Consider the following 72,089-nt stretch of genomic DNA (forward strand, 5'->3'; position numbering starts at 1 on the left):
CTGATATTTTCATTGGTCACAGGACGATCCACAGAAAGGCACAAATATTCAAAAATGAGCCACTCCCTCCATTGTTCATTTTTGTTCATCATCCGTGTTTATTGTTCGTCTCCAGCATCAAGCATGGGATGATAAACCTGATGATAAACTTGATAAATATTTTTTTAGTGGATGAACTATTTATTTAATGAATAAGCACTTATTCAACATGTTGCATAAAATATACCTAGTGATACAGAGTTTCTGTTTAGAATAATGAAAAAGTTTTGAAAATAGATAGTGGTGATGGTTGTACAACATTGTGAATGTAGTTAATGCCACTGAACTATATGGTTAAAATGGCATACTTTATGTTAAGGACATTACCACAATAAAAGAAAAAATTTTAAGTATCTAATGAAAAAGAACCTACAGCTTTGGATTCCAGGTTTGCAGAGGCTACAAATAACCTCAGAAGAGTCGCTGCAGTTGTTTTGTCTGTGGTTAAAATGTGGAGGAAAATGTTCATTTGTAATGGCCTTTAAGGTCTGAAGATGGGGATGTTTGTGATCATCTTGAAGGAAAAAAGTGGAAATTTGGATCCATCATAGGGTGCATTAAGAACCAAAAAACTTGATCTATCAAGCATTTGTCTAGTAACATAAAACTCCCACCCACTAAACTACAGCTTGCTTCCCACACAAAAGCTATAAAAATATAGAAGAATCAGCACCTGTTAGCAAAATTATGAATTGAAATATCTTGAGTTCCGGTGTTAAGTTGCTTGATAATTTTATGGTTAACATTCCTCTTCTTTAGAAATGTTGTAATATGATTTGCTTGCATATCTTGAACACCTGTATAGAAACACTGATTTTGCTGCAGTGGTCAGTTTTTAGGAAATGTTGTCAAAATGACCACTTGAAAAATATCATTGGTTTATTTCTGACACTTCTAAAGCACATGGAGAAGTGTTCATTTTATGGATATAAAATACTTACATGTTGTTCCTCCGCTTGGTGGAAATTACTTAAGAATTCATGTCCTGGTGTCTAAGATGATTAAAGTTACATAACAAGTACAGAAGAAAAACAGTTTTAGTGGTCAAATCAGTTTGACTAGCATGTAGCGTTACTTCCTATCATAAAGACAGAATTAAAAGATACCCAATAGTTCCATTAAAAAGGAAAGTTTTATTCATTTCTTTCTTCTCCATTCCTGTCTCTACTGCTTCATGGCAAACATTGAAGAAAAGAGGAGGCGTATTAGATTCCGTGGTGGCATCTGCTGTGACGTAGAGCAATGCTTTGCCGTCTGCTACGTATTTGGGGGCTGGTAGACTATCTAAACCTTGAATAACTTATTATCAAAAGACCACAATGATGAGTTTCTCTCCCTCAAAGAATCTGATTCACTTTACAGTTACTAATCAGCAAAGAGCACAGGGAAACTTTTATGAAGAAAAAAGCTAGATATAAAGTGTATTATTTTCTTTACAAAATACATAGGCTAAAGCTTTGAATGGAATACCTGAAGGGAGTTTTGCAAGATATTTTAAATATTTCAAAAAGCCCAATGAAAATTCAGTCGATAATAAGAGCTACCTGGCTGTACTTTTGGCTTGCATATTTTTATAGCATGCTGATTAAGTGCTCTAATTAGGGGTTATATATGTCTAACTAAGGCATTACATATGATTAAAAATGGAAATGTATATTATTGCATATGATAAATATAGTTTGTTTACTAGACATATTTTTTAAAAAATTAATGAGGGAAAAGCATAATGAAACAAATATGAGGTGATGAAAACGTTGGGAACCACAAATCTATACTAATCACTTGGCAATTAGTCACCTTTCTATACTGCTGCTTTAGTGAGTATTATTAATTTGTGATTTATACCTTACATTTTTCTGAAAGAATTTAAAGTGTCTCATGCTAGCTAAATATTGTTCTTTCAGTATTTTGGTTATTTTCTTATGTGTCCAATGAGATTATAGAATCCTTAAGGAAAAGAAGCACCAGTCTTAGATATCCTTATGAACTTCATCCTGTTTTTCTAGCAGGCATTTTCTGGCATAGAGTAAGTGGTTTCCCCTTGTCCTACTCATTGACCAATGGATTATTGGTAGAATTTTCTAGTCAGATCCACTTGTTGCCCTCATTCGGCAAATACTGATTCAAAGACTACTATGTGTCAACTACGGTACCTAATGTCAAGTGTAATTAGGCAAAGGGAATAAACATAAAAGGAGTAGGCTGAAAGTGTTCAAGGAAAAGGGAACAGTTTATGCAAAACTGAAACTGGGAAAGAGCTGGGCTGGTCCCAGGAACTGAAAGGACAAGAGGTTTAAGCTCTGTGGGCAAAGGAATGAGATGAGCTTGAAGAGGCTAGCGAAAGCCACATCATGCATGGCCTGGTAGGCCACGGTATGAAGTTCTTAAAATTTTACTTTCTGACTGTTTGGGTGAAGAGATTGGGGTGAGGGTGACAAGAGGTGTATCAGAGAAATCAGCACAGAGGCCAGGTGTTGGCTTAGACCAAAGTGGTAGAAGAGGAATAAAGAGAAATACATTTAAGATTTTTTGTGAAGGCAGAACCATAGGGCTTACAGATGAGTTAGATGTAGGAGATGAGGGAAATGCAGAGGTTTCTGGCTTGCACAGTTGCATGAAACTGAATATACCACTGTCTGAGTTGGGAAGACTGGGGGAGGACAGGTAGAGCTGGGAGACTTTGAAAGAGAATCAAGAGTTTGACTGGGGCTATGTTGTGTTTGAGATGCCTGAGAGAGATTGAGAGAGAGATGGCAAGTTAGTAATTATGTTTACAATCTGGAGCCTACTGGACATATGGTTGATCAGCGTATATAATATTTATATACAATGTATATTTATTTAATTAAAATAGTATTTAAAGATATGTTAGCGGGACTCCATATTTCAGAGATTGAAGAGGATAGTGTAAGAAGATAGAGAAGGAACGGGGAAAGGAAACAGGAAGGAAACTGGGATGTGTAATGTACCAGAGGTCAAGAGAAGAGAATGGTCAACTGAGAAGTGTGCAGCTTGAAGGCTACTGAGAAGTGAGCGTGAGGATAATAAAGTGACCATTAGATTGGACAACACCAAGGTCACTGGAGGCCTTAACCAGGTAGTTTGGAGAGCATGACAGAGGTGAGCAATTTAAGACAGTACAAGCAGATAAGTCTTTGGGGAGATTAGGATAGCATATAAAAAGGAAATTCAAAAAAAAAGAGACAGATCTGGGGAAGGGAGATGGGGCTGAAATGAACTAAGTTTTTAGGTACGGTGAGCTTCAGGTTGCTACAGAACATCTGAGTGATAATATCTTACAGGACGCTGGATTATGAATTGAGAACTTTGGAACCATGTATGTGCAGCCAAAGCTGGGACAGGCATCTCTGGCCCAGATGCCCTTTTAACATACCAGGTCCCCTTGTACTGTTCCTGCTCAAGGTCCTGATGTAAAAGAGATTTAGCATCTAACCTCTCTTCCAGACATGAGGCTTGAACTACTCACCTCAGCTAGTAGCCACTGACTCCATCCTCTCTCTAGAATCTACAAGCCACCTTAGCCCTTTCCGTGGCCCTACAGTTTTTTTCTGTAAGCGAAATTTCTAGAAGTAGCATTTCTGGGCCACAAGATATGTCTTGATCTGACATTTCAGAGGCATGACCGTGGCAGGTTGGAGAAAGCTGAATGAGATATGCTGTCTCTCTCTGTTCCTGCTCTGAGTGGTACCTTACTTCTGCTTGGTTTCTGTAGCCTTTGCTAAATAAATCAAGAACTTCATCTTTCTTGGGTCAGTTAGTGTGGTCTCTTGAGCCACTCCATGGCCCAAGACTTTCTTTCAGTGTTGGGAAGGAGAAAATAGCTATGAAAATCAGAGGAGGTGGGAGGACTTTTGGAAGTGGAACCCATTATATATGATTACTGAGAACTTTTCTCAGCACTTTGGTTTAGACTGTTTTAAGATTCCTCATGGGAACACTTTCTTGTGAGAGTTGCATGCAGGTATATTTTACAGACTCCTTTTCCTTTTTTCAAAATAACTTTAACATACACCTACTCAAATAAGCCACCCATCTTATATGAACTGAGTCATTTGTCAATAACAAGTGCAGAAGCCAGTGTGGAGGCTGACTGCTCCACCAAGAGCACAAAGTGTATTGTATTTCAGCTTAAGCATGTCAAGCAGTGAACTTTTCCTTGTTCATAGGACATCCATTGACTTACATGTGGGTCCTCAGTGTCCTGAGAGAGACTGTAAGTTCAGTGCAAAGGGGACAGGGACACAACATGGGTAGAATGTAATAGAGATGATGTATGGACTATCTCATTGTATTCGTTATTGTATTAGTGTCCTAGGGTGGCCACAACAAAGTACCACAAAGGGGTGGCTTAGAACAACAGAGATGTATTGTCTCCCAGTTCTGAAGGCTAGGAGCCCCAAATCAAGGTGTTGGCAGGGCCATGCCTTCTTCTGAAACCTGCAGAAGAAGTCTTCTTTGCTTCTTTCTAGCTTCTTGTGGTTGGCCAGTGACCTTTGGTGTTTGTTGGTTTACAGCTGCATAATTAGCCTCTGCCTTCATCATCATGTGGCATTCTGTGTCTGCATGTGGCTGCCGTCTCTCAAGAACACTAATTATGTTGGATTAGGGCCCACCCTACTCCAGTATGACCTCATCTTAACTAATTATGTCCATTTCCAAATTTTTGTGACCCTATTTCCAATTAAGTTCACAGCCTAAAGTACTAGGGATAAGGACTTCAACCTATTTTTTTTTTTTTTTGAGGAGACACAATTCAGCCCACAACACTCATGTTCACATCAAGGAAGGGATGGGAGGGAGGAAAGGGGGAAAGAAAAGTGATAGTTATGGATAATGAGTTGGAAGGCTAGTTGTCCCCATTACTGTTTCCAGACCACTACTTCCCTACCCTCTTCTAACAAAAAATTGCTTCCAGGGGGCCCTGCTATTTGGCTAAACTACCCTCTCTTCCTTTCTTCTGGTAGATATTGTTATATACTGAACAGTCTTCTGTTCTTTGCACTAAATACTGGGCAGTGGTTCTCAAACTCTTCTGGATATTCCAGATCACCTGGGAACTCGGTAAAAATACACAGAAGTCCAGGCCCTATCCTACTTCAACCAGCCTGTCTCTGTATCTTCTAAGGCTCCCTCAAGTTTGAGAACCACTGGCCTTGGACATATGGCTTGCAGTCTTTACCCCAACCTTTGCCAACATCGTGGGTACGTTATCATCAGAGTCACAAAGATGACTCTGCCAGCACCAGACCTTTCATTTCTTGACCTCTTCACCCTCAGTGACCTTCTACTCACTCCTTCAGAGCCAGCCTGTCCCACAGCCACACCCTGGACCTTGTCGGCATTATCTCATTAATGTGCAGAAGCAATGTCTCTTGCCTCCTACTGGCTTCCTACAATTCCTTCCTCAGCCCCTGGCCATCTATCTGGTGGCAGCTCCTTCCAGCCCGTCTTGAAATCTGAGATAGCTCCAGACTGCCTCTTCCCACAGGCCCCCACGTGGTCTAGGAGAAATACCCACCCCTACCCCACCGCTGGGAGAGGTGCTCCCAATGCAGCCTTACCGCTCCCCCCTCTCCCCTTTGGTCAGAGCTTCTCTTACCAGTCCTTACACTTTTCAAACTTAAGGAGGCACATTTGAAGTTCTTCAGGTTGCTTCCTTAAAGTATCTCTCTCACTTGGTTTAAGAAGAGAGGAGAACCATTCCCTTCACCTGGCGGGGGGGTGGGGTGGGGTGGGGGGGGGTGGGCACGGAAAGAAAAAGCCAAGGTATTCCAACAATTCTCCAAAGAAAACTTCTCTCAATTTTTCAGCTCTTGTGCTTATACAAACTCCAGTTGGGTGGATTAAAGGTCACAAAACCAGTTTGACCCCTCTTTACAAGTTCTGCATTGGTGGTATAGCCCCTCATTATAGCACCTATTGTTTTCTTCTCAGTCTTTAGGCCAAAACTAAAACAGAAAGAGCCCCAACTGAACATCCTGTTTACACACACACTGCTCCCTAATTTAGGAAATGGCTAGTTCATTTGTTGAACAATTTTCACTAGGACCATTCCTTGACCTTAAGGGGACCCTTCCCTAATTCGTGGTCCCATTTACTTTCACCACTAGCCTTCTCCCGCCTCCCTGCATCACAGGTTAGATTTCATGGTTCCTACTCTCAGTAATCCTCTTGCCAATGCCATAAATTTCCTTGTCTCCTTATCTTTTCCTCATATCAATCTGGAAAAACCTCCATCCTGGATGAACTCAACAGCCTACAGCCTCCATGCCTGCACCCAGGCAGCTGTGCACCACACTTTAGAAACACAAAAGGGCAAGTTGGTATGACTATAATTTTAAGGTCACTAGCTCTAGGCCCTTACTGCCAACAATTCTGTTATATTTCTTGGAGAACACAGAAGTCATTATACTGTAACACCTTCTCCCTAGCAAATTTGCTACCCAACCTTCAACTGCACCCATCCTATTCTCTTTCCCTCCTGTTAAAATAAGAGATATTCCCCCTTTGGTCCAAGACCAATGCCTCTGTTTCTTCTTTGGATCTCATTCCCTCTCACCTTCTTAGGAACCATACACCATTAATTATCCCTTCTTCCATCTGGATTCCTATCGGTGTCTAAATATACTAAAGTCTCCCCTAGATTAACAAACCTGTAACAGCTTACACTTTATAAAGTACTGTGCATCACTATTATGCTAAGTACTTCATATATGCAAATTATTTAGTCATCATATTACCCTCTGAAGTAGGTAGTATTTTTATCTCCATTTTTTAAAGAGGAAACAGATTCAGAGAGATTACATAACTTGCCCAAGATCACACAGCTGATGAGTAAAGTGGGATTCAAACCCAAGGAGTTTAGTTCCACAGCCTTTTCTATTCTCTGGATTCCCTGTTGGTCTGTTTTTGTTGTCTGTTGTTTCTCCAGATTTTCCATTTCATTGTCTTGTCTCCTCCATGAACTGCTTATTCCCCCCATCCCGCTCTAACTTTTATTATGATAAATTCAAAATTTACAGAAAAGCTGCAAGAATAGTGCAGTGGACCCCTATATATACTTTACTGAGATTCACACACATAAATAGGTGTATACACACACACACACACACACACACACACATACACAGAGGCAGTTACACAATGACATGATTCAAATTTCAGTTACCATGGTATACTAACTGTAATTGCGTAAAGACTTCCCTGCCAGAGCTTCAAATAGCTACATAATGAACAGATGCCCATGATGATCGGTGACAGTGACCAATCATGACACTTCTTTCAAAAATCCATCAGATTGGTCACTGCACATCTGTTACTCAGTTCATGCAGACAGCAAAGCATGCAATTGTGTTGCCTCCTTGTGTCTCAGTGATAAACTCACATGACATTTTATAAAAATGGATACTGATCAAAAAAGATGAAAGTGCAAGAAAGAAATTAAAAGTGATAATGCTAAAAGTGAAATTCCAATCAAACATAAATGGAGTTGTAGAAGACAGAATTGGGAATATTGACACTGCCACCATTAGAAACACTCTAGATATGCAGCCAGAGGAGCTTAGTGAAGGCAAACCTATCAAGATTAATGAGGAAAGTGGTTGTGATGAAAAGGATGAAGATGTCCCGGGGGGAGTGACATTAGCAAAAACTTCACATTAAAAGAGCTTTTGGAGATATTTCACAGCATTGTAAGTGCAAATGATAAAAGGATGCAAGCTGATCCAAACTTAGAAAGGAGTATGACAATTTGCAAAGGCACAGAGAAGATTCTATATAGTTAGTTATATGATCAGAAGAACTGTTCAAACTACTCTCAGTGTTTTACAAAGAAAATATTTTAATCCTCAATGTTTCTAATGGTTTAAATTACAGTATACTAAATAAAAATTAGTTTTACTAGTATTTCATTTTCCTACATTTATAACTGACTATAAGTGTTCATAGTGTTTTGACAAAACTGTTTAAAGGTCATGCAACAGTGGTAATTTTCCCCATTGATTATTAAAAATAAGTTTGCGCAGTTTCACTTTACACAGTCATTTCTGAGTCCTGTACTACCATGCAAAGTGAGGACTGCATATATGTATACATATATATATATTTTTTTGCCTGAGCCATTTGAAAGTACTCTGCAGATATCATAATGCTTCATCCCCTAAATATTTCAACATGTATCTCTATCTCTTAAGAACAGGGGCGTTCTTCTAGGTAATCACAATACCTCTCTTACCACTCTCAAGAACTTTAACATTGATACCATATCTAATATTCATTATGTATTCAAATTTTCCCAACTGTCTGAATAATATCCTTTGTAGCATTTTTTAAAATCCAATGGCTACATAAAGGCCAAACATAGCCTTTAGTTGCCTTTAACGTAGAATAGTTCTGCTGCTTTTTTTTTCTTTTCTTCTCCTGACATTCATATTCTTTAATGAGTTCTGTAGAGTGTCCCACTACTTGGATTTGTGTGATTGTTCTCTCATGCTTAGATCTAGATATTTATGTTCTAGAACTTGTTTCCTTCACCTGCCCTCCTCCCATTTCCCAATCAGTGCCCAGGTAGCTATGGTAAGGTATGGTGAAATTTCTGTAATGTCCTTCTCTCCTTTTTATTCCTTTCTCTCTCCTTAACCAAGTAACCAACCAATCCTCTTCTCTCAAAAAAAAAACAAAACCAATCTACTCTAAGTAACTCCCTCAACCCTGCCACACATTCTTATGACTGACTGAAATTCCATCATCCATTCCCTTCATTCTGTTGTTTCTAGGAGAGTCTCTCTTTTCACCCCTTGGGTGCTCAAATGCCTGCACATTCTCTATCCCAATCAAAATCTGCTCTCAAGAAAAGACTTAAAACCCTTATATTCAAAGTGAACTGACTACCAGCAGTTTAAAAAGGCACATCTCCCAGGGGAAGATTTGCCTTTTAGCAAAGTTCTGTGGAGATATATGCCCAGTGCTCAGCCAGTTGCCAGGGCATAATAGAGTCTCTAATTTTTTGTTGAATTAAATTGCCTTATAGCTCAGCAGGCAAGTTAGAGATTTCCATATCAAACTCTGTCTTCATTAAAGCACTGCTTTCAGTGGTAACTCTTTCTACTGATAAGTTCATATAGGAGGGCTAGAGTCTTGGATGACCAGGTGGGCATTTGAAGAAAATCTTTGTAATAGTGTTGTTTTACTCTTGGCAAACAAAGTAATTCTTGTAATATAATTTTCATGGATGGCTTGTCTCATGAACTAGTTTATAAACTTGAATTCAGAGAAAACAAAGTTATGATATCTTAAGGTCTCATTCTCCCACGACTCCTAACACATGCCTTACCTGTAATCAAAGTTCAACAGATGTATACATTTGACAAGAATACTACATAGATGATGGTTTGTCCTCTTTTGTTCATCATATCACAAGGTATATAATGTCTGTTCGTAGTCATTTAAGTTTTATCATTGGGTTAAGGTGGTGTGTGAGATTTCTTTGTCAGATTACCTCTTTCCTTTAATTATTAATGAGTACTGTATAAGGAGGTACTTAGAGACTATGTGAATATTTTATTTTCCAGCCTTTCACCCAGTAGCGTTAACATCCATTGATAACTCTTCCCTTCTCAGTTATTATTTTGGTGGTTACAAAATGAAGATTTTCTAATCCCATCAATCCATCTACATTTATTACCTGACATTTTTCTGTAAAGAAGAGCTTTCCTTCCTCTCTTGCACCCTACCCCCACCCCCTGCCTTTTTTTTGAGTATTTTAATTGACTCATGGATCCTTTTTCATTCAGTATGCTATAATGAATTGCCATCGTTATTTTTATCTTTCAGATTGCCCTGTTTTGGCTAGTAGGAGGACCTTTAATCTGGCTTCTGTGTCTTTTGACATATCCCATTCGTTTGGAATGCTTATTTGGTTGCTTTTAATTGAGTGCCAGATATTGCATTTGGATAATTGTACAAATAGTTGGGGGCCTACAATAACATCTTTCTCCAAGGAGGATTTATGTTTGCTTCTGGCAAGAGGTTAAGGACACTAGCAATCCTAGATCATTTTAATCCAATTGGAGAACCTGAGAGGATTTGAAGCTGGGAGGGCTGGTCTATTTCTGGTTTACCCTCACTCCCAATGCAGTTCTTTGGGTCCCAACCCAAAACCTGGCGTCACTCCCTTTGACCTTCCCTGAACTTCAGTTTTTATACCCCTATCCCTGCTAGTCTGTCAAAAGTTCTGTTCAGCTTCTTAGCCACCTCTTTGGAAAAAGTGGCTTGAAATGTTCTGCTCACCTCTGAGTTTTCTTCTCTCAGGTCTTATTACCTTAAATCTTTGTGTTAGCTCTTGGAGTAATTTTTAAAGTATTTTTTTCCCAGCTTTTGTGGGTTTTCTGGGTAAGGTGCTAGCCTGAATTACCTAATCCATTACTAGAAGTGGAAGTTCTCCTGACCCCAGAGTTGACTTTTAAAAATAAAGTATGGTCACATCATCTTTCTAATTTAAACACTTCAGTGACTGCCTATCTTTCTGCAGAATTGTTAATTAGGCCTGAACGTCCACATCCCCAAATCATCTCCAGCCACTCTCCCTCTCACTTTCTGCTTTCCAAACCCACTCACTCTTTTTTGCATGCCACACCTTCACAATTCTGGCTTTGCACTTGCCGTTCCCATCTCCTGACCGCTGTTCGTTTCTCCCACCCATCTCCCTCTGAGCTAGTTAATGCTTGCTTAATCATCAGAGCTCAGTCAAATGTTTCTTCACCAAGGAAGCCTTCCCTGGCTCTCCCAGCCTAGGCAGGTCTCAGTGATGGCACCATGCTCTTCTGCAAAGAACTTAGTGAGGTTTGTAAGTTTAGGTTGTTCTGAGTGATTATTCAAGTTAAAACCTGTCATCTTCCATATCCTATATGAAGGCAGGGATCATGTCTGTTCTGCTCACCATTGCACACTCAGCGACTGTTTGTGGCAGGCATTCAATAAGATAGAAGAATGAATAAAAATAATTGTCAATTAACAAGTCCTTTTCTGGGTCACTTATCTATGCAATTAGCCCACTTATTTTTACCAACAGGTCCTCATGTAGGGTTTCGTTGATGCAGCTAAAATTTCCTGGCTTTTAACTTTGAAGTCTGATAAAAAAACAGTTTCGGTTTCCATTTCTCTTATGGTCACACTGATTTCATGTCTATAGGACATTATTTTTAACCAAAGACACACTGTTTTTTTGATGATTTTACAAAACTTTGAAACCAAGAGTTTTCCTAGGTTTCAATAATCATCAAGAAAAAGCCAGTTCAGATCCTTGATTTCCAATTTAGTTAAGTCTTCAGAAAGTGAAAAAAGTCAGAGTCTCAGGCAGGTGATGAAGTCAAAATAATACGGCAAATAATGTTGCAAATATTTTGTTTAATATAGATTTCCCTGACAGAGTAAATTTCCATCTGTTTTGCATTTGAAAATAAAAGACAGCTGTTTTGTAGGCAAGAAGTCAATAAATAATGGGAACTCTAATTGATACTATAGATTTCTGTTTTAAAACCAGACTTAGGCTTACATTGCTAGAAACTTGTATGCACCTGTACCAATTGTTAATTTTCATACTGTAATATGCTTGACTTGGATATTTTTCTTTCTGTAAACTCATAGAACACACAAGTGTCAACTGTTTCTTTAGACTCTAATTTCTTACTCAGCTTCCCCAATGGGGTCTTCATTGACAAAGTTAGGTAATAGGAACTGTAAATTAGCTTAGATTTACAGGGATTACAGTTTGCCTCAGCTGGAGAAATATGAAATGAGTGGACACCACTGGGCAACACCTCACTTTCAGGCTTTGTGAAAATAAATCTCCCTCATCTACAAATGAAGAATGCAGCCAGTACTCTTTTTAAAAGACACACGTTTAGGGACTTCCCTGGTGGTCCAGTGGTTAAGACTCCGTGCTCCCAATGCAGGGGGCCCAGGTTCAATCCCTGGTCAGGGAACTAGATCCCGCATGCCACAATGAAGATCCCGTGTGCTGCAACTAAGACCCAGCGCAGCCAAATAAATAAGTAAATATTTTTAAAAATAAAATAAAAGCTAGCCCTAGTCCCACCACGGTCCCTAAGTTTAAAAAACTTAAAATAAAAGACACATATTTAGGCCCTCCTAATTAACCTTTATGTCAAATGGAGGAACCAATGTATTCACCATGTAGGTTTAGAAATGGGGAAATTCTTAGATATGATAGCAAACAGTCCCAACTTTTCTCCTAAACTCTAGTCTTCTTATCTACTAACCATCTCCTCTTTTTTTTTTGCTGCATTGGGTCTTAGTTGTGGCATACGGGATCTTTGCTGAGGCCTACCGGATCTTTCGTTGTGGCATGCAGCCTTTGCTCTAGTTGTGGTGTGCGGGTTTTCGCTTTCTAGTTGTGGCGCACAGGCTCCAGAGCGTGTGGGCTCTGTAGTTGTGGTGCACGGGCTCTCTCGTTGAGGCATGTGAGCTCAGTAGTTGTGGCGCATGGGCTTAGTTGCTCCATGGCATGTGGGATCTTAGTTCCCTGACCAGGGATCGAACCTGTGTCCCCTGCCTTGGAAGGCGGATTCTTTACCACTGGACCACCGGGGAAGCCCCTAACCATCTCCTCTTAATGTGTCCAAAACTACACTCTTGTTTCCCTTTGCTCCCAAAAGCCTGCCTTCCACAATCTTCACCCATCTCAATAAATGACAATTCCATTTTCCTAATTGCTAAGCTGAAAACTGAGGGATCATCCCTGGTTCTTCAGTTTCCCTCATAAACTGTGTCCAATTCAACAGCAAATCCTCTCAGTTCTACCCTTATCATGCTTCCAGAATCTAATCACATCTCGCCACTGCCACGGTTAGTACACTGGTCCAAGCTACCATAATCTCTTGCCTACACCAATAAATGATCTTCCTGCTTTTACTACTGCCATCCTACAAGGCTCTTCTACACCCAGTAGCCAGAGTAATCCTTTTAAAATGTAAATTATGTAGATTTCTGTCTCAAGTTGGAGTCCAAACTCCTTACCATGGGCCTAAAAGATATGAGATCTGGTCTCTGGCCACCCCTTTGACCTCTTCAGCAGAACTTCCTTTCATTCATTCCACTCCAATCAAACTGGCCTCTCTGATTTTTTTTCTAATATGCCAAGCTTGCCTCTACTTAAGATGCTATTCCATCTACCTGGAATGTTCTTCCCCTGATATCCTCATGGCTAGCTCCTTTATCTTCCTCAGACTTCTGCTTAAATGTTTCCCTTTAGGAAATGCCTTTCCTGAACAGCACATGATTTTTAAAAAGCACCATCTTACCCAGAGTGACTATACGTCTCGATTTATCCAGGACAGTCCTGGCTTTATTGGCATCGTCTTAACATAATTGTGAATAATTACTCTCAATGTGTCCTTGTGTGATATATTATGTGGTTGTCCACCCTTAACATGTCTTATTTTTACAGCTTTCACCACTACCTGATATCACCTGTCTGTCTCCTCCCATTAGAATATTTGATAAGAGTTAACCATTTGTTCTATTCTCTAGTATCCCTAGCACTTAGAAATGTCTAGAACATAAATACTCAGTAAATGGGTTGAGTGAATAGGACATTAAGTACCCGATAATGTCAAGTGCTCTCCTGGGAACCAGAGAGGAAAAGATAAATAAGACAGTCTATATTCAACGTACCAGCCCCACCTGAGAGATTCTGGTTTGACTGGTCTTGTGTAGAGACTAGAAACAGATGTATACATATAGGGTGTGTGTGTGTGTACACATATATATAGTCAGTGGCTCAAGTGATTATCACAGGCCAAGTTGCAAACCTATGGTCTAGGAGCTATATGCCTGTAGAGGAGTCAGAGGTGAAAGGCAAGTGCACTTCAGAGCCATCTCTTTTCAGTGAATGGCTAGGATGTCCAATCTGCCAAAATCATCATATTGAGTTTGGACATTAGCATTAAAATTTATGCTCTGTACATGATCTTGCCCAGTGTGGCTGGCCAGGGCTACTGATGAATTAAATTCCTAAATTCTGTTTTTGTCACTGGAAACAGTGTTTACTGTAGGGATAGAGTACTGGTTTTACAGAGCCTGAACAGCAAGACTGGGAACTATTTATGGTCCAGAATGTTTTAAGACAATATAAAAAGTAGGGACAGGGAAGTTGTCCATGGAGAACAGATTCTGGGACTTGATGAAAATGAGCAGTTGGACACAATTTATTTGCTGCAGGGAATAGCTTTGTAATCAAACCTGTGCATAACCCTAATTATATCCTTAGGATAAATTTACACAGTAGAAATGCTGTTAACTCAGATGATCTCTGCATACAATTTTCAAGATCATCTTTAATTACTTGGGAATTCACTTATTTAAAAAGTAAACTTTTTCTTATTAAATTTAGGAGTACTTCAAGAAGAAACAGTTGAGTTGCTTAACATTCTAAGGAATAATGATTCTAGATACTTCAAGAAATCTTGGTAATTCTCTCCTCTGACAATTTATAGTCAGGCTTAATTCTTCCTCACTATGTATTCTTAGCACTTTGCAGGTGTAACTCTATTATAGCACTTACCACACTATAGTGCATTTATTTGTTTTCCTGTTTGGCCATACCCTCCACATCTCCTTTCCCTCCCAGCACTTACCTACCCCTGCTCCAAGTCCACCTCCCCAACCCCAGAGTGTTTTAAACTCTGAACTCTTAAAGCAGCAGTGCCTAGAACATCTTCAAAGTGCAGAATCCTCTGCCCTCTGAGATTTTGATTCAGGAGGTCTAGGGTGGGGCTGGGGAAGCTGCAGCCAACTTTCCCAGGTGATCTGGGTGGTCAGTTCACAAACAATTGACAGAAAGTAGGAATTATCTTAGTCATCATTGCATAACTAGTACCTGGTACATATACACCCAATAAATGAATAAACTGAATGAATGGCCTGGAAAAAATGTGGGACTTCTCTGAAGGAATCATTTCATATAGACCAAAACCAGTTACATCAGAAAGCACTTTGATTCTGTGCTGTGTGAATTACTCAACAGGTCCAAAATGAAGGGGATGAAAGAGCACACTTGGCTGTCATGGATCCTGTGAAGATAAGAACAGTCCAGCAGATGATTGGGCAGTTTACAAATACAAATCTTGGCTAAACAGAATAGCTGGTGATCTGGCATAAGCGTTTTAGAATTCATCCTATTCATATTTTATCTGTATCATTTTCTAGTAAGCCTTCACTTTTCCTAGACATACGTACCTTGTTGCCTCATCAGAGGTGGAGAAAAAAAGTTTCAAGAAAAAGATTATAAATGAGAAATATTTTTAAAACTTGGAAATGGTCTGCAAAGCGAATATTCTATCACTTTATGAAAATATGAATCTTAAGTTTACATTTATCAAGGCATGTTCATGTCAAGCTCTAAACCAACCTACCTCTGAGCTTTGAATTAATTCACCATTCATGCTGATGAAATTCTCTACTTTTAGTTGCTGTGACATATTCTCTAGTAGCTTTTTCCAGTCTTCTCCCACCAACACCATATTTAAGACCCACTTGAGGTAAATACATTTCAGCCAAAATCTTTTCTTACTCTAGGATCCAAGGGTGCAGAACTGCCTCTCAGGAAACTAGGAAATCTTCCTTCAGATACATTCCAGGAGTTGGCCCATTAGTAACAACATCAAGACAGAATTTTCAATAATAGGTTTTATGTTTTAAAACATCAGTAATTCAGTTGCATAATATCAATTCGTCTTTTCTTTCACTTTGAATACAGTACATACATGCACTTTGAGTTAGAAAATCAGTTTTCCTTATGTACATAGAAAAAATTATAGCTTGGACTTAGCACTCACAGATAAGGAATTGTCAATCTGCCATTTATGCAAATTGGCTGTGTTCTCAGAACAGCATTGCTAAGAGCCAAGGCCTCTGCTTTCAAATCTCAGGTCTTTAATGACTCTCTGAGTCATGCTAGTCAGTTTCCTTCTTGGTGTGGTAACCAGAAATGATTATCTTTCCACCAGAAGGTTGTTGGGGAATTAAGTATTACTGATAATTGTGAAAACAGAAAGGAAGAAAGAGATATTAACACTTTGAAGCATGTATTCTGTTAATAAAAATGAAAACAGGAGGTTTTTGGTCACTTGAAATTTCAGGTGGTCTCAGCTTTTACATAAGTTGTTCATTGGAAGTGCTATACTGAACTGATCAGTCACGCTAAGGCAAATCCAGCAGACAAGGATAACAGAAATTATCAATAAAAGGAGTACATGGAAAGGTAATTAGAATATTTCAATCCTATAAGCATATTTAAAAGCAATTAAATGGCTTAAGGCCACATACAGAAAGTGTGCACATGCATATGCTATATATGTCGAATGTTATGTTTTGTCTTTTGTAGTTGTGAAGAGCGTTCAAATAGGAGCCACTTCTTCATGTACTTATAATATTTAATCCAGTGACTTGAATGTAGTAGATACTCAGTGAATGAATGATTTTTTTAAAAAGTGAATTAAGTTCAGTGACAAGAAGCGAGTTAGGTAAAACTTATTATAGTTACTTGGAATGTTAAACAGCTATTTGTTTAAAAGCTATTTGTTTCCATGTGTTAACATGGAAAACTGCTTATAATATAGTGTTAGGTAAAATAGGAATACACTGTAATGTTATTGTGAAAAACCTGTGAATAAAATAAGACAGCATAACTATAGGAAAATGTTAAAATGGGACTTGAGAAGTTTCAACTATGGGTAGTCTTATGTCTCCTCTCTACTTTCTATTTTTTCTTTAATAAACATGTATTTCTTAATCATATAATTTGGCATATCTGGAATTGGCAGCAAATGCTATAGGAGTTGATGTATTGCTTTGTGATAGCTCTTATATTTCTGACATACTAGATCATGCTGCTGCTGTCTAACTGGTAGAGCCTGCAAGCAGGAAGACTAGTTAGAAGATAACTTATGACAGTTTATGTATTAGCCAGGAATATGTTTAGCTACACATAACAGAAAACAGTTTAACCAAATTGGGGTTTATTTTTCAGACTTACTAAGTCCACGGGTAGCCACTCTAGGGCTGTTGCAGCCTGAATGACCCAGGCTTCTCCTCTCATTCTGCTCCAGGATCCTTAGCTTATAGACTTCATATTTTCCACATCATGTTCACCTTCATTCTTGTCATGAGGTTCCATCTCCATCTTCATGTTAATATTCTAGGAGGAAGAAAAAAAAGGAAGAAATGAATTGGGGTATATCTACATTAGGAAAAAAAGTTTTTTAGACATCTTCACCGTGTGTCTAGAACTATATCCATGGCCACCCAAAAGTGTATGGGATCTAGGGAAAAGCATTTGTGGCTAGGCACATTGCTAGCCCTTCTCCTCAAAAAAAAAGTGTCAGGATCTTTCTAATAAGAAAGAGGTAACAAGCAATGTCTTTCCCTTCTTCTCATATAAGGAATACTCATCCCCTCCTTTAAAGAAAGAAAAAATCCGAAAGTCTCTGCAATGAGCTTAGAGTCCAAGATTCAGGAGTCCCAATGATGTGGAGTACTCCCCAGTAAGAGTGTGGATCCTCATGCACCGGCACCAATTTAAAAAGTTATCTGCCTCAATACTCCTATTAAGTAATGATGGATAGACAGGGTACATGATGTTGGTAAAACTCCTATTCAGAAAGGCGAAGATGGAAACACCCAGTGGTCACTGGTCCATAGAACATCTCATATCCTGTTGGAAAGAGCAAAGATCCCACGCCCTTGCTTAATCAGTCAATTCCTGGTTCTGTTCTTTAGGAGGATCTTACTACTCCATTATATTCCAGGGATCACATCTGAGGCAGACAATGTGGAAGATACATTTTCTGGAGAAGTAAAATTTTAGCAGTCTGAGAAGTCTAGATCCACGAGTGGTAAGTCCAGAATCTGGTGCCGTTTTTCCATTTGGGCCAATTGACACTCTGAAAACAGTAATGGAGAGGTTGAGAACTAGCTAGAGTTCTCTGTTGCCTCAAGGGGAGTAACTGGGGAGTGGAGGGTGAAAAATAAGTTGGATTCCAAAGAGCTACATCCTGGGAGTAACTTTTAATTATTAATCCTTGATTGGGGATTAAGGTGATCTGCTCTTAGTCTAAGCATCTCCCAATATTCATGGCCTCAAGCAGTCCCCCTCCCACATAGACTCTGAGCCGGGTAGTGTGACTTGCTTTGGCCAATAACACATTATTAAGCATAACGTAAGCAAAGGCCTGCATATTGAGGCTTGTCTTCTTGGAATGCTCCCTCTTGGAACCCCGAGAGGGGTCCATGCTGTGAGGAAGCCCAAGTTAGCCACATGAAGAAGCCTTGTAGAGAAAAACCAGGGAATTCAGCCAAGGGCCAGAACAGAGGCCCAAGACATGTGGCCCTAGTTGAGCCAGGCCTCAGCCATCTGAGACACCCCAAGTGAGACTCCAGATATGGAGCAGAGATGAGCCATCTGCACTACGCCCTGACTGAATTCCTGAGCCAGAGAATCCCGGATCATAAGCAAACAAGAGTTGTTGTTTTAAGTCATAAGTTTTGGGGTCATTTGTTCACAGCAATAAATAACTGAAACACTGCTAAAAGAATAAAGAATGTGTAACAAGTAACCTAATTGTTGAGAGGGAATAGAATTTAAAATACTTCAAAAGAAGGCATGAAAGGAAAGAAAAGAACACAGAACAGATGAAACAAATAGAAAGCAAACAGTAAAATGGCAGATTTAAACTCAGATACTTGCTTCTAGGAAATTCCATATGTGAGTAGGCATACATCAAGATTTTGTCTCAATACAATTTGTAAAGCCTGGAAATTCTTGACTTTTACTTAGTAGTCCCTGAATTCTGTCCATATCATTCTCACCTTAGTTTAAATGGCATCAAGGCACCTGCCCTGATGCCATTTGTAATAAGCCTGCTGGGGTAGGAGACTACCCTTAATCTATTCTTTGCTGATGTGTCACTCAGTTTGGTTTAGAACAGTTTAAGAAAGGCTTGGAACCCTAATATTTATTACTACAACCTCTTATTTTTTACAGGCTTCCATGTTTGGTAAGGTAATAGCTGACTTTTTCAACCCAGAATGCCTCCAAGTTACAGAATTAAGCCACTTTAGATTTCAGGCCACATGAAGAGAGTATCTCTTTGCGAGCTGTGTTCCTTTTTCTGCCAGCTGTTGGGGATACAGTCGTGATTAATTTTCTTTGATTTTGACCAGGGCCTCTCCCCCCGCCCGACACACACACACATATGGCGATTATATGAATTTAACGTAGTGTATCTTCCTCCACCGCTGAAAAATTATTCAGCAGACTCACCATCCAGGGCATTTTACAATCCAGAAAATATGGAAAGTTCACAGGTGGTGTATATTTTAGAGGTGAGTACATGGTGCTCCGAAAGCTCCATGAGGACAGGCAAGGTGTCTTGGCTGATGAGGGCTGTAGTCTAAGCCTCCAGTTCAGCCGGCATGCAATAGGCACTCGACAAATTTGTTGAATGAATAAACAAGTCTCTACCGTGTTTGTGGCCTTTAAGACACATATACGTGCTTCTACTGTCAAAACCCAAAGCTAGGTTTCCCTTCTGCAATGCTGAGAATGTTTCCCGTGAAACAGGAATGCGTGCAACCGGGTCGGGCAATCGCAGGCCATGGTGCGCCGCAGGGCCTGCCTGTGCGGAACGGGGCGGGCGACCCCGTCTGGCCGCAACGGCCATAGCAGCTGATCGCCTCCTCTCGGGGTCGGTGGCGTCAGGGGTAGGAGGCCTCTAGTGAGGAGGCAAATAAACAAAGCCAACCGCACAGAAACGGGTTGTTCCGTTTCACATCCTCCCTCTCCTCCCTCGGGTGCCTGAGTTTCCTCCGAACAAAGTGACCCTCCATCTGTCTGCAGGTAGGTGGAGCCCGCCGCACGGTGCGAACCTCCCCTCCTCACAGCCACGCGATCCCAGACGCTTGCGGACGTAGACCCTCCGGGACCCAGCTGGCGGCGAAAGGACACGCCCCCTCCAGGGAGCACGGGGCCGCTGCACGCACACCTCGAGCGCGCCTCCCCGCGAGTAAGCGCGCATGCGCACGCGGGGCGGGCCGCCTACCCGTCACCCACTGAGCTCCTGGTCCCCTCACCCCACCCCAGCCCCCCTGCCTCTCAGGCTCCGCCTCCGCGACGGGGCTGCCGAGAGGAGGCGACCGGAAGCCACTTTAAAGCAGAGCTCGAGGTGACAGGCGAGCGAGCCGGGTCGGGAGTGCAGTCGCGGTTTTCTGCGCTCCCGGCGGCGGAATGGCCCGAGCGCCGCTCGCCGCGTCTCCGGCCTGCGACCCCTAGACTCCCGAGCCCGTCCCCCACGCCCACCCCCACACACCCCTCCCCACCCCACCCCCCCGGCGCGAACAGTGTAAGCCGGCGGCACCGCGACTCGGCTCCTGTGGTCCGTTTTCTCAGGCTGCCTGTTCAGGTAAAGGGCTCCGGGTGGGCTCTGAGGGGCCGAAGAGGGACCCTCGCTGGGAAGGCGGGCGCGGAAGGGGTCGCCGGCCTCGCTGCTGGCTTTCACGGATCTGGGGTGAGTGCTGTTTAGACTGCCTTTTTGTACTGAATTCACTCGGATCCCGTCAATATCAGGACGGCATTGGTTTACACTTCTTAGTCACTTCGGGCCTCTGGCAGGTGTATAAATTGGAGTTAATTCGCTGAAGGGTTTAGTCTGGGGCGCCGGCGTCTCCCCATTCCCACTGGGTCGGGGAGACTCGGGGGTGCGTCTTGCGGTTGCCCCCGCTGGGCAGACCCTGCGCGCTCTGGGGCGCGGATCGAGGGGGAGGGCACGGCCGCTGAGAGGAGCCTTCCGGAGGACCCGTGTTCCGGCTGCAGCCCAGAAGTTTGAAAGCTGATTTCAGTTTAACTTTGAAGTCGTCGCCTTCCTCCCCGCCGGCCCGAGAAGCGCCCGCCGCGTTTCCCCGGCTCTTCTCGGGTCGAGCCTCCGAGCCTCGCAGGACGGTCTTCGCGGGAAGGTCGGTCGAGGAGAGAAAGAAATTAACTGTGGAAGGCGCCACGAGTGGCTTCTGGAAGGGAGGGCGGGAGTCTCTCGTTGGGTGGGAGGAGGCTGGCCCGGGGGTGTGAGGGCAGGCGGGGGCAGGATGCTCGGGAACACACGGGATGGGCCGCGTTGCGCGGAGTTGGTGCGGCCCGGGGGCCCGAGCTGAGCAAACTACCGCGGCCGGCAGGAGGCGTCGCTCGGACCCGAGCGTTGCGCTGCGCCCGGCCGGAGTGCTGAGTTTGGAGCGGGCAGTTTCCCCGGATGGTGCGAGGGGTCGGGAGTGCGCGAGAACCGGGGGCATCACGAGGTGAAGGGTAGAGCGGTAGGTCGCCTACAGCGGGGACTGGAGGAAGGTGTCCTTCCAATCTTTATTTCTCTGTTATGCAAACTAATTGAGGAACTAGGTTCTAGTGACTTCCCCACTCCAGCCACTCCTCCAGTTCTCTGCCCCTTTCTCGGTTTTATTTCTGAGGTTGACAGAGGGCAAAAATAGGAAAAGTTGTGGCGTGTGTGTATGCACCCGTATAAATGAACTGGGTTTCGTCTGTTTTGCCTTGATTGGGTGTGATAGGAGTGGTGTGTGTGTGTGTGTGCGCGCGCGTGGGGGAAGGCACAGGCCGGTTTGGTGTGGTGAAGAGGGAATACCACAATCTGTGCCAATTGTGCCTTGAGGCAAGAGCACCAAATGATGAATAATAACGCCTGGTTTGGCTGCTTTCCAGTTGATTTATGTCTTATGTCAAGTCTCTCCTTCTTCATGAAGCTTTCCCTAACAGTGCCAGCTCACATTGAACTTTCCTTTTTCTACCTTTTTTTTGTACTTACTGTGTGCATTAAAACCTTGTTATAAAAAAAAAAAACTTTGTTATATACTGTGTTTTTACTTTTTTTGAGTTTGATCATTAAGCACTTTTTACACATGTACATTTATGAATCTCTCCAATTAGTTCTTTTTAATCATTTTTCTGGGTACTCAGTTTTATCATTTTGTTGCTATTGTTGACTCATAAAGCCTCACAGAACTAGGCATTTAATAGGTGCTTTTTCGTCAGTAATTCAGCAAAAAAATATTGTGGAGCACCCACTATGTGCATTGTGCCAGGCACTGTACTGGGTACCTGGGATGCATACTTGATGAAGTCACGAGTCCTTGCATCAAAGATTTCTTTCAGTCTGTTGGACAAGGGAGAAGATTAATTGCTCATCACCACCCCTTTACCACCTGGCACAATGCTCAGTAAATATTTTCAGAATTAGTTAATGAATGCTAGATTGTGGAGGAGACACCATTCATCATTTTACAAAGTTTTCTTTGCTTTTTACTTTAAGTTCCAGTTTCTTTCAAGGGGTCTGATTCTTTGAAGAAAGCACTTTTTTAGTCACTGAGTAGTTCTTTAGGGATCTGAAATTTGGTGGTTTTGTTTTTCTTGTTATTTTTCTATGCCTTCATTTGTCTTTTTGAAAAAATGCATATATGTAACTTTTCTGAAGAGAAGGAGGCCCCTTTCTGTATTAGGAAGTTGTGTTTGGTTTCTAAAACAGTGTGCAGTGGTGGTTGGTGATGTAGCTTCTGTTACTAACAAGCCCTGATATTCTTCCTCCAGTAGTGGTGATGTTTGGGGATTGCAAAAGTAGACCCTTAACATCCTTGGGGAATATATTGGAAGTTTCTGAATCTAGAAATGCTTCAGTAGGCTTTCTCCCATATAATATTTCGATTGAGAAGCCCCTGTTTCCTGAGTATATCCTTATACCCCAAATTCACTCACAGTTAACTTTGCAGTTTTTCCTGCGTTTGACAAACTTTTTTTTTAACAAAGAAATAGTTTTTGTCACCTCATGAGATAGGCAATACATAAACAACTGTGAAGAGAACCACAAAGCAGTAGAGATATGGTTTCCCCACTGTCATTAGATGCACTTATTTCTACCCCTCACCCTCCACCCCATCCTAGACTTACTGTAAACATTCATACCCCAGCAGAATTACGAGTCGTATATTAAGTCCACAAATAAATGTCAAGAGCCTATTGGAAGATACCATCTCTCTCTCACCTTTACCTGTTGTGGGCTTTTGAATAACCTTGGCTGCTTTGGAGCCTTGATTTCTCAGTAAAATTTAAAACTGACCTGTAAAGGTGAAATACAGTATAAGAGGAATGATTTCAGGGACTTAGAGACTAGAACAAAACACGTTGATGAATGAATAGGATTCGGTTGTTGTCAGCTTGTAAATGATATTCTTTCTTTTCCTGGTAGGATTTTTTAGACTGAGGAGCAATTGGAGCTAATCCACATCATGGAAATGGAAACCACCGAACCTGAGCCAGACTGTGTAGTGCAGCCTCCCTCTCCTCCTGATGACTTTTCATGCCAGATGAGACTCTCTGAGAAGATCACTCCATTGAAGACTTGTTTTAAGAAAAAGGATCAGAAGAGATTGGGAGCTGGAACCCTGAGGTCTTTGAGACCAATATTAAATACTTTGTTAGAATCTGGCTCACTTGATGGGGTTTTTAGACCTAGAAATCAGAGTGCAGAAGAGAGCAGCTTACATGAATCTATGGTGAAAAAACCTTTGGAAATCAATCCATCGTGTCCACCAGCAGAAGACAGTATGTCTGTCCTGATTCCTGATGGAACAAATGTCGGGGGCCAGATACCAGAAGCCCATCCTACCACTGATGATCCTGAACAAGTGGTTCCAATCCAGGATCATAGCTTTCCACCAGAAACCATCAGTGGGACAGTGGCAGATTCTACAGCAGGACACTTCCAGGCTGACCTTTTGCACCCAGTTTCAAGTGATGTTCCTGCTAGTCCTGACTGCATAGACAAAGTCACGGATTACGTTCCAGGGGTTTTCCAAGACAACAGTTTTACAATCCAGTACATTTTGGATACCAGTGATAAGTTGAATACTGAGCTCTTTCAGGACAAAAGTGAAGAGGCCTCCCTTGACCTTGTGTTTGAGCTGGTGAACCAGCTACAGTACCACACTCACCAAGAGAACGGAATTGAAATTTGCATGGACTTTTTGCAAGGCACTTGTATTTATGGCAGGGATTGTTTGAAGCACCACACGGTCTTGCCGTATCATTGGCAGATCAAGAGGACAACTACTCAGAAGTGGCAGAGTGTATCCAATGATTCCCAGGAGCACTTGGAAAGATTTTACTGTAACCCAGAGAATGATAGAATGAGAATGAAGTATGGGTATGTATTTATAACTACTTTAAAGCTATTATTAAATCCTATAGAGAAGGTAAAGAGGCTTTAGTAGGGTAGTTTCTTTCAGTAGTAACCTAACAGGTTTTTTTTTTTTTCTACTGTTATTCTTTTGGCTGTATGCTATCCTGATTTTTCATGGCAGTTGAATGCAGGCTATTTATCTAACCAGACAATGAAGGTTTTATGATTTGAACAATTCAAATGTCACTCTGTGCAATATGTGTGTGACTGAGAAGTTGCATATACATTGAGTGTTGTGAATCAAATACTATTTTAATCATACAGGAGAGCTTGCTTTTGAAAGAAAATCCATGGAGAATCTTATAAATTACGAATGCCTAATTTATCTAATTTTAAAGTTTTGTATATTGAGTAGTTCCTGTTTTTTAAAGGAAAATAGTATTATTTGGAGATTTTTGTGGCCCTCTTTACATTTTGAATAGTCCAAACAATTTTTCTGTGAATGATTCCGAAGTACCTCCCAAACTTCTGAATCATGCCCAAACATGTTAAATCTTTTTTAGTTTCCTTAAAGCTTTTTACCATTAATTTTATTATTCTGTTTATCTTACAGATAAAATAAATTGTTCCACAACTCAGGGTATTTTTTTAAACCTGAAAGAGTCTTACAACAGTGAGTGAAGGGAAAATTTATGTTAATGGACATATTTGTTTGTCATTTACATAAAAAAAGTTATTCTCATGTTTTTGTAGGCAAGATATGTATATAAATAATTTGGTTCTTTTATGGATGTCCAAGCATTATTTACTGATAGGGAACTGAGATTTCCACATCTCAGTTCTTCTTTAATGAACTTGAAAGTGGAGAAAATAATACTTGCACATGTAAAGTTGCTAGTGCAAAAATGGCTGTATAATAAGCATTGATCTTTATATTCCTAAGTTGTTTCTTCTGTAGTATAAAGGGACTTAAAATAGTAGGCTGACCATCCTAACCCAGAAGTTCGGGAGAAAAACTTTGTGGAGAGTCATCTTTGTTCACAAATAAGTCAGGTTACACTACCCAAGTGTCTGGAGAGTTAGAAGGCAAATGGTGGCAGTGAACCATTTTCATGTTGTCTGATTCTATTAGTTTTGATGTTAACCTTCTGTGTTCTAACAGTGCCAGAGCGTTGTTGGCATTACAGTAACCTGGTCTTTGTTTAACTTCTCTTGCTCCCATTTAGTATTAGCTAGGTGGTTTTCTTTGAATATTTCAGTTGTATAGTACACAGATCTATGTGTGTTTTTAGCAACTTAATTACCATGAGACTGGAATTTTGCGTCTTGTGTTTCAAAAGCGACATATGGAACAAGATGAGAAACAATATAAAGCCCAAGTTTAAAGGCGTTATTATGTAGAAGACCTCTTCGGATAAAAGTAAAGCTTATATCAAAAATGTAGTTCTCCTGATCATAAATGCATTCTCTTGATAATGTAAATGCATTCAAGATTCTGTCTTGCTTGGGTAGCAAAATTCTCACATCCTGTAACAAAGCTAAGTACTTCTGACTTATTCTTTTTAGCCAGCATTGGAAGATAGAAAAATGTTTTCCATTTTGTCTTAAAAATCTTTTTAATAAGGTATTGTCCAAAATCTCTGTTGCCCATGAGCTAGCAATTCTGATTGGTATGTCAAGGGTAATTAATTTTATATACTCTCAAAGCCACTCTAATCCTTCCATCTCCAGATTGCAAAACTGTGCAGAACAGTGGCCTCCCACTTCACTCTTATAAAGCAAATTTCCAGTCTGCTAAGTACTTCAGCATCTTGGTACATTAAGTTTCTCTGTTTGAATCGCTCAGGAAGAAACTAGCAGGATTATTGTCCAACACATTACGTTCTGTTACCTTGAGCAAGGCAAGACAGATATTTTGATTCCCAGAAAATCCAGGAACTCTTGTGATAGCAGCACACTGAGTATTTTATCCTTTGGTAAAATTTCTTTGCTGAAGAATAGACACAGATAAAAGCCCATACGCATTCATTGTTGGATCAGTTATAAAGTAGTTGCAGTGACTGCTTGATTTCCAGATCAGTTTTAAGGAAGTAAATTAGTGTTTATTTGACACTTGAGAAGTATGAGTGAATTATTATACGTGGTTCTGCCCTGATAAAAATGGCAAAAAGTATTAACAGTTAATTACTAGTAAAGTGAAGTTCTTTGTGGACTACAGTAAGAAATGTTATAAGATTGTAGATAGCTAAATGTCAAAAATTAGGCTTTTGGGAAGTTGACCTGTAGTCATTGCAACCTGGTTTTCCTTGTATTCCAAAGCGATGTTGTGTTTCCTGGCAACAAGATGCAGATAACGGCATGTTGAGCCTTGCTGAGAGATTCACAAACAAGCTGGAGCAGCCCAGGTTCACATGGTTACCACATTATTTGGCTAAAGCTATTAATCTCTGTGGTCAGGCCTGTAAAGCTGGTCTATCTGTGCAGATTGCACATAACCAGGAAGTGTGTGTTCAGCTGTGTATATGCCCAAGTCGAACCAGTCTTTAGATTCAGGAATAATGAATGGCAGTTGTTTATCCCACTTGTTTTCAGCAGTTTATATGACTTGGTAAATCATTATTATATACTATACCCATAATAGTTCATTGTGTGGAACTTGGGGAAAGTTCATAGTTCTGAGTCTCTAGCAGAGACAAGTTCATAGTTTCAAACTGTGTAGATAAAATTCTTTGGTTTTTGCAAATGGATTTAACATCTAATTTAATCCAAATTAGATGTGCAGTGTTCATTTTATTCTCAAGAGTGAATGGAAGGAAAGTTGAGCTAGATAAGTTCACAGGTGCCTTCCAACTCCTTAGTCAAGATGCTTAGATACTAAAAACACATGTAAAAACAGGATTTTAATAATAAAAGTGCCTACTTGGTTCATTATAATGAAATTATTTTAATTACTCTTTTCCAATTTTGCCTTCACCCCAAATTATACCATTCCACTTTGCTTTCTCATTCCTTTTGTACATCTGCAAAATGAACTGGAAAGTAGTTGTATGTATGAACTCCCCATATTTAGATGCTAAGGCTTTTGCACACGGGATGGGCTTTGGAGAATTTCCAAATTCCAGATAAGCAGTTAAGAAAACAACATCGAATGTTGTGTTTTCCATTAAGAAAACATAGTCTCTGACAGTTTAGGCACTCATCCTTAGTAGAAAATGATATTAAATGGCAGGACTAAGCAGTTTTAAAAGGGTCTCGGTAGCTGTGCGGAATACTGTTGTGGATAATTGAAATTGTGGAGGATGTGCAAATCTCCCTTTAGCAACTGCGACCACCATAGGTTTTCACATTACATTCATTTTAAAGTGCGCCAGAATAGTCTTCTAGTTATTATCGCCCATAAGGAAGAGGCACTGTGCTGACCTTATTTTGTAGGTAATTTCACCTACTGTGAAAATATGACCAGTGATTATTTCTAATTCTGAATTTCCTGCAAAGGGGGGAGGATGAAGAAGAAAGTTGCAAGCTCTGACTCCATGGTTAATTTTTCTCAGAAGACAGTGTTCTTTTCTCCTCTTTAGAATTAAAGCTTATTGATAAAAAAGGAGTTTAAATTTTATAGCTTAAGCCTAGAGTGTTGTCATAGTCTTAGCTAATTAGTTTTGAGTGATTTTGATTGCTGGTGGCTCTTAGAAGTTTTTGTTCTTTTAAAAACTGTCCAAGGGACAATACCATTAGAAGACTTCACAGGAACTCTGAAAGAAGACAAGGAGAATTGCATATTAGTGATAATAAAGAGCATATGCTGTTCTTTTCTATATGACTTGCAGAGTGGATTATCTAAAGTAGAGCAAGCTCCTGACTGAACTCTACTGGAATAGTTAAATTAGCCAAGTTAGCTCTGGCCTGCACAGCTGTGATGATGTATGAACTAACTCATTATGTGTTATTGATAATACTGGAGAGAGGAGAACAGCTGAAACTTACTATGCCTTGTGACTTTCTGGTATTTCTTGAATATACACAGCTGGATGAGTTTGAATTTATTTTAAAAATTCCTGCCTAAGAGAAAGCAAGAGCTCCATAAGCAAGAACTGTGTTTGAAGTGACTTTCAAAATAATGTGCCTTGTGCTTTAGGAGAGAGCAATCCAGTGAATTATTTTCTGTACCTCTTTATGATGCTATTTACATATGAAATAAAACTAATTGGCTTCTGTCTATACTAATCCAGGGAAGTTAATGGGTCTGTGTAGAGCTGTCATGGGAATCAATAGCAATCATTCATTTATTCCCTTTCTAAGCAGATTAGACTTTTTGAAGCAGCTGTCACCTGGCTTCAGGTTGGGGTCAGTCTGTTCCTGATATATTCATGGTAATGAAAATGAAGCTTGCAAAGATGTGTAACTTTTAAATCAGACAGTTGGAGGAGATAACTTACAAGGTTATCTCACAGTTCCTAAAAATAATTGCGTGATACATTCATTATACATTTTATTGTTGAGTTGACTCTAAAGCTTTTACTTTTTATTGTAAATAAACAGAAAAAAATAACTCCATTCAGCGTTTAAAACTTCATTCTGCATATGTGAACGTGCAAAAAATGCAACTTTTGACTGATTACTGTGCTCCTGTAAAACTACTTCCATTGTTACACTAGAATTTCTAGATTCGCATTCTACCATAAAACAAAGGTAAATTCATAAATTCCATCTGTGTGCATCTTTGATCTTAGTGATCCTTAGTTTCATATTGGGTTTGGGGGGGGGCTATTTCTAAAGGGTGTAAAGCAGTATGTAGCCCTTACAAACCTTGACTACTTATGGAATTCTACTAAAATCCAGCCATTTGAGATGGTGACTGTTTTCCTATGGCCTCTTATATCTCATCCCCTGATTTGAGACCACCAGATTCTGCATCCTTTGTGTGATGGTAATAATTTTGATCACATTTAAAATAGGACCTGAGATCCTCTTAACCTAGGTCATCAGCCTTTGATAATTACCAGTATCCTGTTTGTGAGTTGTAGTTGCTTTTTTGTGGAAGGAAAGCTTAAGTACTTTTGAGTTACAAGATGATTCTTGATTATCCTGGAACAACTTTCTGTAAGGCTGGTTCAAATTGGACACTGGTAAGTTTTGCAAGAAACTCCCTTTGTAAAAGCAGTAGAGTTTCTCTTTTAAATAAGTCTGAGAGTCTTAAGCTAAAAGGAAGTGAATATGAATGATATTTGTATCTTTGGAAGATACCAGAGTGCTGAGGATTGAGCCATTTTGTGTTTCATTCTGGGCTTGAAATCATTAGGTAATAGCTTAAGCCCTTGAGGTAAACTGTACTTTGCAACACCATAAACAGAAACTGTACAAAAGAATAAAATATTTCTAATTAAAGTTCATTTCTAGGAGCAAACAAGTCATGTTTTTAAATATGAAGGAACTCCCTTAACAAAACCAAATATTATTTTTGTATTTATGGCAGTGCTTTCTAGGGATCAGGGATCATACTGCACAGACTGGCCTCTATTTAAAATCCCTGTAAGTGTTAAACGTAATCCAGCCCAGTCCCCAACACATTAACTGAAAGCCTCAAATTTCTAATGTAGATGAATTCCTTGTTAATAGGGGGATTTTAAATTACAAGGGATAGGTTCTGAAATACATTTTGAAATCTTTGAAAATAAAGGATTTTACGTAAAAATAAATTCCACTTATTTAGCTTGGTAGTTTGATATATATTTGATTTGTGCAAAAGATAGTATTGCAGTCTTGTTCTGAATAAATATGACTAATTCTGTGATCAGGCACTCAAATTTTAGAAGTTGCTTATATTAATAAACTTCTGATTATGAAAATTCCAATTTTCCTTGCTGACCTGTCCAGTCGCTGTTGCTAAGACAAGCATAGAAGGGAGTTAACTGAGCATTCCTATTTGCCGTGACCACACCGCAAAATGTGTCTGTGTCCTCCATCTTTCTCTGCTATTGCTGTTTACTTACTGGTAACACCCACTTGACCAGTAAAGAACCTTTGCATGGTCATCACAATGAAAGGATAAGCATGTATGAGAGTGGGAATGCTAGAGCAAGTGTTTCTTTTCACATTCTACAGAAACCAGTGATTTGCGAGTATGCGTGCCACAAAATGTTGTGTAAGGAGTGTATTAGAATCCCTCGTGACTAAGTTATCTGAGAGAGAGATCGGGAAATTTGTATTCCTTATGCAAATAGATATCCTTTGTTTTGGTGCTATTGCTTCTGAGCTTAAGGAAGAATTTGTGAATAGTCTTATGTTGAAGCTTAGCACTTCTCATAAAGATTGGAAAATGTTTAGTTTAAGCCACATTTACTGGAATTTCTCTTTATTACATTAATTTTTTGTTTCCTTTTCGGATTAAGACATTCTTAAACTGTCCCTCTCATTTGACATATAGCCATAGAGTTTGTGTGACTTTCTTTGCTCTAGGTTTTTACCAGCACTGAATAGTCAGGGAAGAATGGCAGGGGTAGGGGTCCCAGGGTGAACTTTGCTTGCAGTGTAGTACATGTGCTTTCAGAATCTTGCCTGCACCCTGTGATCTTCAAAGCTCCTGCAGCTGATCTGGGCATAGGGAGGGCAAATGGCACAAAATACTTTAAGTAATTTCCTGCTGCGGTTGGTCTTTGGTTTCTGACTGTCACCTGGCTTCGCTCTTTCATTTCCAGGCATTGTGAGAATAAAAATAAGCACAGGAGAAATACCAGGTTTGCCTTCCGAAGTAATAAAAGAAAGACATCGTTGAATGGGGGCGGGTAGAGTATGTGAAACAGGAGGAACTTTGCTTGCTTGCCTTCTGATGTTCGGATTGTCAGAAATGCTGCCACACATCAAAAACTTTGTGTAAAGTCTTCTATTGATACAATTAATTTGTTACTAAAAATTAATTTAGACTGTCTTAACTAATCGATAAAATTGAAGGAAACTTGGCTTTGTAGAATCTCTCTCCCCTAGGAAAAGTTACTGACTTAAGACCCTTTTGAAAGGTTTTGTGGTCATAGTTTACAAAACCTAGACAATAAAAAAAATTCTCTTAATATGTTTTCTGTAGGAAGTTTTTATTTTTCTTTCGGAAATTTGCTTTAAAAACTCTCAGTGATAAATTCTTTATATAGTTTGTATACATTTAAGTCTCTCATGCTAAGAGCCTCTTAGTTATATCTGGGTTCTCATGATAAGCCATCAGTGAGTATATTTTTAATTTGGTCACTTATCAATTAGTTTATCTGTACTAATTGGGGAAAAAGACACGGCAAAATTTTAAATAAAAAGGATTTGTTTATAATTTTAAAAGTCAATTCAGAAATAAGCTAATAGATTGTATCTTACTAGGGGTTATTAGGGGATATATTTTATGATAATTATAATTAGTATTTCATTTATGTGTAAATGAGTTCCAAATTGTTTGAAGTTATTTGAAAACAGTTATTTTTAAGAAATTTTAGCATTTGCATATAACTGATTTTATAATTATGTAGAAAAGTTTTATAAGTAAATATATTTCAGCCCACTTTAAACGTCAAATTTCATATACACGAAATTTAATTAATCAGCTGAGAACACAGCAGACATTTTTTATTGTCTACTTTGAGACAATTAACCTCCTTTCTTGATAGAAACCTCTCAGTTTTAAAAATATTTCACTTAAAGGGGATATTTACTATTCTTCATAAAAAACAATAACTGCATAATTTAAGGTAGTATAAGGCATGATACATTTCTTTTTAATCTGTTGCATGCTTTCTATCCCAGCTGTTCTTGTAGAAGTTGTTTCACTTCCTTTTCAGGCCATGGTTGAGACGTATGTCTCACTTAAGTTACCTTCTAGTAGTCTCAGGACATGTGACTGAACTGGGATAAAAGTTAAGGCTATATGACATTTTTGATGTCTTCAGTGTGCAAATTTAAGCCCGTGCCTCCATAAATATATAGCAGTGAGATCTTCTGATCTTATAAGCATAATTTTTATTTATGAAAGATTTTAGGCTTATCCACATTGTATTCAAAAGTTCTTTTGTATTCTTTGCTTTGAACTGATAGTTTTGTAATTAAAAAAAAAGCCCAATGTAACAGTATTCTAGTAGGTTCTCTTCCTCAGGTGGCTATTGTAATTTGCTTTAAGTGGTTGTATGGGGTAGAGAGAACTTCAATGTATGATATATTTAGGGGTTTAGGAAACAGATGTACTCAGATGGCTGTGTCTTAGTACAAAATTTTTTGAGAATAAACTGTTACACGTATTTGTTTAGTTCCCCACATGCTTTTGGAGAATGTAGAATAATAAAAGCTTAAAAACAAGTATCCTTTCACTTAGAAAGCCTACCTCACTGCCTTTTTTCTCCTATTTCTTATCCTCTTGTTTCTATTTCACTATGTTCACTTCTAGAATCACTTTAATACCACAGATTATATGTCTGACAATTTGTAAATCAAACATGGGGTTTACAAATAAATGTGGTTCCACACAGCATCCACTCATTAACTTACTGCCTTCTCATTCACCTGTTTCGAAGATGTCCTAGGAGGGACCAAGAGAGCAGCACACACAGCCAGAAGTTTGCCCTAAGAAAGTTGATCCCCAGAAACTCATTGACTCTTAAAGTACAGAATATTTTTACCTACTCAAAAATCTTTTGAGGTAAATCCATGAACCAGGTTTAATGTTAATTGTTTTACGGAGTGATCTAAATCTCAGTAATCCTGCCTTGAATAGGTCAGTGTCTCCTTAGAGGTGGGCAGGTTTAGTTGTGAGTCAACATTTGATTCTTAGTCTGCTCATAAGTACTGAGGGCCATATGCAAAATAATTAAGAAAAAAAAACCTCCCAATTTTGATTTGTAGGTATGTCTGTGCCTACAACTACTTCTGGATACAAAGGGGAAATACCCAGTTGTTACCAGGGCCCAATGTCATAGTGTAGAAGTTAAATAGAGAATTTTAACCTCTGGTACATATTGAAAGATATTGCTTTGTATATAGGCAACATACAAAGATAGATAATTTTATAGATAATTTTTATTGCCTCCCCAAATAGCTCTGTGCTATTTATTCAAGTCAGTGTTAGCAAAAGTCTTAATTAGTAACAGAATAAATGACAGTTACTATGCTTCTAAAACAGAAAGAGTACATAGTCCTCTGAAGTTTAATAACTACACTGCTATCACAAAGTATGTTGGTATTATATATGCCATGGCTTTGATTCTCATCACCTTGTAACATATTTGAAGGGATCTATAAGCTGCCAGATATTCCAACATTGCTAAATGAGTTCCTGGAAACATCAAAGCCAGGTATCAAAAGCCAGCTATATTTCGTGCGCCTGTGAAATTTCTTTAGCAGCAGCAAACATACCCCATCTGTCTTGCCTGTCTCAAGTCTGTAGCAGAAGAGCCTAAATACTCTCCATATTGCATTTGATCTTTATCCTTCTATCATTATGACCCTTAGTTTGGGGAGACATTTTCACTTTACATCATAGTAATAAGTAATTGTGTCTGATTAATCCAGCTATGAGGGTGGGTGTTGATTAGTTTGAGGTCACAGGTTTATCCTTGTAGAAACCAGTTAACTTTTATGGGCAGGAAGCCAAGGTTCCGAAGTCTAACCCACCTGGTTAAAACTGTACAGAGTAGTGTCCAGAAAACTTTATACTTAATTGACCTTTGCTGAAGTCTGAGTTCTATATCTTATTTGCATCATCTTCCCACTTAAATGTTTTCCGTCTCCTGTGTCTCCTGTTTCATTTAATGGCACCATTATCCAGTCATCCAGATCAGAAACATGGGACACATTCTGGACCCTTTCTACTCAGCCCCTCCATGCAGTTAGAGTCTAACTCTTAAATACTCTCAAATCATCCCCACTGTTACCTCCTGAGTTCTCTACCATCATTTGCTTTATATGCAGTTCTAGTAGCTATAGGTGGCTAAGCATAGAATAATAAATATTAATAATAAACATGCTAATAAATATTTAGCAAATAAGGGCCTGTCTCCACCCTTCCCCCGCCTTCCTCTACCAAAAATAAACAAATCAGTCCTCCATACCACTACTGTTGGAGTGATGTTTATAAAAAAGCAAGTCTCTGACCCTTTTTGAAACCCACCAGTGATTCCTACTGCCCACAGAATCAAGTCCTAACTCCTTAACCTAGCATACAAAGCTCTTCATTATCTGGCCCCAGCCAGCCTATCCAGTCCAGTCTTATCTCTTATCATCCCACTCACACACACACATACACCCTGACCTCCCACATGAACTGCATGTGCTGCTCACTCTGGGTCTCTTGTGCCTCGCTTGGTTGGCTTCTACACATGTCAGTCACTCTGCTTGTGGTGACTCTCATTGTCTGCCTGGTGGCTGGCCAAATTGGTTCCCATTTCATCCATTCTGGGACACCTTCCTTGACCAGCTTGCGTGACCCCTTTCCCAGCACAGTTAGGCCCTCTGCCTCTGGATTGTTCCAGACCACCTTTGTGCCACATTTCACACTGTGCCACAGGGTTTGCTTGTCTGTCTCTCTCCCCACTGACTTTGGGTATTTTGCTTTTTTCATCTTCTTATCCCAACATGTAGTCCAGTGCCTAATCAGTGTGTCTACTTAAGATTACTTTCGTTTGTTTTCAGTTGTCACATTTCTTTCTTGGTTTCAGACAATTTATAGAGAAATTGCCTAAAATGGTTACACTCTCCTGAGCTCCCCAATGCATAGTCCCAAGAACTATTTATCCAGCAAAGAGATCATGTCCTGACTAATTTCTGTTTCATTCCGCAACTATTCTTTAATAGTTTTGGTTTTCATTACGGCTCTATTATTTATATCGCAGGCCTTTTTTACTTTTTAGTATCTGAAATATACATAGAAGAAATGATGGTGTGTGGGGCAGACTTTCTGACTTAGTGTGGGTGTTGGTGCTCTATGTGTTAATAATATGTTGGAAATGTTGGTATGTCAAGGTATTTAAGTAGGAAGAAAACCACTGTTAGAAAGCATCTAAGTTATGAGAATGGGTGTTCTTTTCAGAATTTTTAATTAGTTTTGTATCTGGATTCTTGTATTGGTATGTAGTGGTATGTTTGTTGGTGAAGCATGTGGACACAGAATTGTTAATATTTCAGCAGTTCATGTTCATTCTTCCCATCAAAACAAAAATCAGCAATCTGTTCACAATATTTTTTTTAATTCATCATGATAAGGTTATATTTTGGGTGAGTCCAGATTGATTGATGGTAGCCACATGATATATTTAACGAAATCTAAATCCTACTGCGCAGTGGCTATCTCCCATACTCACTCTTTTCTGGCCATCCCTCAGTAGGGCTACCATTAAGTCAGATAGGGTTCTCATCTGCCAGGATGATTGCATCTTGCCTTTGTGAAGCCCTATCCTCCCCACCTCCACCCCCATCTCTAGACTGTCTCTGTTGCTCAGTTTTTACACATCCTGTATTTACTACTTTGACCTTTTACCACAATCTGCTCAATACTCTAAATTCCAACCTTTATTTAAGGCTCTGAGACCCTGGACTTACCTCCTTAGCTCATGGCCCGACATCTCTCACAGTGTCTGTTATATATCCTGTTCACATTTGCTCATGTCTTATGTACCCTTGTTTAGGTTTCCTTTTCCAGCTCTCTGTTCCTGTCCTTCCCTGTCCCTACCCTTCAAGCAAAATACTGGAAGAACTCTTTTTTTCTTGTTCTTCCACACAACCTTCACTTACTGGTAATTATTTCCTATTAAACTATTCCTAAAATTCTTTCTCTTACAGAAAGCTATCTTGGATTGATACTGGAAAGCCTCTTACTTTTCCTGACCTTTATCCATTCCTGGAGGAGCAGCCATCTCCCCTCCCATAATGCTGCATTATTCTGTTCTTTGTCCTCTCATTCTATTCTTTGTCCTCTCATTCTTTGTCCTCTCATTCCTAGAGTGTACTTGCCACCGATGAGTTTAGATAGGCAAATGTACTGCTTCTTTGGTTTTAGATTTTGTTAGTTATTTCCCTCTTGAAGCCCTGGAAGTCAGGGACTACATCTGCTTAATTATTTGTGTATTGCCTTACAGCTCACCATCACCATTTCCACACACGACTCATAACTGCTTTCTGGTAACATGAAACAATGGCTTGATAAGAGTGGTAAATGTTGAACATTTGGCATTCGTGTTGCATGAATTTTACACTGATGCACATTGAGGAGAATAAAAACTCTTGGCTTTGTGTTTTTTTTTTTTTTTTTTTTTTGGGGGGCTGCATTGGGTCTTTGTTGCTGCACACAGGCTTTCTCTAGTCGCGGCAAGCGGGGGCTACTTTTCTTTGCAGTGTGCAGGCTTCTCACTGCGGTGGCTTCTCTTGTTGCGGAGCACGGGCTCTAGGCGCGCGGGCTTCAGTAGTTGTGGCACATGGGCTTCAGTAGTTGTGGCTCACGGGCTCTAGAGTGCAGGCTCAGTAATTGTGGTGCACGGGCTTAGTTGCTTCACGGCTGTCGGATCTTCCCGGACCAGGGCTCGAACCCATGTTCCCTGCATTGGCAGGCGGATTCTTTAACCACTGCACCACCAGGGAAATCCCGGCGTTGGATTTTTTAAGGATTCCCTGTTTAAGGGAGAACAGGTGGTAAAATTAATCTTATAAAAAGATAATGTTTTTCAGATTTGTTGTTTTGTCTCTGTCAAGTCTACTAAAGCATATTGAAAATCAAATAGAGCTAAAACAGTACTTTGATACATCGATCCACAGAACAGTTGATTGTAGTAAATTAGGATTTGTCATAAAAATTTCATAATGCCCAAAGGACTGAAGTACACAGAGAACGTAGCAAAAGCTGCAGTTTTAGATATCTTTCTCATGCAGATCATTATCTATGAAGTCTCAATAATACAGGAGTAAACAGAAATTGCTAGAGAGATGTCCAGAATAAAATCTGATACTTTAATAGCAAAAAGCATTGGCTGTTTATATTATAATGTATGTTATTAACATAATGACTGCTCTTCTAAGAACTCCATAAAGAAAATACTGAGGATTTATTAACTCATAATTGGGAACAGTTACTGGGAAATAAACTTAAAATAGGAAAATCTGTTTAGAAACTGGAAATGATCTTAACAGGGAGAAGGAGGTTAATATCTCTCCACTCAGTGATAACATCAGATTCTCCTAAAGTTAAGGAAAAATTGTTTAAAGCAACTTGTTGTGAAATTTAATTTAGATATAGGGGTTCCAGTTTTCAGTGTTTTTCTTTTTTGAAGAATTTCCCAGAAATGTTTTTTAAAATTTTGGATTAAGTATTCCTTTTGACCATAAATAATTTTAAACAAAGTAGTGTTCAAATGTGATGTAAACTACATTTTATTGTCTTCTTCCCATTTCACACTTAAAATTAGATGTTCCATTTAAGACTACATCCTACTAGTTAGGTTGAAATTAGGTATCCTAATCCTAACTTGAAATTAAGCAAGAAATTAGGGTTTTGGGAAGCTTTTTAGGAATTTTTTAAGGAACATACTGCTTTTTACAAGTTATGTGCTCCATGGCACCATCAGTTGGTATATGACTTTTTTTTTCTTTTTTCAAATAGAACCTGATTCACAAATTGTGAACATTGGGGTGGAGGGTGGGAAATATTTTCTTTCCTCATATTTGCCAGGGTGTTTAGTGAGAGATGTTAATAGGTCTTCATGGGTAAAAGGGACAGAGCACTGTCATAGGTTTAGAAGAGTACCTTCTAGCCCTCATCATGGTACTTCAATATATCTACCTTAGCATATTAAAGGGACTGAGGAGTGGCTGCAGTAAGTAAATCGTTTAACTTTGTGTAACCAAGTTTTTCAAACTTTTGACCACAGAATGCTTTTTGCCTAGAATACTTATTAACAGTCCTTGAAACAAATGTTCGAAGAGCAGTCTGGAGCATCATACTAACCAACAAAACCCATAGATCAAAATTAATACCTTTTTCAAAATCTTGATTTACTGAAAGGAAATATGTTAATTACTGGGAATATCCGTCCAAACACCTGGATTTCACCTGAGCCAGTTCTGAGTGCCACTGGATCTGGAGTATTTGGATGTGTGTTATAGACAGTCATTTAGAAATCTGTGGTTGAAGAATGTATTTGGAAGCTTAGTCACTCTGCTTATATCTGTGATGTTATTATTTTATGTCTTCTTAGGGGAATTTTGAAATATACATGAAGAGAGAGAAAAATAAAATGAACATTTTGCCATTAACGGTTTAGATGTTTCAAACACTAGATGAAGTTCCATTAAAAAAGGAACACGTTTTTTAGACCACCCTGTATAATTTTTTAAGTGATTCTGATTTATATAGCAGGACCTACACACACACACACACACACACACACACACACACACACACACACACACACACACACACACACACACACACACACACACACACACACACACACACACACACACACACACACACACACACACACACACACACACACACCCTCTCTTATTAAGCGGCAGCAGACCAGATAACAGAATGACGAAACTATTCTCATAGCTGAACTTTACAGTAATCCAAACTATTTTTTCTCATGTTTCGTCAACTTTTTTTTCTACCCACAGGATAAAGGACAATATTAATGTTGGGTAGGTAGATTAGCAGTACTTGCCTCATCTGGGGTCATTTTATTTTTCCTGTCTTTCATCAGACAATATTGTGTATTCCTATGTTGACTTACGAAAACTGATGCCTCTTGAAAAAGAGAAGTTCGTTTCTCTCTCTGCTTTCTGTGGCAGCTTCATCTTAGAGCTGACTCCCTGATTGGTTGAGACCAGGTTTGGCTCATCCCACTGTGGTAGGGAGGGTGGGACTGTGTTGATTGGTTTAGGCCAGTGATGTTAAGGGATAGAATCAATCCCTACTCCATGGCTTGCACGTTTTGGTCTTAAGGCATATACGAAATGGGGAAAGAACCAGGAATGATGTCCTTTTACTCCAAACAAGACAAGCTTTGAAAATTCTACAGTATGCTATACTAGATATTTGTAATATCACATGAGATGTTTAGATATTTCCATTATTTATTAACAGTTCATTTTTTTTCTTGGGTCTTTTTAGAGGACAAGAATTTTGGGCAGACTTGAACGCCATGAATGTGTATGAAACAACTGAATTTGACCAACTACGAAGGCTGTCCACACCACCCTCTAGCAATGTCAACTCTATTTACCACACAGTCTGGAAGTTCTTCTGTAGGGACCACTTTGGATGGAGAGAGTATCCTGAGGTATTTACAGGTTCTTTTTTCCAAAAGTGCGTTTAAATTTTTGTCTTTCACTGTTCCTTCTCAACGATGACTAGACAGAACCACAGATCAAAGAACTTATGGATGTAAAATTGAGTCTTGTTGATATGAGTAACGCTATTCTCTCTTGATTTTTCTGAAAATATATTTCTTTCCATTAATCTGTAACCCATAAATAGAATACCACTATTATCAGAAAATGCTTTTCCCAGTATCTTTCTTTCTTTCTTTTTTTTTAGATGTAGGGGGTAGGAGTTTATTAATTAATTTATTTATTTTTGCTGTGTTGGGTCTTCGTTTCTGTGCGAGGGCTTTCTCTAGTTGAGGCAAGCGGGGGCTACTCTTCATCGCGATGCGCAGGCCTCTCACTGTTGTGGCCTCTCTTGTTGCGGAGCACAGGCTCTGGACGCGCAGGCTCAGCGGCCATGGCTCACGGGCCTAGTTGCTCCGCGGCATGTGGGATCTTCCCAGACCAGGGCTCGAACCCGTGTCCCCTGCATTAGCAGGCAGATTCTCAACCACTGCGCCACCAGGGAAGCCCTTCCCAGTATCTTATACTATAGGAGCCAAGTATTAAATGTGGTAAGTACTCAGACTCAGTGCCGCCTTTGGAGTAATTTTAATGAGATGAGCACTGGTGTAACTTTTGGCTATATCTGGCTCCTGGTGGTTGGATCATGTGTTACACTATTAGCAGTTTAGAAGTCTAGGGGGAAACAATCACCCTTAAGCCCCTGGAAGAAGTACTTGAAAATGTTTACTGAACTGTGGTCAGGCAGATCAGTCATTTAAAATTCTATCACATGTGCACATGCATCCTTAGTCTGAGATGGTAAGAATAGTTCATCCATCACAAAGCGAGGTTTTAAAATGATGGTGGTTCATTTTGCCTGTGAGAATTCTGAGTCACATTTAAATGCCCTGAAATGGACTTAAAGATTAATTTCACATTCCAAAGATCTGACTTCTTCAATTTGATTAAGTTCATTTCCAGTATTACAAAAAGGGAGAATTGACTTATCTACCTTAGGTTTTCTTTTAAGGCAATAGCAAAAGAAAATGACCTAGTATGTTAATTAGTGTAAAACACAATATTGAGTTAAAATTTCTGTCTCTTAAGTAGTCACTAGGATCTAATACCTTTCAAAGAGAATAAGAGGCTGTTTAAAATGTATCCTCAGAATAGTTGGACTGTCCGTGTGTTTTTCCTCAGAGAGGTTTCTTGGGTTTGGAACTTAATTGGTTTATTTGAACTGTATATACTACTATCTTTAATCCTGTTCTAAAAATCCCTTAAGAAATATTAAAAAAAAAATCTCCAGGACATTCTTATAGCCTCAAAATAGAATAGACTAATCCTTCACATGTTTCATAAGGTGGAAATCCATGTTCTGAACAGGAAGCATTTTTCTATTCTGAATCTTTAAAGAAAATAAAATTCCTACATGTAACAGGAGGTAATTTGACTCACTGTACTTTATTGAAACACTTCTGATGTTAATAGCAAAGTTAACTATTTTTACCTTTAGTTACATTAACATTTTTCATATTTTATAGTGACTATTTACCATTTATTGCTTTTTTAACTTGCTTTTTTTTTTCTTTACCTTCTGTTTTCTGCTCCATAGTCTGTTATTCGATTGATTGAAGAAGCCAACTCTCGGGGTTTGAAAGAGGTCCGATTTATGATGTGGAACAACCACTACATTCTTCACAACTCATTCTTCAGGAGAGAAATAAAAAGGAGACCCCTCTTCCGTTCCTGTTTTATACTGCTTCCATATTTACAGTAAGTGTCCAGCAGAAAGTCTCATCTTTGCTTCCATTTTATGTAAATGTACACTTAATGCCAAAGAGAAAAAGACTGTAAAAGACTAACTTATTACCTCTAGAATATAAAATTCTGAGTTATCTTTAGATTTAATTCTTCAAAAAATGTAGTTCAGATAAGCTGCAGTTAAAACCCAACACTAAAAGAGTAAGTATCCTATTGAATTTTTTGAACTGAAAAGCAGAGTTAACATTTTTCCACAGCTAAAAGTACTTATACCGTATCTGGAATAAGGCAGAGTTTGCATTTGCCTCCTTCATGGAAGATTGAGATACCGTTCCATGTTATGGGACTGTTTCCCAGCCCAGGTAAACTGCCTTGGCAAGTAGAGAGAGAGTCCCTCAAGGTGGTGTTCTCCATTCTTCTTCCTTGAGTGAATTTGCATGGGAAGAATTCACCTTTTCAAATAATTTGCATTCTCATTTGCTCAGTAAGCCCCATCTTCCTATAATATGCACTAAAATTACCTGTCATACTTTTAGGTCAAGACAGAACTCATCCTTCTGAATTATAGGTGAGCTCTCCTTCCATTTTCCCAAGTGCCATTTTTCTTTTCCCTCTCCAGAGAGCCCAGTGGCACATCTCCATAGGTCCCAAAAGCTGGGGCACATTACCATTAGCAAGGCCATGTCTGAAAGGTAGTATCTCTAGGGAAATCATTATCTACTCTAGTCAGATACACCATATTTAGAGCTTGACTTTTAAAATGCTACTAGGTTTACTTGGTTTTATGAACTGGGGAGGTCTAGGGTGATATTGGTTGGTCTCTTCTGCTGATCTTTGAGGTAAAAATCTTCTTTTGTATTCTTACTAGTAGTTTTTTATTCCAAGGCCAAAGTGTGTTTTTCCCAGATCATTATGGCAGAGTGTTAATGATTCTAATTCTGAGATTGCAACGGGAACATTAAAAACAAAATATAAACAAAAATCCCTGAAATGCTAGGTACCCAAAAACAATTTGTTAATAAGGCAGATTTTAGAAATATATATATCGACTTGAGGTAAATATGTGCTTTCTTCTTAGTTCAAGTGTAAGGTTTTTTTTTATTATTATTAGAAACTAATAAAAATGCCATTTCACTAGCACAGCTGGAGATAGTGTCAGCGTCCAGTAGTTAGGAACATATTGTCCTCCTAGTGAGATAGTAGAACTCATTAGTGAGACCGGCAGCTTGGCATGCTGAGCCAATCAAGCGAGATGCAGCTTCTGTGAGAGAGGAAGAATGCTCATTCAAGTGCTGCATTGTTGGGGGAGTTTTACAGAATAGTGAAAGTTGATTTGTTTCCATCTTAAGTAATTACGGAATACCCTCTTCCCCCCACCTTTTTGTAAACTTAGGCTTGTTTTGTAAAAGTATGAACTGTAAAAATAATATGAGCAGTAGTAGAATTAATGCCACAGATATAGCCTTCCTATTTATAACATAGGCTTACAAGAGAACAAAGAAAGTCACTCTTTTCTTTTTAAAACTTCCTAGTTTAGTCTTCTTATCTGGAACAGTGATCATCAGGTATAAAGTAGGAGCTTAGCAAGTCAAAGAGATAGTGCAGACATTTCAAGAGGAAAAGAGCAGAGAAGCAGCAAGTTCACCAGGGTGGAATGGGTAAATGCAGCCTTCAGTTCCTGTTTGTCCTAGAGTCTGGGGCTGGCCTAGAGGGCAGAAAGAGGAGGGAGACTAATTGCAAAAAGCAGATTTCAGAAGTAGATTTCTAGAGAGACTGTGATCTTAGCCAGGAAGAAAGTTTTGTTTTTAAGTGTTAGCAAACACAAAGGGTCAAAGAAAAACATAGGTGTCAAAAAGGCCACAATTATCAGGGAACCAGAGATGCCTAAGAATTGGGAATGCTGGAGTAGGGAGGTGGAGGGTGAGGCAGGGGCTTAGTTCATGAATTACGGCAAAAGCTTGGCTCTTTTTAAACGAGGGTTTCCCTGCTTTTTTTCCCCTTCCAGTTTTATTGATATATAATTGACATAAAACACTGTATAAGTTGAAAATGTACAGCGTAATGACTTAATATATGTATATGTTGTAAAATGGCTACCACAATCAAGATTAGCTAACATTCCTCATAGTTAAAATTTTTTTCCTGTGCTTTGATGATTTTTAATAGGGCTGATAAAAAGGATCTTATTCTTTAATATTCTTAGAATACTTGAGCTAAGGCTGCATAAGCACACAAATATCAGATTTAGAGGTTTGGAAGTCCATTTCAGCTGGAAGGACATCTGCCCTGTGCAATCACCTCATGGTCATGAGAAGGCCTGAGAGGATTTCTTTGACTCCTCCCCAAAAAGGATAAAATTAATTTTTACTTCATCACTGAAGTTAGGTTAGGAAACGTCTTTCAGAATGGCCAGGGGAGGGAAGGAGAATGATAAAAGGTGACCTTGGATTAGGAAAATTTGTTCTTCAGAGGCCCTTGAGTACAAGTGCCGTAGCCTTTGACTTTGCCTCTCTAAAGAAGGCTGGTTAAGGTGTGAAGCTCGCAGTGTGTCATTGGAATATCCATGAGCTGAATACAAACTCAGCATTCTTGGAAAATAAAGCTACATTTGTAAGCTTAGAATATGTATTTTTAACCCATGGCAACCAGAGTGTAGAGTTCCATCAGACAGATGTCTGTATACATTTTTATGTTTTAGCCCAATTAAGATGTTGGCTTATTATAAGTAAGCATCCATGGGTAAGAATGGATGCTTAACCAAATACATAAAATCTGATTTAATGTCTTAGGATAGATGGGATTTATTTACACAGGCTCATCTTCAAGCATGTGTAAGGAAATAATAGACCCCCCCAGTCCCCTGAAAAAGGAAAGGAGACGTTTGAAGCGTTCATTTTGTGAAACTGATTTCTAGGCAGGAGTGCTAGCAGAAGGAAAAGGAACAGTCTCTTCCATTGTCAGTGCCACGTTTTCAGTATGGCTGTGACAGCCTAAAACCTATTTTGGGCAGTGGTTGGGAGAATCTTACCTTCCTCCTTCAATCCAGAAACCTCTGTTGGTAACTTCAACCTCTAACAATACTAGGAACTTTGCAGAGCAGGGATAGAGGGAACAGCTAAAAATAAGCAGCTTATGGTCTGTGTTTCCTACCATTACTCTAGAATGGTGATGGCTTTTTAAGGAGTTACAGACCTATCAGAGTCTGATTAAAGCAGTAGGGGCCTCTCTTCAAAAAAATGTACCAGTGAAGGAAGGCTCTGGAGGAATCTGTCAGGGCTTTGTGAAAATGCTCCAGAAGAGAAGAAGTGTTGTGCCCTCTGTCATGAAGGTTGGGGAAAACGGCACCCCTTTAGATCTGCTCCTGAACTTAAAAGCACCTGGGGGATTCTGCAAGCCCCGGATTCACCCAGAACTCTGTCTCTGTCTAACAAAGGGACTTTGAGGCACATTAATCATAGGCGCAGCTACTTGAAGGAGGTGGGGGGTAGAGGAGGCAGGTTGTACCTCTATAGCAAGCCATCTCTTAGAAGTCAAAAGGCTGTGGGGTAGTGGCAATGGTAGTGGGAATCAGGCAGACCTGAATTGCAATCCTGGTATCCATCCATCACTTTCAAGCCTTGTTTAAAGATAAAAAAAGAAGACAAGAAGAAAATATATGTACATGTGAATTGTGAAATATATGGAAATGCAAGGAGTATGTGCTTAGAAACTAGATAGGCCTGGGTTCATATGCTGTCTCTGTTCTTTACTAGCTGTGCTGGCAGTTTCTTGATTTGAAAAGTGCTCTACAGCAGTATCCAAGTATCCAATAACCAAGCCATTGTGTGGGGTTATGACGAGTAGTGACACTGGGTGTGAAGTGCCTGGTCCACAGTATGTGCTTAGTGTAAGGTGGCTGATGGTAAACATCCTCCTGGAGATTAGATGCATGTTCACCTATTGTTGTAACCTCTGTGTCCCAAAGCTCTTCTGAAAATTTCAGTTTCCTAATGATTTGGCAGACTTAGGGCTTCCCCGTGACCAGTGTATGCTTATGAGTGGAGTAGTACCCCAGCCCTGAATCTGGGTCTCAGGGTCAGGATTATCTTTCTCTCTGCTTCTTCCGTTTTGCTCTGTTTTGAAAATGGCGAAGAAAAATGATTTAAATCATTTAATCAGGCAGGAATAAGTAACTGCTTGTCTAAACTCATCCTTCAACGTAACAGACCTGAATTTAAGGTTCAAGGATATTCTAGTGTCTAGGGCTTAAAGTAATTAGCTCCCTCTTAAGCACATCTGAAGCTATAACATTTGAATTGTATTGATGGTTTTGTTGTTATATGTGACATTTAAAACTGAAGCAAATGCCAACTTTCAATGCCTACTCCATGATTTGTTTGTTTTTATACAAAAACCAAAGTATAAGCTTTTTATTTTCAATATTTTCTGTCATCTCCCTGTAAGCTCCCTCTTGCCCTGCTTCACTTTGCCTCCACTCACTATGCTTCCCCATGTACACAACCTCTAGCAATGATACGTTTTGTGCTTAGTACAGCAAAGTTTGAGGAACGTATATAAATTGTTCCTCCCTTGAAACGGAGCATAACTATATAGGCAAAAGAGGAATCCAGGATTCAGAAAGTAAAGATATTTATAAATTGGCACTTGCTTGCTTGCCTTGCAGCAGTACATTCCAGAGTTTTCTCCACAAGGAGGAGGCCAGGGGAAGCTAATAATAGGTTATCTCTATACAGGCAGTGTTAGCTCTAAGGTTTTTCTTTCTTTAGTTGATAGCATTTTCTATGTTGTTTTTTTAAACAAGCATTGAAGCTATTCAAATTATAATATTAGATACTGCTGTAGAGCACTGTATGTGAGATGGAGGTTTTGATGTAGAGCACCTTACTGCTGAGGTTGTACATTGACGTTCTCCCTCTCCCTTCTAGGACACTTGGTGGTGTTCCCACACAGGCACCTCCGCCTCTTGAAGCAACCTCATCATCACAAATCATCTGCCCAGATGGGGTCACCTCAGCAAACTTTTACCCTGAAACTTGGGTGTATATGCATCCATCTCAGGACTTCATCCAAGTGCCTGTTTCTGCAGAGGACAAAAGTTATCGAATCATTTATAATCTTTTTCACAAGACTGTGCCTGAGTTTAAATATAGAATTTTGCAAATACTGAGAGTCCAAAACCAGTTTCTTTGGGAGAAATATAAAAGGTGAGTCAGCAGTATGAAAAGTTTGAGAGCTTTTCTTGATGTAGCTAATGACAAATGCAGAACATAATAGTAGAAACTTGCATAGAACTTAATGTCATATTTGTTCATATATTTTAACTCACATATAATTCTCATAACAGACCTACAAGAAAGATTATTACAATCTGCATTTTACAGAAAGGAAACTGAGTCACAGAAAAGTTTGGTAACTTGCCACAGGTCATACAGCTAATATGATACAGTGCTGGAATTTGAACCCAGGCAGTCTAGCACCAGAGGCCTTGTTTTTAATCACTTTACTATGCTGCCTCTCAAGTCAGCAACAAATTAATGTAATTCAGAGGGGATACATGTAGATTCGAGGAACCTCAGAATTAAGAGACTCTCAGGTTGGTGGAATTAGATAAGGAAGTCACCCTGAGAAGATGTGAGAACTAGATTTGAAATGGAAGAGAGAGCAGGTGAACAAATGGTTGATGGAGAAAAAAGGGAAAGGGCTTTTCTTGTCTGCAGTGGAAAAGATAAGTTTATTGATGAGATTTTGCCCTTGGTAGCTACTTTAACATTTCCTCCCCATTGAAACCATAAAAAGAAGTTTATGACTATATCATGCCTATTAAACTGATCTACTCATTTTTCTGAATTCCCTGTCCACTCTTTGCCTTAGGAAAAAGGAGTATATGAACAGGAAAATGTTTGGCCGTGACAGAATAATAAATGAGAGACATTTATTTCATGGAACATCCCAGGATGTGGTAGATGGAATCTGCAAGCACAACTTTGACCCTCGAGTCTGTGGCAAGCATGCTACAATGTTTGGACAAGGCAGTTATTTTGCAAAGAAGGCAAGCTACTCGCATAACTTTTCTAAGAAGTCCTCCAAAGGAGTCCATTTCATGTTTCTGGCTAAAGTGCTAACTGGCAGATACACGATGGGCAGCCATGGCATGAGAAGGCCCCCTCCCGTGAATCCCGGAAGTGTCACCAGTGACCTGTATGACTCTTGTGTGGATAATTTCTTTGAGCCTCAGATTTTTGTCATCTTCAATGATGACCAGAGTTACCCTTATTTTGTTATCCAGTATGAAGAAGTCAGTAACACTGTTTCCATTTGAAAAATCTTGGTACTGATAAATTATTTGTATAAACTCAATCCAGCATTTGTAGCAGGTTTTGGATGGGTGGGCCAGAGTGGGGAACAGCATTGACATTAATAGGGCACTTTTAAGACCCATTTTTTTTAAGTTGCTAGAAAGTGAAAATTTTTTTTTTAAGGAAAAACACAAGTTTTAAAATGACCACTTATTATTTAATTATTTACTAATTGTTGTTAGTGTACTCAGTGTGGAAAAGACTACAGATTGCATACTCTTTTCATTCACACCTGTACATATAGGCAGCAGTGTTATTGGAAGCATTTTTTATAAAGAAACTGAACAGCCTAACTAATTACATGTGGCTTAAGCCTGGTAGAAGTTTGGCCAAATGAAACGGAGGCTGTGAGCAAAGTGAGGATTCTGTTTATTTACAAAGATTAAAACTGAGTGGAACTAGTACTACCATATTTAATCCCTGTGCAAAGCATCACTGCTGTGCTGTAGGATAAGTTCATGACATTCTGGTGGGTGGAAAGAAATTTCTATTTCTATCAGCAGGACTGAAATATGTCACCCAACCAGAGAACATCAATGACTTTAACTGTTCTGCAGAGTTTACCCGAGAACTCAGAGTTCTGTTTAGAGGAAGTAAGAAAGAAAAAAAAGGAACCATTTGAAAAGTTTGTCACAACCAAAATTTTTCATTAACTAGTTCTCTGAAATGTGATTCTCGTGTTAAACTTCAGCATTGGAAAACTCAGTCTCTTTCATTATCATCCCACCCCAGTTTGAAGGAGTTGCGTATCTAATTTGGTTAAAGCCAGTCTGGAGAATTAGAAGTATTACTTTATTTTAGGGTTCCAGACCTAGGCCCTGACCGAAGGTTTTAGAGAAAGGAAGTACGTCTGTAACTGAATTGGTCAGGTTTTTTACTGTGCTTTGCACAAAGTAGACCCTCAAAAGAAGTCTTTGTTGACATGGAAATATTGTTCAAGGTGGAGCTCCCACCCTTCCGCCTGCTCTGCCAGGTGCAGCTGGGTTCCCTGGCCAACTCTGTATCTTACACTACTTCACAGAAACACAGACTTGGAAATTGTGCCCCTGGCCCAGCAGGAGCAGTGTTAGGTGAACATGCCACTGCCTCAGCTCAGAGAGGCAGCAGCTTGGTGTACTTCGCCTTAAGTAAAGCAAGTGGACCTGGATTTATAAAAGCAGTAGTGGTTATTCACAGAAGAATTCACCACGAATTCTTTCAGGTACCAAGCTCCCCTAGTATGTTTGTGGTTATTTCATTTACACACAACCCTTCAGGAACTTCTGTGTTGTTGAAAGCAAGATCTATCTATCCTGATGTCTCAGTGACTCGGCCTGTTTAAGCACTTACCAGGGCTTCCACACAGTAATTTATTTTGCCCTAGTAGATCTTGTTGTTTGCTGCCATTGGCATGAAGCAGCCAACTGAGGCTGGTACAGTTGTCCTTTCATTCAATTGTAACTTGTAAACCAGTGATTCCCAATCTTTTTCAAGTTAAGATACCTTACCGTTGCTTATTTGATTTTATGAGACTTGTTCCGTTTTTTTCTCCCTAAAGAAAAAAAAAAGCTTTATGACATATTTATTTTTCTAATAAAACTGAGCAAAAATAAAAGTTCTGGTAATTCTTTAAAACTTTTTCTTGTGGTTTTGGTTCCATTTAAGACAGCTGCGTTCAACACGTAGTGGGTGATCTGTAAATGCTGGTCGGTTGCTTGAATGGATGTGTGATTGAATGACTGAATGAACAGACCTAACCAGAAACTGCTGCCTAAACACTTGTGCTCTGATAATCAGCAAAAAATACATTATCTGGCAGTCAACCGTAAGTCACAAGAGAATAGTGAATATTTTATTTTGCAGGTAAGTGCTTGAGGGAATGGGACAAGTTTTATTTCAGCAAAGTGCTGTAGTAGAAACTATGACCAGGTTGTCCCCTGCAACAAGTGCTGAAGGAAATAAAAGAAGTGTAAAAATCTCATCTGCTCTCAAGCACCTCCGCTTTCAGCTAACCTAAAGTGACCCAACTGGTAAACGTGAGCCTCTCTGACAGTACTTTCTCTCCAGTGTAATGATTTTTAAATTCATGTATAGTATTGTATGTTCTAACTAAACAAGAACTATGGAATCAGACTAAATTTTGTAATGGTTCCATGGATTTAAAACATACTGAAAAGCATTCAGTAAATCTATCTCCCTACTGGCACAGCTGTAATTTACACCATTTCAGAAAGCTGCAACTCACTCTTAAACTATGGTTAAGATTTTCAGGGGGAGTCTGCAAACTAAGATATTCCAGTGTCATACAATTCTGTAGACAGGAAGGTTTATGTGTGCAAAGTTAATAAATATTGGGCCTTTGTATTTATAAATTCTAAAACCCAACTCCACATTTTGCTATTAACCTCTTTTAGTAAATGGCTTACATATAAAAATAATTATTAGGGCCTGAAATACTGATCTTTGAGGAGGAATTTTTGTTATACTAGGTCTGAAAATGACTTTAAGAATATATTCAATACCCAAACAGTCCTATATGGTCAGTTTAAATCAGGGTTTTTTTCCCTCCTTTATTTAAGGAAGGTAAGAAGGTTTCATGTGGTTAGTCTACTCATCTTTGTAGGGGTTTTTTTTTTGGTTTTTTAAGACTACAAATGATAAGAATGTTACAACTTTGAGACCCTACAATGCAAATTTTTGTAAAGTGCTGTACAAATCAATAGCGTTTATTTACAAATTAAGAGCCAGAAGCAGTATGGAGGCTCCTCAAAAAACTAAAATAGAATTACCATATGATCCAGCAGTCCCACTCCTGGGCATATGTCCAGACAAAACTCTAATTCAAAAAGATACGTGCACCCCTGTGTTCATAGCAGCATTATTCACAATAGCCAATACATGGAAACAACCTAAATGTCCATCAACAGATGAATGGATAAAGAAGATGTGGTAAATATATACAATGGAATATTAGCCATAAAAAAGAACGAAATAATGCCATTTGCAGCCACATGGATGCAACTAGAGATTATCACACCAAGTGAAGTAAGAAAGACAAATACCATATGATATCATTTACATGTGGAATCTAAAATATGACACAAATGAACCTATCTACAAAACAAACAGAGACACAGAAAACATACTTGTGGTTGCCAAGGGGGAGTGGGGCAGGGAGAGGGAGAGGGATGGATTGGGAGTTTGGGGTTGGTAGATGCAAACTATTATATCTAGAATGCATAAACAAGGTCCTACCGTATAGCACAGGGAACTATACCAAATCTCCTGGGATAAACCATAATGGAAAAGGATATAAAAAAAGAATGTGTACATGTGTGTAACTGAGTCACTTTGCTATACAGCAGAAATTAGCACGACATTGTAAATCAAGTATACATCAAAAAAAAAAAAAAAAAGCCAGAAACATTTTCCTTAGAAATGATAGTGTTGCGTTTTAAAAACAGACCCATCTAGTTTATTGACTTAGGTACTCTTATTGCAGGAAAGTTAGAGAAATAAAACAGTACTTTTCCTTAGCTTGCTTACCTCACTCATAAGCTATCATCATCATAGGTAGAAAAAGATGTTATCGAAGAGTTTCATCAGCATTATTAGTTGGTCTTATTTTATTGCTTTACTCACTCTTCAGCATATTTTTTGGGAGACTAACGCCTGAATAGAACTCTCAGATGGCATCTCTTTTAAGGCTTTAATCTTAGATGAATGTGGAAGATTTGTGTGTTAGAAGTGTTTCATGAACACTGCTAAATCCTCCAAACCAGAGCAAAGATGCCCACCCACTTTGATGAGGTCAGAATTTTATGGGCTTAATTGTTCTTAAGTACCTAATTAATAAGATGAAAAATGACCAAAAGCTTCTATGAATTCAGTGATCTTTTAAAGCAAATTCATATTAACATCACAACAGTATCTACGTTTGATATGTAGGATATATTTAGTCTACAGGCAACGTTTAGTGCTCACATGGATTAATGGGCTCCTTACGATAACTCCCATATGCTGCTAAAGTTTACAGCCAACAGGCTGGAAACCACTGGGCTAGACTATTTCTATATTCAAGTTTTATGTCTATCTCGATTATATCCAGTCCTAAAATAGCCTTAATCAAATCAGCTAAGAGGCTCAACCCAGTGTTCAAGAGCCTCTAACCCTTCTAAAATAACAAGTTTTAGGTGCCAAATTGTCATTTGTGGGGCCTTATGTCCACATACATCAGCTGCCCTTCAGTGTTTCACAGCACATTAAGGACTGCATCTAACAGATCTGAGTGGCAAGAGAACACTAAACAGGTGCTATTCAACTATATGATAATGCAAGACTCTTCAATGCTAATATGAAATTCTTGTGTAACCATCAGTTTATAAATTTTTTTGAGGAGCAGTGATGGATTTGGGGCATTAACCCACATTTTTCTGACAAAGGTCCTCCTTGAAGGTTTGCATTTCATAGTATCTTGGTTAAGGATTTAAATCATAATTTCTAAGCTGAGTTCAATGAACTGTTCCACTTAGGAGTAGCAGCCATAAATCTAATGAGAATTACTCTCAATGATCTAAGCCAACTGAACCCAGTAACTACAAGCTTTAGTTCCAACCACTCATAAATGTAGCTGAACTTCTTCTAAATGTAAATTTCTACCCATATGACTACATTTTCTAAAAACACAAGTTTGTGGTCTCATTTATAATTAACTTGTAGGCATATATAAGTCAGTGCTGGATAGGAGTAGGAATGCAGATTTTGTGAATCATTGTTACTCAATTTTGCAGTGAATTACTGTCATCGGAGAGCAGTGGCTTAGTCACAAGCCTGTCTGAGAAAGTTACACAATCTTAGTGTGTGGCTTGTGGACTAACTGAGATAAAGAATGTAAAGCAGCATAGTGCCTGGCTCATGGTATACAATCAAATTTTAGCCAGTGGTAGTAATAATAGAAGTAGTAGTAGGGTAGGCTGAATAACGTCCCCAAAATATCCAAGTCCTAATCCCAGGAACCTATGAATATGTTATATGGCATCAAGGCTTTGCAGACATGTTTAAGGGTCTTGAGATGGGGAGATGATTCTGGATTATCCTAGGATGCCCAATGTAATCACAAGAGTTCTTGTAAGAGTGAGGCAGAAGGTCAAGAGAGATTGGAAGATGCTATGGTGCTGACTGTGAAGATGGAGGATGAGGCCATGAGCCAAAGAAGGCAGGTGGCCTTTAGGAGCTAGAAAAGGTAAGGAAACATGCTCCCTTAGAGCCTCCAGAAGGAACGCAGCCCTGCTGACACCTTGACTTTAGGAATTCTGGCCTCCAGAACTTTTTAAGATAATACATTTGTGTTATCTTAAGCTACAAGTTGGGTAATTGTAACAACAGCAATAGGAAGCTAATACAAGTAGTAAATATAATAGAAATTATATTGAATCATCAGTAAGCTGTTCTAATATAAATTAGTAATTAAAAAGAACACTACAAATATGAAAAATTCCAACGCTTGTTGGAAATTTTTAAAGGTTATGTGAAATCCCAAGAGAGTAGACTGCCCGCCCGTGGCTTCCCAGGGGTGGTATACATGCATACCAAAGACAAACCTCACTTAAAATAAGGCCGCTTCTAAGAGGTATTTAAAGACTGAATAAAGACAAGCACTGTAGTTGGTCAGATAGCCCAGTCTTCATGAAAGACAGGAGAGAAAGCAAATTGCTTTTGAGAAATGGTTGGTGAAAAAGATGTAGGGATGAAAAATGTTAGCACTGAGATTGTCTAATAGTGGGTTTACTTTGAAGATTCAAGCCTCTTTGGAGTGATCTTTTGTTCCTACTAGGAAAGAGTACACATCTATTTAGAAAACATTTGTTGACTAGCTCCTAGAACCCAGGGAATTCCTCCTTGAAAGGGCACTGCTCCAGGATATAAAGTAGCTTCCTTTAACTTAGCAAGGTACAGAGTTTTCCTCAGCCCCTTGTTAAGGAATATCAGAAACCCTTGTCTTTTTACTGCCTCAAACTGAAAGACTAACTCCACTCTTAACCAGCTCCTATTTTTCTGTAATCAGAAAACAGAGGACCTCATTTGGAGCTTTGTTTTGAAGGAATGAACATCCGTTTAGCTTTGCTTTTCTCTGTTACACCTTCCTCTGAAGAGTCTTGTGGAGAGGGTCAAGGTAATCAGTTTGTTGTGGTAAAAATACATAAAGATGTCTTAAATCATAATGAATACAATGAATTCTTTATCTCTCATAACGGAAATCCAGAACAGGTTATTCCAACACTGATTAAATTCAAAGGTGCAACAGCTCCCAGGATTCTGTATGATTCTCTTGGTTCTCCCCTCATGATTACAAAATAACTGCTCTGGCTCCAAGTACTACAATACATCCCATTTGTGACATCCAAAAGTAGGAAGGGATGATCCTCATCTAGTGCCTTTTATTTTTTCTTTCAAGAGTTAGTAAATCTTACAAAAGCCTCCTAGTTGACTGCCATTTTTGTCTTTTGTCCTGGGTTGCATCTGGTGACCATGCTTAAACCAATCCCTGGCAAGGGGTACAGAATCACTATGAAAGATGTGAACTAACCAACAGTCACTCCCTAGGGCAGGGGACTAATCCATTAAGCAGGTGATGACCCATACCTGAACAAGATTGGGGTTTTGTTAGGAAAAAGGAAAATGGCCACTGGGGAGAAAACCCAACAATTATCTATCTCAAATATTGTTTTTCAAGGTTAAATGAAGGAATTGTATTAAAGAGCACCCCTTGGGGAAGTTTTTCAATCTATTTACAAAGACCCTGGGTACCCATTTCCTTAAAGATCAAATGGTTATGGAAGAAAAACATTACTTCAGAAAGCTTATAAACTGACTTAAAGCTGGATTTACCACTGTCCGGTCTGTGAAACTTCCAGATTCTAAGTGGAGCTATTTTTAATATGAAACTTTGGCCCTTATAATGGACTGACATCAAAAAGACCGTGCAGCATGGAACGCAGAAACAAGTCTTAGCCCCATTATCTCCATGTGGGGTAACTTTAGCAGGTTAGCATCACTTTTCCTTATAATAAATAACCTCATGGGCTGTATAAGGAATAAAAGAGAATTCATGTAAAATGTTTAGCACAATAATTAATAAATAATAAAGCTGACTTCTTGTTACTTGAGTCCAAGGACTCAAATGAGGCAAACTTGAAGATCTATATTTGGGAGTAGGGATAAATCCCTGTAAAGTTAAAGTATCCAGTTTCCTTGGTTTTAGACTCAAGATCTCCTACCTCCTAATCACAATTTTTAAAACTATAAACTACAAACATTAAAAAAAATACAGCTAAGTAGAATATAATGAAAACATACTTCAATTAAAGAAAAAATAGAATTGACCACACACACACACACACAAAAGTTAACTGTCTACCCTATCTCTTAGCATCAATGCCAACCCCTCAGCTTTATGGAACTGCTACAGCAGGCTGGGGTTCTCACTCAGAATTTGGGAGGGGAGGTAGGATTGGCAATGGGCAGCATCAGAAATGGACACTCATCCCTCAGAATTTGCTGGGACACTATAGGGCTTGAGTTTGTGGCAGTGAGATAAGCCTACTTGGAGACAATAAAGTTAAATTATCTCATTATCAGCAAGCAAACTCAGTAGCTTTCTCCATTAATGCACACAAACATATCATGGGATTAAGGTATTACCAGGCAGTATCTGACTGAGAAACTCAGGAATACCCCATCCTGGGTGTGCCCCGTTCTGCCTTGGACTCATCACTTCACCTTCCCACAAGATCTCTGAGGAGGTATTTGCCCAAAGGAAGCAAGCAAAGAGACTCTTTATTATCATCTGGGGTCTTAACTCCAATCTCTTAATACAGTAAACTGGACTGAGGGTTGGAAGGTGGAAGGCTACTTTTTCTATTATTAGTTAGGACCAAATGCCCTTGGATCTAGCAGGATATATAGAAGCCCTGCTTCAACTACTCCCTACTTCCAATGCCTTAATTGGGGTTAAGCCTTTACTTCTATGATAGAAAGAAAAACCAGTTTAATTCACTTTCCTGTCAGCTCTAAGAGAAAAGTATTCATTATTTAGAGCAAGGGTTGACAAACTTTTTCCTATAAAGAGCTTGATAATAAATATTTTAGACTTGGTGTGTCACACAGAATCTCACAGCTACTGAACCCTGCCATCATAGCACAAAAGTAGCCCCGGATGATGTGTAAGTGAATGAGAATCGCTGTGTTCCAATAAAACCTTACTACTAGCCTGAGGTCATCTATGCTCTATACCACTTTTCATTCAATGTAAATAATTGAACCATAGTTTATTTGACTTGTTACTTGAGATGTTCAGGTACTGTATTAAATTTTTGCTTCTTGCTCCTACTGTAGCTGTGCTCCTAATTATAGGGAATGTACTATTATTACTTGTTAATATTTTATTTTCTTTCCCTCCCTATCCTATATTAGACTATGTTCAACTCAAAAAGAAAACGGAAAACCCTTAAGAAGTCTAAGCCCTTGCGGCTGACATTACTTGTGAAGGCATGTTTTTCACTTTGCGGTCAGTGATGGGTGATGAGGCCACTATGAGAAGGCTTCCATCATTACACTGATAGACACACCAGTTGAAAGGCAGTCCCATCCTTGCTGTTCTGGTTCAACAGAAACCTCCCATCAGAGGACAGAATAGATGAGAATCCAACTGGATAAAATAGTGGCAGATGGTCAGTCTCTTACTGGGGTTGCAAGTGGACAGAAACATTTTCTGACTTTGGAATTTTCTGTCATAGGGTGGCCAAGGGCCTAAAGAAGTCCCTAAAGGCAAGAGGTCACTTATAATAATCCCCATCCCCTTTGTTCAAGAGTTAGAGTTGTTTCGATGGTGGTGGGGTTCCCCAGAGCCAAGAAATAGTACAGGGCATTTCACTGGAGGCAGTGAGAGACAACAGGATGGAAAGGGTAGAAACTATATTACAGAGCTATGACCATATATTGGACAAGGCTCAGGATCAGCCCCAAGTCTGAAGAGGCCTCAATGTCAGATATGCAAGAGATCAGCACTGGGATATGGGTTTTATTCTAGTCTTCTGTCAGGAAATGGGAGAAGAGGGTATCTGATGAGTAAAAAAAAATGTTAGAAGCTGCAGACATACCTAGAGACAAAATAAGGAGCTCTAGAGGGCTTCCCTGGTGGCACAGTGGTTGAGAGTCTGCCTGCCGATGCAGGGGACACGGGTTCGTGCCCCGGTCCGGGAAGATCCCACGTGCCGCGCAGCGGCTGTGCCCATGAGCCATGGCCGCTGAGCCTGTGCGTCCAGAGCCTGTGCTCCGCAACGGGAGAGGCCGCAACAGTGAGAGGCCCGCGTACCAAAAAAAAAAAAAAAAAGACCTCTAGAGAGCTTTGGCGGGTATTCATAGAATTGCCACCGGACCTCAGAAAAGCCAGCGAGGTGGTAGTGATGGCTATGGGGGTAGTGATTATGATCATTGGAGTGATGATGTCGGTCCTTCATGTTTTTGTTTTGTTTTTTTTGGCCACGCAGTGCAGGTTGTGGGATTTTAGTTCCCTGACCAGGTACTGAACCTGGGCCCTTGGCAGTGAGAGCATGGAGTCCTAAACACTGGACCTCCAGGAAATCCCCCTTCATGTTGATGTTGCCTGTGATGATAGCAGTAGTGATGTGGTGGTGATGGAGATGATATGGTGATGGTGGTAGTGGAGTCATGCTCGTCGTCAAGGTGGTCATGTAGGTCATGACGGTGGTGATGGTGATGATAGCATTGTTGCTATCAGTAGCGGTGGCGGTTGAAAGAGAAAAAAATAAAGACAACTAGTACTTGATCTAGAAAGAAAGTAGGGGTAATAAATTATATAGTGTCCAGCTCCACTATAAAGACTCACAAGGAAAGTACAAAAATTTTTACCTTGAGCCCTGCCTCAGAATTCAATGTGATAACTTTGGAGCCAGAAAAGAAAAACAGTAGATTCAAAAGCTTCTATTGATTGTTTAGTGAGAAATAGAGACCTATGGTGAATGGTTTTCTTCTTTTTTTTTTTTTTTTGGAAGATATGTTAATGGATTCTTGATTTTGAAAGTGAAGCTTTTCACCACCTCCACTCTTGATGGCTTGATGGAGAGGGTCAGGGCTGCCTTATTGTATAACTCCAGGGAATGTTATTCACACATCTGTGTAAATAGCACCCTGGAGGAGTTTAATGCTCAGACTGCAGCTATGCTTAAGGCCTTGGCATGATAGAGTAGCCTGTAGTTGTCTGAGAAACTGGGGCAGGGATTCAAGGAAGAGCTAAGAAGGCAGAAAGTTCTCGGAAGGGAAGGAGTAGTGCCAACAACAGGGAGACAGGCCAGGCCCAAAGCTGTACAGAATCGATAAGATATTCCCAGCAGTGGACAGCAGTCCATGAACTTAGGAAGGACATTGTGTGATACCGAAATTTTAAGTGGATTCCTGTTCAGAACTGTATTTACCCTGTGTTATCCACACACATGTCTTAAGGCTTATGATAGCCTTGAGTCTCAAGGAATGCTGGAAATGAGATTATGTCCACTTGGGAGTCATGTGGAGAAGGAATAGGATGGAAGACTACAGGAGATGGACAACTGAGCGAGGACAGAGATATCAAGCAACCACCAGGAAAATGTAACCACCAAAAGAATTTAAGAACCTTCTGCAGAAATTCAGGGGCATGTGCTGGCCTTCTCATAAAAAAGTGAGATGGGAGGAATCGAGTTACTTCATTGGAATATTAAAGAAAAGGGTGACCCTGGAAGGCTGGAAATGTTTATTGAATATTTATGATATTTACTGAACATTTATTATGTGCTACACTATGTATTAAATGCCAGGCCTTATCTCAATTTATGGTGAGAAAATAAGACCTATAATAAATTATTTAGATCAAGAGAATGTAGCCAGTGAGTGGCAGAGCCCTATTTAAACCTATCTGCTAAATTCCAAACTCACACTCAAAAACCACCGGTCTCCAAACATTGTGATGATACGTTCCCATCATTAAAAACTTTGGAGGCATGTACCACAATCTTTGTATATTTATTTACTCATAAATTATATATAATGTACATATCTTCTTCTCCACTAATAAATTATATGCATTATAAAATAGACATGAAAATAGAAAAGAGATGAAGTAAATAATTTTTAAATGTTTTAAAAATAAGAAATGTTTTTATATTTATTAAATGTACACAAATATTTTTATTCTTACTAAAAAATAATAATAGCTGGAAAAAGCATATAACAAACATATCCAAATGGAAGATGTCCATCACCGACTAAGCTTACTAAATCATGATAGTCATTTTTCATTCTTAACTTCCTTAGTTTTGGAAGTCCTAGCCATGGCAGTCAGAGAAGAAATAAGAGGAATCCAAATTGGAAAAGAAGTAAAACTGTCACTGTTTGCAGATGACACGATACTATACATGGAAAATCCTAAAGATGCTACCAGAAAACTACTAGAACTCATCAGTGAATTTGGTTAAATTGTAGGATACTAAATTAATAAACAGAAATCTCTTGCATTTCTATACACTAAAGATTAGAGAGAGAAATTAAGGAAACAATCCCATTTACCATCACATCAAAAACGAATAAAATACCTAGGGATAAACCTACCTAAGGAGGAAAAAGACCTGTACTCTGAAAACTATAAGATGCTGATGAAAGAAATTGAAGATGACACAAACAGATGGAACGATATACCATGTTCTTGGATTGGAAGAATCAATATTATGAAAATAACTATACTACCAAGATAATCTACAGATTCAATGCAATCCAAATTACCAAAGGCATTTTTCAGAGAACAAAAAATTTTTAAATTTGTATGGAAACACAAAAGACCCCAAATAACCAAAGCAATCCTGAGAAGGAAAAACAGAGCTGGAGGAATCTGGCTCCCTGACTTCAGACTATACTACAAAGCTACAGTAATCAAGACAGTATGGTACTGGCACAAAACAGAAATATAGATCAATGGAACAGGATAGAAAGCTCAGAAATAAATGCAAGCACCTATGGTCAATTAATCTATGACAAAGGAGGCAAGAATATACATTGGAGAAAAGACAGTCTCTTCAATAAGTGGTGCTGGGAAAACTGGACAGCTATATGTAAAAGAATGAAATTAGAACACACCCTAATACCATACATAAAAATAAACTCAAAGTGGATTAAAGACCTAAATGTAAGGTAAGATACTATAAAACACTTAAGAGGAAAACATAGGCAGAACACTCTATGACATAAATTGCAGCAAGATCTTTTTGGATCCACCTCCTAGAGCAGTGAAAATAAAAACAAGAATAAACAAATGGGACCTAATGAAACTTGAAAGCTTTTGCACAGCAAAGGAAACCATAAACAAAAAGACAACCCACAGAATGGGAGAAGATATTTGCAAATGAAGTGACCAACAAAGGATTAATCTCCAAAACATACAAACAACTCATGCAGCTCAATATTAAAAAAACAAACAAACAACCCAGTCAAAAAATGGGTATAAGATCTAAATAGACATTTCTCCAAAGAAGACATACAGATGGCCAAAAAACACATGAAAAGATACTCAACATCACTAATTATTAGAGAAATGCAAATCAAAACTACAGTGAGGTATCACTTCACACCAGTCAGAATGACCATCATCAAAAAGTTTACAAACAATAAATGCTGGAGAGGGTGTGGAGAAAAGGGAACCCTCCTACACTGTTGGTGGGAATGTAAATTGGTACAACAATTATGGAGAACAGTATGGAGGCTCCTTAAAAATCTAAAAACAGACCTACCATATCCCATTCCTGGGCATATATCCAGAGAAAACCATAATTTGAAAAGATATATGCACCCCAGTGTTCATTGTAGCACTATTTACAATAGCCGAGACATGGAAGCAACCTAAATGTCCATGGACAGAGGAACGGATAAAGAAGATGTGGTACATATATACAATGGAATATTAATCAACCATGAAAAAGAATGAAATAATGCCATTGTAGCAACATGGATGGACACAGATTATCATACTAAGTGAAGTAAGTCAGAGAAAGACAAATGCCATATATCACTTATATGTAGAATCTTAAAAAATGATATAAACTTATTTACAAAATAGAAACGGACTTACAGATATTGAAAAAATAATTATGGTTACCAAAGGGGAAAGGTGGGGGGAGGGATAAATTAGGAATTTGGGATTAACATATACACATTACAAGATATAAAATAGATAACCAACAAGGACCTACTGTATAGCACAGGGAACTCTATTCAATATTTTGTAATAACCTATATGGGAAAAGAATCTGAAAAAGAATGGATATAGGTATAACTGAATCACTTTGCTGTACACCTGAAACTAACACAACATTGTAAATCAACTATAATATAAAAATTAAATTTAAAAACTTTTAAAAACAAGAAATGTAGTGTTTTTATATTTATTAAATGTACACAAATATTTTTGTTCTTACTAAAAAATAATAGTAGCTGGAAAAATTATATCATGAATATATTCAAATTGAAGATGTCTATCACTGACTAAGCTTACTAAATCATGATACCCATTTTTTTTCATTCTTAACCTCCTAGACAAAGATTTCTGTTGAAATTCAGCTAGTAAATATTCATATTTCCAGGGCTTCCCTGGTGGCGCAGTGGTTGAGAGTCCGCCTGCCGATGCAAGGGACATGGGTTTGTGCCCTGGTCCGGGAAGATCCCACATGCCACGGAGCGGCTGGGCCCGTGAGCCATGGCCGCTGAGCCTGAGCATCCGGAGCCTGTGCTCCGCAACGGGAGAGGCCACAGCAGTGAGAGGCCCGCGTACCGCACAAAAAAAAAAAAAAAAAAAAAAAATTCATATTTCCAGATGTCAGTCATTCTTGCAAACTAATAGAGAAATGTTGCATTTTTATATTTTTAACCTATGGCTTCAAATTCCATCGAAACTCTTCATTTAGATGACTTTTAAATGGAAAATTTCACTTCTGAATGTTTCTAAGAATGCACGAGAATATTTTTATGTGATATACTGTTTTTAGAAATAGAATCACATAAAATGGAAACACATCAAAATATTCTTTTTCAAAATGTTCTCTCCAAAGTATGTCTTGTGAAATAGATAAGTATTTCTTATGTATCGTTTGAAAGTGAAAAGACAGTGTCACTTGAAAAGACAAAAATGTTTGTTTTGTGTTTTTTCAAAAATGTCTTCTAAGTCACTAGCGTCAGCTACTTGTCATCAGAAGAAAAAGTCAGAAACTTTGAAACATTAGTGTTTTCATAAAAATACGAAGGTATAAGTCATCTTTAATGCAACCTTTCTTTTAAGCATTTTATCACGAGGTAACCAGTGAATCTAGGTAAGAGACAAAGATTTTCATGGCCACAATCCTCCCATACCTATCTTATAAAATTTTACAAAAATAAAACTATTTAGACAGGGTTTGGCAAATGTTTTCTGTAAAGGCCTTGATAGTAAATATATTAGGTTTTCCAGGCCATACAGTCTCTATTGCAACTACTCAACTCAGCTGTTGATGATACTAAATAGATAATATTAAACCAAGGAGCATGCTGTGTAAATAAAAATTATTTACAAAAACAGGTATCAGGTGGGATTTGGATGTGGCCATACTTTGCCGAAGCAAGACTTAGGGTGGAATAATCCTTAAATCCACTCAACGAAGTGCAGATAACCTGTCGTATGTTACTCCAAAAGGGAAAAGAGTGCTAGTGCCTCTGTCTCCTCTGGGAACCTCTCACTTTTTCCCGAAGTTACTATGTCTACTGTATGTGATGTGTCCCCATCCAACATACAGGCCTGATGAGGGTTCCAGTGTCAAAGTTGGGGAAACAAGATTTTTCTTAAATACCTTTAGATAAAGAAATGAATGTAAATAGATGTTCCAAATTTTTGTCTTGCATCTCAGTTGATCATTGTTTACACCCCACTCTGGAGATCTTCACTCAAAATTATTGCACATCTGGCTATGAAAGCAGATCATTGGGATAAAAATGGGAGGTGAAGTGAAGGAGCGGGTTGTGGGAGCTTTACGGCCTCTAACGCTAGCCAACTTTCAGATTGTTGGGCGTCGGGGGCGGCAATGTGATGGCGGCCTTCAAGGATGAAGGTCAAAGACTACAGAGGTGAACCAATGGAAGAAGAAACAGAACAGGGCTTGGGCTTTGGACAGACTTTCTAATCACCATCCATCCAAAGTCTGTTGTGCTCTTACCACACTCTGTTGTTATGATTTAATTAAAGGTATGTCTCTACCAGTAGACTGGGAGCTAGCTCCATGAGGGTATCTTTATATCGTTAGTACCCTTTTTTTTTCTTTTCTTAGAAACCAGGTGTCATGAACACTCAAATAATGTTTGCTGAGTGAATGAAGGCAGAGGTAAAGAAGTGCCACAAGATTTGGGACTCTTTCTTAAGGAATAAGGTTAATTTAAGATTAACTAAAATAAGACACAAAAATATAAGGCAGTGTATGTCTCCAAAGTGTCCCTGTGCATCTCAGCACCACCCCAAGTGAGGGAGGGAGGAAATTACTATGACTCAGGAGAAAGGGATATTTCGCCATCACCAGGAGATGTGCTACATAAGGAGATGCAAGGTAAGCAACCAGTTTTTTTAATTGCGTTTTTTCCAGATAGCCAGAGTGGCAATGATTTAGTTGATTTGATCAACACAGACTGCAGAACTGGAAAGTAATGGTAAAACACAACCTACTTCATGCCAAATTATGTGGTTTGTTCAGACTCACTGAACTGGAAAAGGCCAAATCACTTTTCACTTGGCACTGCATAATCACCTACAATGATTAAGGGCAGAATCCCAGACCATGTCAAGATATCAGCCAGCTGATGACATGTAGTCCTCAAGCAGGCATGGCTTCCCCTGAAAACAAAGGCTAATCCTATCTTCTGTATTTCGTATGTTTGAGCTGGTATCATTTCATATACCTCAAGTGTTGTTAAATCTGAATATTATTTGTCAGTTAAGATTCTTTCAGTCACACTAATCTTTGTGAGCCTTATATATAGGTTTGTGCTAGCTCTCTGAAAATTCCTGTTGAATCAACATATTCACTTCTCTTTGGGATAGGGAAATGGACCACACAATTTGAAACGGAGTGAACAGAGGTGTGAGTAAAATGTAAAAGTAGGAAATTAATGTTACTTTTCAAGTAGCAAAGCACTCTCCTTGGAGAAAGAAAAGCTAAACTCTAGTCCCAGCTTTTCTGATAGCTTTATCCAAGTTACCCAGCCCTTCTAGGCCTCAGTTTCCTCATCTGTAAAATGAGTGGGTCAGATCTCTACTAAGACTTCTAACTCTATGATTCTAAGACAAATGAAGAATTAATACGTCTGTCTTTAATACTGAAGACCTTGACCTTAATGACATAATATGCTTCATCAAGAAAGTCATCTGATTCCAGGCTGACTGGAAGGTGGAAAGTACAAGTCAAAACTCAAGATTATTCACACTCCTGCATCTCCACAGGACTCTCAGACATATTTACTGCCTCTAAGAGCAGCCATTCTTTGTAACAGCCAATCTCAGTCTTGATTTCTAGAGTCGTGTGAATTATTCTTCCTCAGGTTTCTCTCCACCTCCACTAGCCAGTGCCCACACCACAACCTTTTCCCTCCCTCCTCCAAGAATACCAGAGGGTGTGTGTCTTCAAGGGCCACCAAAACCTGCCCTGAAACCTGATCACGAGGACAGGGGACCCTGATCTGGAGTCAACCCAGTCCTCACCAGTGACCCACTTTTTAATGGATAACTTGCTGGCTGGAAAGGCCTCCCGTGATATTGACTCTGGCCTTCTCCCCTGCGGCTCGCGCTGCTGTGCAAGCCCAACGGCCTGGGAGTCCAGAGTTTTTTCGGAAACACCTCTCATCTGTACCGGCTTCCCAGAGCAGGGAAACTCTGCCAAGAATGGATGGCATCCTCTTCTTGAATGGAGCATTCAAAGCTGCTGCCACGTGTTGAAGGTGAGCCATTTCTGTCTCGTGTGCCCCTCCTTGGTCAGGCTGTGCTCTGACTCAGCTTCACATGCAGCTGTTCCCTGGGGTGTTATCACGGTTTTCTCTAATGAGCCATTTCTCCTTCCTGCAGCCGCTCTGGGACTCAGACCTCAGGTCACTCTGCGAGTCCCCCAGCCTCTGCCTCAGCACGGATTCTCACAGCGACCTTGCAGCTGATGGAAATTCTGCCTGCAAGCAAGTTAATTCCTCATGCTTCTACTAGATACATATTTAATGCATTTTTAAAATAGATACTGAATGTCATTTCCATGGCTCTTGCAGATTACCGATAGCAAATTCTTTTCAATAGACTTTTATATGCATAAATGATTGATTTAACATGGGGCAGATTTTATTACCATGAGGAATAGAGGTTATAAGTATTATTTGCTGTCCTCCGTGGCACAGCAATGTCGGAAACCACAGAGACTATGCTCCGAACACAGACATCTGAAAAACATGTGATTTCCATCGTATTTCTTAAAAATTTTACTGGTTGCTGAAGACGCTTATCGGGCCATAATTATAAATGGCCCAGAACATGAAATAGCTGTGAGAGCTACGAAAGACCTTCCTGCTGGAACAAGTTCATTCTTAGAAACCAAGGCCTCTTACAACTTAGGAGAAAATTGTAATATCGTATGTGCATTAGACAGTATTTTTCAAGAAAAGTCTTTTTCCAATACTTTATCTGAACATTGGTCAGGTTAGTTGTTCAAATCTTCGAATGGATTAGAAATGAGTGCACTGTCTTCCAAAAAAAAGGAGGTCCATCCTAAGAGAAAATGTCTTTCCTGAAACATTTCCTAAACTCCCTCTTACAGAAGCCATATTTACGTCTGACTAAGAAATGCCCACATATTGAACCAGCCAAGAAGACGATTACACACTGATTTTAGGAGCTTTTCCACTGTTTTCTTTTTTTTAAATAAATTTATTTTTGGCTGCGTTGGGTCTTTCTTGCTGCATTCAGGCTTTCTCTAGCTGCAGTGAGTGGGGTCTACTCTTCGTTGTGGTGTGCAGGCTTCTCACTGCGGTGGTTTCTCTTGTTGTGGAGCACAGGCTCTAGGGCCGTGGGCTTCAGTAGTTGTGGCACGCGGGCTCAGTAGTTGTGGCTTGCGGGCTCTAGAGCACAGACTCAGTAGCTGTGGCACAGGGGCTTAGTTGCTCGGCGGCATATGGGATCTTCCCAGACCAGGGCTCAAACCCGGGTCCCCTGCATTGGCAGGCGGATCCTTAACCGCTGCACCACCAGGGAAGTCCCGGAACTTTTCCCCTTTTAACATTTGAAATTAATTCCAGCCAGAACTGTGATGTATAAGTACACATGAAAAGAATTTTATATGAAGATTATATATAATTATACAGCAATGCTCTATTTTTCAACATGTTTATCAAATAGCTAAGACATGCACAAGTAAAAATGCAAAAGTTACAAGAGAATATATAGTTTCCCTAATTCTCCCTTAATCCCTATTGAGGCAAAAAACTCAGTTTCTTGTGTACCCTTCCAAAGATAATGTGTATATATATATTTTTTCAAAGATGATAGCATATTGAACATAATTCTTGCATGTTTTTTCCTCGCTTAAATTTATCTTGGAACTCAACCTCATTCTTTTTAATGACAAGAAATTTCTCTCCTATGAATGTTCCATAATTTACTTAGCCAGTCTCCTAATGATGAACTTCTGGGTTGTTGACAGTCTTTTGCTATTATAAGCTATGCTGTGGTAAATATCCATATATATATAGATAGATACCCATATATCTTCCTGCATATATGCCATTGTTTCCATAGATTAAACTCCTACAAGTGGGATTATTGGGTCTAAGGATAATTTTTTTTTGGCCATGCAGCGCAGCTTGTGGGATCTTAGTTGCCCCACCAGGGATCGAACCCAGGCCCCGAGAGTGAAAGCACCAAGTCCTAACCACTGGACCACCAGGGAATTCCCAATAATGTATTTTTAATTTTAGTAGATATTGCAATTTTGACCTCCTTAGAGACTGAACCGATTTACAAGCATTCCTTACATACCTCCTCCAACTCAAAAAAAAAAAAGTATGAAAGAGCAATGCTCTCCTAATAAGTCTCTTTGCTCTATTTGAGTTTGTGTTTGTGGAATTGCTTTAAATATAGAGAATATCAGATATAACACAACTGACATAATATTATCACTCAGGTCTCAACTCAAATGTTGTTATTCCCTCCACAAAGCTTCCCTGACCACCCAAAACACACATCCCCAAGCACACTCTAGCTCACTTTCCTTTGTGTATCACCGTCACTTATCGCTATCAGAAAATTACTTTGCTTCTTTGTTTATTCTCTCCCCCTACCCTGCCACCTCTCACTAGAGGGTGAACCTTGGGAGAACAGGAAGCATGACGACCCAGTACTTTGAACAGAACCTGGCATGGAATTGACACTCAACATGTGTGTGTTGAGTGAAACCCTGGCTTCAAAGGTACCTTTGTTACCCGTGGATGTGAGTTTGCTCTGGAATAACTTTCCAGAGCCCTCCAAGAAAGGGGATGGGAGTTGCTCAGGGAGTTTCTAACACATTCTGGGAATACTTCACAGGCCTCAGAGAGAAAACAGGCTCCCACAATTTTGAGGAAAACAAATGGGGCTGGTAGAAACCATCCAGTTCTTTGATTTGGGCCCGAACAAAAATCACATTATCCTTAGTTCTGAGCAAACTATGGGTCAAAGTGGAATAGAAATTAATATTTGTAAAGTGGTTGGAAGAGTGTCAAGCACCATTGCTACGGCTATTAAGAGAATAGAGATATTCTTAATGAAAAATAAAGAAGTGGTTTTTGACTTTCAGTTCATGAAGTGCCCCCTTTTGAGGAAGTTCTGTCAGGTGGTATCTGCTGGAGAGGTGATTCACTGAATACAGGTGGTAATAAATGAGTGTTTGTTAAAAGGGTGTTTCTAAATCCTCTGTGGGTTATTAGCTGGGTCCCGGGTATGGCTGGCAGGCTCAGCTAGACCTAATTAATTAGATTCAGCTGTGTGGGAAACGTTAGTAATGACTGTTGGTATGAATATTTCTCACTGCCCATTAACTGGCTTGGCACCAGGAAGACATGAAAATGCCATTTGAGCTTTCTAGACGTTATATATTCCGGGAGATACAGGATGTTATATATTCTGGGAGATACAGGAGATACCATGTGAATTTTCCCATTGGAAAAGATTTTTCAGTCTTAATACAGGAAGTAGATTCATCTTCATTGTCCAAGAAAGTACATTTCTCAGAATTCTTAGAGAAGCTTGCTACTCAGTTCCTTATATAGAACTTGCATGTAGGCTTTCATGAGCCAGTGCCATGTCAAGGGGAGGCTTCTGGGGTTTAGACCCCTTTAATCCTCGTTGGAGTCACCTTTGCCAATTCTTTAAATGGACAGTGAGTGTTTTCTCAACCTTAAAGTGTTATGAAAGTGCAGCTTCCTAGACAAGTCTCCCAGCTACATGGCTGGCCCCGAGCACCCCCGTAGAGCGGTCCTGAAGGCACCCTTGGGCCTGGTCCTCTAGATCTGAAGGCCCTGTAGAAAGCAGCCCTTGCAGGGCCATCTGTCCAAAGACAGCCTCGATTGTTAGCTCACTACTTCCTCCCCGCCAGACATACCACCTCCGGGGAATTCAGTCTGGGTGGCCTTTCATAGAGTTCCCTGTTCTGATCTCAGCAAACCCAGGGCCTAAGTGAACTTCTGACTCTGGGGAAGAATGTTGTGGGACTGGGTTGTCCTGTGTGGAACAGAACAGGCTCAGGAGAACTTTTCTGAGTCTGCCAAGGGGTTTCTTCTCAGGCCCAGGCTCTACAAGTGGAAACTTCCAAATATTAACTCTTAGTAAAAGGGCCTGATAGTCACACAAGACCCTCCCTCTGAGAGCTGCACAAAACCCTGAGCCCCCCTAGACTGGGCCATTTGAGCAGGTGCCGTCTCCAAACCTGGGAGGAAAGTACAAAGCCAAGTTGGGAGTGACTAGAGGCATTCAAGATTTATTTGAAACACATGATTTCTAAGATGTAAGGACCAAAGTTGATCTGAAGGATTCAAGATATTCCTTTTCATACCACATTTTCCAGGCCTTTCGTAAAATACCCTCCAAAGAAAAGTGAAGGATATATTTGTGTTTAAGAAATACACAAGATTTTGAAAAAAGGTTAATGCTAGAATCCTGCCCTATTTAAGATTCTCCCATATATTTCCCTTACAAGTTATCAAACATCCGTCTGCCTGCCTTAGATTTTCTGTCCAGGAAATAAGAATTTTCCCACAAGTAACCTAAGCTGCCTAAGGGGAAAAGGTGGAGAGACACACATACTTCCCGGCATGTGGAATGAGGAGTGATGTTATGATTCCCACTCATATGATCCACTGGGATTGTTGCTGAAACAAAATGCCCTTTAATTAAGAGCGCTGCCCCTTAGAAAGGCTCGTCTTGCCAAGCCCTGCTTACAGTACTAACAACGTCTGCCCTTGGAATGAGTACCTAATAAGAACCTGTGTCTCCACTCAGTTTTGCAGAGATGAGGCACAACGGAAGGACATGGCTTTCTTTTGTCCTTTTTTAAAGTCCTGTACAGAACCGTTCTGTCAAGGACCTGTGGCCGGGTGACCAGTGTGGCTGAGTCACGTTTGTATGAGAAGAGCCTACGTGGGATATTATCTTCGTCAGCTGGGGCTACCATAGCAGAATATCATTGCTCGGCGCCGTAAACAGCAGAAACTTATTTTCTCACCGTTCTGGAGGCTGGAAGTCTGAGATTAGGGTGCCAGCTTGGCCACACTCTGGTGAGGACTCTCTTCCTGGTTCGCGAATGGCCATCTTCTTCCTGTGTCAGAGACAAAGAAGAACGAGAGAATATGACGGACCCACCCAAAAGCCACACTACAAATACCATCGCCCGGGGGGGCGGTACAGGGCTCACAAAGGCACCAGCCAGGCAAGGCCCAGCTATCCGCACTGAAGGCTAACAAAACACAGTCCAGATTCCTTCCTCCTTCGTCTAGTATTTATTGAGCCCCTACCGTGAGCCAGGCACAGGTCTAGGCAATGGGGATACGGCGACCGAGAAAGTATTGACATTCCCTGCCCTCGTGAGGCTTCCAATTTATATATTCCACCAAAAACCTGGCCCTCAATAATTCTGATACAGAGCTAGAGGCTTTGACAAGCTAAGGTCTGAGCACTCAACCAGTGCTGCATTTTAAAGATATGCATTGTTTCACGTTTCTTGCCTTTGTCAAGTTTTGAGACACCCCAGGAGTCACATTCTGTTCAGAGGTGGAACCACCCAGGGTGGGAGCAGAAGCCCATGAGCCTCACCCCATGAGTCCTGCTTGGCCCTGTGGCTAACATACTTGCCGCCTGGCTGTTGGGCTGCACACTGCAGACCTGCAAGCCTTGTAGTCGTCCAGTCCAGAGAATGAAGGAAGAGCAGAGACATCAACGGCTTATCAGACGGGAGACTCTTACGCAAATGCGTGGCAGGCGGAGAACAGAACATCGGCAACTATCCTCGCTAGCTGTGGGAGGAGACTACTATTTATAGAGGGGAATTAATGTCAGGTGGACTCAGTTACCAGGGACTAATTAAGCCCTATAATTAAGAGAACTGGGTAGTCCTGTGAGAGAAGCAGGACCTGGTTGAGCAGGGGCTATACAGAAGGCAAAAGAGTAGCCATCTTGAATGGCCTGATCATATATTGGCCCTGGACCAGACGGTTCCAACATGCACCCGTTTCTTCCCTGACAAAGAGGGGATGATGCTATTTACCTGTGTCCTAAGGATGTGTGTAAATTTTACCCACCAGTCAGAGATTGGAAAGCCCACTTAGGTGGAAAGACAAGTAAATGAGCTTTACAACTTGCCTTCACACAGCTAACTTGCTGCCTGCCTTTCAGGAGATCCGCGATTAAACACAGGACCGTGTAATTAACCTGATGTCGGGAGAGACACATTTGGGCAGAGGCTTTGGGAGAGAAGGAGCCCTTTCTTCTGGCTCCTCATTCAGATCCCTTCAAGGGAGGAATGACCTACCAAACGTGGGCAAACGGTTCCCAGAACTGCTGAGTTTCATTCACACAGAAAAAAATCACAAAAAGTTACCCCTGGCAGGCATTTATTTTCCAAGAAGCCATGGGCAGCCAGCGGCTGTGGGCACTTGTCCAGATACTTCAGGTGGAAGCTGCCATTACCTGATATGGTGATGTCTGCTGTGCTAAGTAGGGCGTGGAACATGAACTGCATTTGGTCCTGTGACTGCTGACAGAGATGGGGGAGGGGTGGGAGTTAATGGTTAAATTTCTATCTCCCATGTTGTCCAATGTTCTTCTTCACTTGGGGAAATAACTAATATTGTGATGAGACGATTTATAATGAATTTTAAAGGCATAAATGCCTTTAAAACACAAGGTGTGAGAGAAAGCCATGTTGTCACTATAGTAATAAAAAATGCAAAGGTAGGGCTTCCCTGGTGGCGCAGTTGTTGAGAGTCCACCTGCCGATGCAGGGGACACAGGTTCGTGCCCCGGTCCGGGAGGATCCCACATGCCTCGGAGTGGCTGGGCCCGTGAGCCATGGCCTCTGGGCATAACCAGAATGGTTATCAAAACAGAACACAAATAACAAATGTTGGTGAGGATGTGGAGAAAAGGGAACCCTTGTACAGTATTGATGATGGGAATGTAGATTGGTGCAGCCACTTTGGAAAACAGTATGGAGGTTTCTCAAAAAACAAAAAATAGAACCACCATATGACCCAAAAATTCCACTCTGGGGTATATATATCCGAAGAAAACGAAAACACTAATTCAAAAAGGTACATGAACCCCAATGTTCATAGCAGCATTATTTACAATTGCCAAGATATGGCAGCAATGTAAGTGTCCATCAACAGATGAATTGAAAAAGAAGATGTGGCACATATATACAATGGAATACTACTCAGCCATAAAAAAATAATAATAATGCATTTGCAGCAACATGGATGGACTTGGAGGGTATTATACTAAGTGAAATAAGTTAAAGACAAGTACTGTATGATATCACTTATATGTAGAATCTAAAAAATAAAACTAACTAGTGAATATAACAAAAAATAAACAGACTCACAGATGTAGAGAACAAACTAGTGGTTACCAGTAGGGAGAGGGAAGGTGGGAGGGGCAAGATGGCGGGGTGAAGGGGGAGTGGAAGGTACCAACTATTATGTATAAAATAAACTACAAGGATATATTATACAGCACAGGAAACAT

General features: G+C 39.7%; 1 protein-coding gene across 5 annotated transcripts; it reads left to right on the forward strand.

The window, feature by feature from the left end:
- Positions 1-17,905: 17,905 nt before the first annotated feature.
- On the forward strand, positions 17,906-49,363 carry TIPARP (TCDD inducible poly(ADP-ribose) polymerase). 5 transcript variants are annotated; one of them, XM_060149883.1, is made up of 6 exons: positions 17,906-17,972; positions 23,373-24,329; positions 39,430-39,598; positions 41,245-41,405; positions 46,319-46,597; positions 47,265-49,363. In XM_060149883.1, exons 2-6 carry the CDS (start codon positions 23,413-23,415, stop codon positions 47,710-47,712), a joined length of 1,974 nt encoding a protein of 657 aa, XP_060005866.1. In that variant the 5' UTR covers positions 17,906-17,972; positions 23,373-23,412; the 3' UTR covers positions 47,713-49,363. The 5 variants fall into 5 exon arrangements, with proteins under 5 accessions (XP_060005866.1, XP_060005863.1, XP_060005864.1 ...); XM_060149880.1 differs by lacking the exon at positions 17,906-17,972 and adding an exon at positions 20,459-20,537; XM_060149881.1 differs by lacking the exon at positions 17,906-17,972 and adding an exon at positions 20,473-21,087.
- Positions 49,364-72,089: the final 22,726 nt, after the last annotated feature.

This window comes from Lagenorhynchus albirostris, chromosome 5, assembly GCF_949774975.1.
Source record: "Lagenorhynchus albirostris chromosome 5, mLagAlb1.1, whole genome shotgun sequence".
NCBI classification, from domain to species: domain Eukaryota; kingdom Metazoa; phylum Chordata; class Mammalia; order Artiodactyla; family Delphinidae; genus Lagenorhynchus; species Lagenorhynchus albirostris.

What these genes read in the sequence shown, in the direction of transcription:
- TIPARP (XM_060149883.1), top strand. Translation starts at nt 23,413, where the DNA reads ATGGAAATGGAAACCACCGAACCTGAGCCAGACTGTGTAGTGCAGCCT. An exon ending in AGAATGAGAATGAAGTATGG is followed by an intron (nt 24,330 to 39,429) that starts GTATGTATTTAT and finishes GGGTCTTTTTAG; the next exon opens with AGGACAAGAATTTTGGGCAG. An exon ending in GATGGAGAGAGTATCCTGAG is followed by an intron (nt 39,599 to 41,244) that starts GTATTTACAGGT and finishes TCTGCTCCATAG; the next exon opens with TCTGTTATTCGATTGATTGA.